Source organism: Rattus norvegicus, chromosome 9 (assembly GCF_036323735.1).
Source record: "Rattus norvegicus strain BN/NHsdMcwi chromosome 9, GRCr8, whole genome shotgun sequence".
NCBI lineage: Eukaryota > Metazoa > Chordata > Mammalia > Rodentia > Muridae > Rattus > Rattus norvegicus.
In genome coordinates, this window is record NC_086027.1 from 80961392 (window position 1) to 81033480 (window position 72089).

General features: G+C 42.5%; 1 long non-coding RNA gene across 1 annotated transcript; it reads right to left on the minus strand.

Annotated features, from left to right (window-relative positions):
- Positions 1–17141: 17141 nt before the first annotated feature.
- Positions 17142–25530, minus strand: LOC120094700 (uncharacterized). The gene is made up of 2 exons (XR_005489181.2): positions 24760–25530; positions 17142–17481 (listed from the first exon to the last, which is right to left on the minus strand). It is a non-coding gene; the product is annotated as an uncharacterized LOC120094700 (long non-coding RNA).
- Between the last annotated feature and the right edge of the window lie 46559 nt (positions 25531–72089).

Genomic DNA, 72089 nt, shown 5'->3' on the forward strand with positions numbered 1-72089 from the left:
GATGGTGATGGTGGTGATAATGGTGATGGTGGTGGTGATGGTGATGGTGGTGATAATGGTGATGGTGGTGGTGATGGTGATGGTGGTGGTGATGGTGATGGTGGTGGTGATGGTGATGGTGGTGATAATGGTGATGGTGGTGGTAATGGTGATGGTGGTGGTGATGGTGGTGGTGGTGGTGGTGGTGGTGGTGGTGGTGGTGGTGGTGATGGTGGTGGTGGTGATAATGGTGATGGTGGTGGTGGTGGTGGAGGTGACGGAGGTGATCGGTAACTTTGGATGCAGAGATAGCTCAGTCTATAAAGTGTTTGAGGACCTGAGTTTGATCTCCAGCAAACACATGTGAACATAAGATGAGAAGAGAAGGCCTGTGTCTGCAATCCCAGCAGTGGGGAGTAATCGACACAGTGAATCTCCCAGACTGGATGCCCAGACAGACTGGACTATTTGTCAAATCCCAGGTCCTGGTGAGAGACACTGTCTTTAAAAAGAAGGTGAATGGTTTCTGAGGAAGAACAGATGAGGCTGACTTCTGTCCTTTACACAGACAGACAGACAGACAGACAGACAGACAGGCACAAGCTAAAATGCAATTATTATATCCTTCATTGGTTTGGGTAGGAAAACTGTTCTTAGCCTATGGATTAATATTATTTGGAGACTGTGTCAGTCTTTTTGTCAAAGGACATTTCTTCTCTTTTTTCTACCTGATTAGTGTTTCCTCACACCACACTTAACAACACAGCAAGAACTCTGTCCGTAGCCCAGTACCATCAGCTAACCTGCCACCAGGCTAGCATCAAGTAGAAGGAAGCATTGTCACAGTGAACCTCGTTCCAAGATGTCCCTTAGATGAGCTTTTGAGCCTTCTCCCCACCCCCACCCCCGCAGAGAACCACAGGTGAAAATGGATCTTTCACGTCTTCTCTCTCTCCTCTCTTTGCAGATTCACCTGTTGCTGTAAAATTATAAAAAAAAAAAAAAATCTGTCTTTTACCCTGTCCTAGGTTTGGCACCGCAGTGTCCTAAGATATCTGGTAGACGTCTTCATCTCAGTCAGCAAAGCCTCTCACCCACTTTGCTCCACCCCATATCACACTGCCGATGGCTTCTCTCTGACCCTGGCAACAATTTCTCTACCCATCTAGTTCCCAAGGCAGGCTGCCACCATGTCAGACACACACATCCCAATTCTGTGGCAGCCCAGTGTCTCCAGCCACCACACACTCTCTTGAAATCAATTAAATCGCCACATGAAAGAACACACAACACAATAACCTCTGATCCAATGATAATATATAATTGCCCACCTAGACATACAAAGCCCTGTACACATCCATCCCTTTAGAACATTCATAACAACCTGTAAATGTGCAGAGGGGAGTCTTAACATCCATCTCCATGTTCTCTCCGCTGCTCCTCTCTCCTCCCTCTCTCCAGCCTCCTCTCTAAAACTTTTCTCCCGCCCATCCTTCCCTCTCGTCCAATGACAGGCCTCATTCCACCTGGTACCTGCCTTCACCTCATAATGACATCATCCTACAGTCACCGTACACAGTAAAACCGTGAAAACCACGTGGTCTTCAGGTCAGACCAGCAGACACTCGCAGGCCTTGTCAGATTGCTTTTTCCCATTAACAGTTTTACAAATAACAGCTGAAGGTTATGATTGCTCCATAGAGGTGAACTTAACGTTTATAAACGGTAAAACTCCCTGTCCTCACAAACAGAGACGTAGACTTTGATCTCTCAGTTTATAAGCCAGTACCATGGAGCAGCGACCCTTCCTGTCTCTGCACGTCAGTTCACACACAATTCACTGGGACAAAGGGTAAAGCTGGCCCTTTCCGCCTGTTTGGAATTTGGAATAAAAGCAGAACCAATTTAGCAAAAAAAGTTGGCATTTTTAATTCCCCATTCTCACGCTCAAAGATGCTGAATTATTTAAGGTATCTTTCCACATCTCCCCACCAATAAAATATCAGTTCACCAAGATGTTGTCTAAATCAGCTCCTCGGTGTATTTCCCTTTCCTTCTTTCTCCTACCACGCATGACTCTTATTCTCCTCCATCATAAAAGGTACCTCAAACATCCTCCGAGTTGACTTTTCCCTCCTCCCTTCCCTTTGGAACTCCGGAAATGGGTAGACGCAATCTGACACATGGCTGTTCACCAGGAAGACACTGCCCGGTGCCTTTTTCCTTATAGAGATCTGTCTGCATGCCGACAGAAATTCTCATTGTCTGAAACCAGTGCTTTGGACATTGCATTTAAAAGAAAAGGAAAGGCATCCTGAAGGATAAATATTCTAAGGATTTTCTGACAGCCTGAAAGGCTGATAAAGGAAATATGACGAGGTTGGAAAGTCCTGACAGGGTGGACAAAAATGCTGAGTCTGCTATTTTTCTTCACTTACTGTGCCAAAGGTCACCTGGGGAGTGAGACCCTCACTGGAGATAATACCACACAGTTGCCAGGCAACTCTTGGAGTGACCCGCCCCACCTCCACCTCTTACTTTTTCCTCTTTGCATGAAGCTGCTTTTACACCATGTCTTGCTTCTGAATCCTTTCCCAATGCAATGATGAAAGTTTCCAGGAAAGGGGGGAAGGGAACCACTGGGAACTCAGTTTAAAGGCTTTTCCATCTGAGCTGGGAGGAAGCGGGGAGAGCCAATGATTGCCGCTCGCTCGTTTTAGAAGAAGGCACTGTGTCCCTCAAAAAGAGACTGTTTTCAGCTTCAGTGACTGGCCACAGAGGAAAATGTATAACTGGGGAGTTAGAAGAGGGAAAAGCGTTCCAAGACTTAACTAGCATTGTTCATGAGGGCAGTCTGACCCTCTGGTATTGGAAAGAACCTCTTATCCCCAGAGATTTAAATGCTACTGGGACAAAGGCTTCTGTGGATGCGTGAACTCCCGATGCTATTTCTCAGTTTGAGCATGGCCCGGTTGCCAGAGATGCAAGATTTGCTGGCTTGGTGGGAGTCATCTTTATAATAGTTCTCAAGAGTCTGAGGAGACCTGGCCCAGCCATCAGAAGCGATTATATTCCCAGTCCCCTAAAAAAACAGAGGCATTTAGTTCTCCAGCAGCCGCCTCCTTTCACCAGCAGTGACATTACCTTAGAAAACAATTTTAGAAATTAAAGTGAAACAACAAAAAAGATTTTTAAAAAGTTACATTGTATGAGAAATTATTGTCCATTCCAGTAACCAGTTACAAAGAAACATATTTAAAGAGAGTGTTTCTAGCCCGGTGCTCTCCTTCCTGACAGCTTTCCTGTGGTGGATGCAATGCCCAAGTGAGATGGTTACTGTATGTTAGACTTTCAAATCACATCTGGAAACGTAATCTCCAGAAACGCACAATTCCTTCTCTGCTAAGAGACTTTCCAAGTTGCGGCTTGAAAGGGAGGTGGAAAACGACCCAATTCTCTGATTTCCACACCCACAAGGTGCATTTCCCTCTGGTGTTTTCCCCTCACACAACTCCGCCATAGCACTAGAAACTAATACAGGAGTGGAATGAAGCACTTTTGAGGACAAGGAGGAGCACGTGGAAATAGGGCCACAGGCCACAGGAATTGTGTCCCTCACCCTCATATCCTGGTAGATGAAAACACTTCTCATAGCATTGGGAGCTGTGAGGGAACTTGCTGGGACACCCTACCATATCCACCCCTATCCGCGCCCACCCAGGCGAAATGTCTAGGTTAGACTTAGTGCAGTGGCTCGGCGCAGTGCTGCCTTCCAGGGCTTTCCGTGCCTGGCACAAACATGGTCCTCCCAGGATGAAAAGTAGCTGTTTTCACATGTGATATGGATTCAGGGAGGGAGAGCTTGACTTTGAAAGAGAAGACTGGAGAGAAGTCAATGATGCCCTGCTAAAGACACCATGATTTCCCCAACGGCATTTTTATTTAATGATAATGAAATCTGGTCTCGATGCAATTTCCTAACAGCCAGCTTATGCTGTGAGCTGTCTTGGCACTGGCAATTCAGAAAGAGATTGTGGGGTGAAAGCCACTGAATGCAGTATCTTTCCTTGTGGCTTTTTCTCTAAGCAGTGACAAGTTTTCACGGAACGGTGACACTTCAGATTAATGCCTTAACAGGGGCAGCAAAATCTGACAAAAAAAAACAAAAAACAAAAAACAAAAAAACTTGTCAGAAAATTTAAGAGGCTCTGAAACAAGTTATTTATTCCCTGGGAACCCTGCACAAGTCAGCCACAACAGGATAATGTTTGATCATAAAGAGAGCAGGAGGGAAAATGAGGAAGAGGTTCTTGTTTGTTTTCTCTGCAATTTTCTACTAAATGGTTAACATGAGGCATATTGCCTATAGGAAGCATACACTGGCGTGGTATTAGGTTTCTTATTCTTAACTAATGCATCCTCAGTCTATCTGCCTGTTTTTAGGAGACTGGGAGGGAGGGGCAGGGGCATGCCTGCCTGTATGGTCAATGCCAAGACAGTGGCGTGACACCCCACTGCATGCTACGTGTAGAAGCTGAGGTACCAGGCAAGCAGCCATGTCTGAAGACAGCCTGAGTAGGCAGGGAGAGTGCAGGCAGAATGAAGTCTCACAAACCACCACATTGAACAAAGGAGCGCTGCTCACTCAGCCGATGATAGAGTGGTAAATTAGGGGAAGGAAGGCAAATCCCAAGAGAAAAATGGACTGTTTGGTACCAAAGGAAGGTTGAATACAAAGGCCTTTCACTTTTCCGGTCATTGTTACCACAGCAGAGCATACCAGGCACAAAGTCCTGCTCAAGTCTCCCTCCTCAGCTCTGGCCACTCACCCCAACCCCAGGAAGTCTGGAAATAAGAGGTCCTGCTCCTTGGCAAGGGCAAGTTTTCCTTTACTAGTTAATGCATTGGCTGCATTCTGGAATAGAGTCTCAGAACAAGTGGCTCACAAGGCTGGCTACTTAACTGTGCTATGTGGGGCTGGTGCGCTACCCTATGGCCTACCCAGTCTGGACTTAGGACAAAGGAATCTCTGGTTCCCTGCACTTAATGCACCAGGTCCATCGAAGGAACTGGTCCTCCTACTGCTGCAAGAGGGGCTTTCTTCTATGACATCCATCTGGGAGAGTGGCTGGAAACCATTTTAGAGAGTCTCTTCTCCAGTTATCCACGAGGACTCTCTTTCAGTTCCTCTGCTTCTGACCCTTCTATGCGTGTACCTCACACCCCAGCCATGATGAGAAAACCAAATAGAAATGCTTTTCCTGTGCAAAATGAATGGGGCCATTAAAATAAGATAAATGAAGCTGCATTCAACTGCAAGATTTAACTGTCGAGGCTCTGGTATCTATACCTTAGCAGGACCCATCAACACTGAATTTTGGATCCCAGCCTGACTTACTGTATAAATATGGCTACACACACATTCCTTGGGTCAAAGTCTAGTCTTCCCTGGCAACGTGAAGAGATGACAAATCACTTTCAATTTGTCCTAAAGTTTCAACAGGGAATTTGGGATTGATTAACAGCTGCATTTTCAATCTTAATGCAGGCCAGTTTCTGAAAACAGTGAAATTGTTGTTTAAAAAAACAGGCATGTTTTAAAGCGCTGAACGCATAGGAGGGACTTTCTGAAGGTTCACCTCCCACTGGACTCACACTGTCTGAACAAGTCGTCAGTCTCTGCGGCCGCCACTTGCTCAGACGTTTATTCTGAGAGTTTGGAGACTAGGGAGGTATTAGCAGATGAACATAGCAAAATCTATTACTTGTCTTTTGACTTATTAGTGTTAATGGTGAAATGTTCACAGTAGGGGTTGTCTGGGTCACCTGTCAATTACTGAAGTCTGGGAGGACAGGCCCTAAGGCTAATAGAGGCTCAACCATCAGCTGGTAATGTGACAGCCCTGAGAAGTCACTGAGGTAATTCTGCCTATTTGTCAGTAAGATGCTGAAGTAGTTTTCTGCTTTGTTATTCTTCAAACCCAGATCCTGCATCTACTCATACAGTTTCCCGAAATGAGCTCTGTGTAAACATGCTTTTTGGCTCTTGTGTCCACACCATCTGATACCATCAAAAGAATGGCAGCCCTAACAAGGCCATCCCCCTCATTGACTTGTCAGTGCCAGCTGCACCGACTCTCTCACCACTTTGCTGAGTGCTGGTTTCCATTGCTTTCCTCTTCCACTTGTCAGATTCTGTTTCTTCTTCAAGAATCTCCCAAATTGGAAAGATTCCTAGAAGTATACTAAACGCATAAGATTCAAACTTATGAAAACTTGAGAGTGTTACCGGCAGCCATAGTCAGGGCAAAATATTTCCAGGTTCTTGATGTCTTATTTGAAGAGTTTCATGACTTAGTCACCCAAGTTAATGCTTTTCAAACACTAAGGCAGACATGAATGATATAGAAATGTTCAAGGTGTTTCTGTACCCCACTCCCCAGAGCTTCTTATTGAGTAGGTCTAGGGAGGGAGGCTGAGAATTTACACTTCTCACAGGCTCCAGGAAATGCTGATGCCTGGTCACTTTGAAGGGCACTGATCTGAATCAAAAACCAACCATTTGCTTATCCACGAAACTCCCAAGAATGGGAAACTGGAGCAGGAGTGGAAGGCTGAGAGGTCTTAGAAGGGGAAGATAATTACAAGGAAATTGCAAACATTGGGAGCCAAGAACTGAAGAGTAAGAAGAAAATAGATAGCTCTCTTGTGGTGACTACACAGCTGACTTGCACTGTGGCCTTCCCAGTATGAGAACACAGATAAGCAAACACAACCAAGCATAGGACAGGGACATGGATGGCAGTCGCAACCAGCACGCATTCTTTTTACTGGCCTGGGCAGCACGCATTCTTTTTACTGGCCTGGGCGGAGAGCCTCCTGAGTAAATGTTTTCAAGATACTAGCTGCCTAAAAGAAGAGTAGACCAGAGAAGTAACAAAAAGGAGAGTCAGCAACAAAACCTATGTTGCGTGGCTGAGGGTGTGGTTCACTGGTAGAGGTTTCCTCTGCACGCCCAGAGGGAAGAAGACGAGAGGGAGGAAGGGAGGGAGGGAGAGAGGAAGAGAGACTGTGAGGGGGAGAGGAAGGGAGGAAATGAGAGGGGGAAAGGGAGGGAAAGGGAGGAAGGGTGACTGGGAGGGAGGGAGGAAGAAGGGGGGGAGACTTCATTTAAATTATCATTAAACCCAAGATTCAGAATTAGAAACTTTAAATGAAGGCTTCAAGCATCTGTCTTAACATTCCTTATATGGTAAATATGAATGTTGAAGAAATCTGCACGAGTAAATTCAGCGTAGAGCAGAACAGACACTGACGACGAGGAAGCTAGAAACAAGTTAGAACTGAAAAGCCACAGAATGGGAGCAGTTCATTGCACAGGCTCAGCAGCATAATGATGTGGGAGCAGGCCATGAGCTACTGTATAGATCCACATGAACTAACAAATTGATACGAATTATCAGGGGAGGGGGGCTTTAAAAATTAAGCACAGCCCCCAGAACAATTGGAAAAAATATCAGCATTTGGGTCATCAGAGGTTTACTTAGAAGAGAGAAAGAGATTAATGCAGAAAAATAATTCTAAATTTTTCCCTAACTTACCTGGGCATGATGACATACCCTTGTAGTCCTGGCACTTGGAAGACTGAGGAGAGAGATGGGAGATTGTGGGTTCAAGGTCAGCGTATGCCACATTGTAAGATGCTCCTTCAAAATAGCCAGGAAGCAAACACAAAACCTTTCCCAATATAGTAAAAGGTAAACATTCCTGAAAAAGACAAACACACACACACACACACACACACACACACACAAACATAAACACACATACACACATAGAACACACACAAAAACACACGCACAAGACACATACACACACAAAACACACACACATACACATAAGACACACACACACACACGCGCACACACACACACACACACACACACACACACACCTCCAAGGATAAGAGTAACAGGGAACATTTAACGACAAAATAGTCGATTCACCAGACAGTGTAACAGTACAATATTCTTGGTAATAAATCTTCAGAGTACACGAACAATAACAACAACAATCTAGCACACAGAGAAGACATAAACATTCCCATGGTGTACAGGGAGAATGCAGATATGGCCCCTCAGAAATCAACAGGATAAGTGTACATAAAACTAGCAATAAGAAGACTCATCACCAGCTACCAAATTGACCTACATCACATTTACCAAGGCCTCGAGCCCACAGCAAGAAACACATATTTTTTATTCATGGACTATTCATTAAGACAAACCACAACCTCAACCTCAAAAACATTTAAAATATTTTAAATCATTTAAAGTATATTCTCTGACCACAAAGTTTTAAGAAATAAAATAGAAAGGAACATATAAAATTCTTGAATACTTGGAAGTTAAACCCACAAGTCAAAATGGAAGTCTCAGCGGGAATCGGTATTTTGATCTGAATGATGTGGTAAGATATAAAACCTACAACATTTAAAAGGAAACGTACTCAGACTGACAAGATGGTTCAGTGGGTAAAGACACTTGCCCCAACGCCTGGCAACCTGAGTTCAGTCCCATGGCTGAAGGAGAGAACCAACTCTAGCCAAGTTGTCCTTTGACCCCCCCCCACCATGGTGTGAGCATGTTCACCCCCCTTCTCAACAAAGAAGTAAATAAATGCAGTTTTTAAGAATAAATAAATAAATAAATAAATAAATAAATAAATAAATAAATAAGGGACTTTGGATAAGTATGTAGCCTCGAAAACACAATTAATCCCAGAACAACTGATTAACTATTTTCCTTTACCAGTAGGATTGTGGCTATTCCTGTGTCCATCAGCCCCATTTGGGGACAGATAACTGTTGTGAGCCTGTCTTACACCTCCTAGTATGTATGTATGTATGTATGTATGTATGTATGTATGTATGTATGTATACACACACACACACACACACACACACACACACACACACCTTCTAGTAATATATGCACAACCCAACAATTTGACAACCCAAACCATCCAAGTCTAGGCATGGCTGATTGAGTTTTTTGAGGGAGACGAACATCATTTCCTATCTCATGAACTGAAAACCACTGCTGTGCTTTGTTGATTTTAACTGCTACCTAACCTTATCTTGTTATTTTGATTACTAGAACCCTTTTTCCTATTATAGGCCGTTCTGTTACGAATGTTCCTATAGCGGGACAGGATATGAGGTATGGGAGTTATACTGTAGAGTGTACTCTTTAGAATGAACTGGCTGGACCTCACAGAACATGTATCATCCCCTGGATGGGGAACCCAGATCCCACTCCAAAGCTGAACCAAACATGTCTCCAAGTGGATCTGGGGTTCTGTTACACCCACGTATGCTATCTTTTGTGTTGACACAGAATTTCTGCCAAGGGAATAAGTAAAAGGACCTTTTCTTACATTTTCCTGGCTGCTGGTCACTTGGATTGGTTGGTTGATTTTATTTTGTTTTGTTTCTCCAAAATTTTGTTTAATCGTTCGACAGTTTCACACATTTATGTAATAAACTTTAGTCGCTTACACCCACCCCCACCTCCCCTCTGAAACCATTCTTGTGACCTGCCTGCCTGTGACACCCAGGATGCTTTGCTGTCACACCTGGTTCTCTGAGCTTTCTGGAATAAACAGTAGATACTCGTTTACAGTGTCTCTAAAGGACGGCAGCAGTCTCCTACTTAACTCAGTAACCACTGGTCCAACTTCCCGTTTTTGGAATCATATTAAAATTAAATCTGCTTGTAATTGACTTCTATGAACACTAAGAATCTGACATTATTTTGTTCCTGAGAAGCAGTGAATTGTCCTGGTATTGAATGGTATGTGCTTTAGCACCAACTAACAATGCCACTGACGTATTTATTTTCTGTTCACTGACAAGAAGTGTCCCTCCGGCCCACTCTGACATTGCCACACAATTTCAATTACTAAAAGTTCATAGTAAGTTTTCATGGGAGAAGCCTTTCTCATATATTTTTCTTCAAAACTGGCCCTAGATGCCTTATACTTCTATAATTTTATGGGTATTTTAAAGTTGGGTCATCACATAGTCTCTCTAGGATTTTTAAATTGAGAATCTTAGTTGAATTTTTATAGATTTTGTAAATACAACATCCTTATAATACTGTGACTCCTACAATTTTTTTCCTTTTCTACACAGAAGTCTTTGTAGCTTCTCGTTTGAGTTACCGGTGCTGGAGACCAAGCCCACTGTATTGTGAGACACATGAGACAGGACCGCTGAGATACATACCCAGTCCCCGACCTGCCTTTAAGCAGAACTTTTAGACAAGCTTTAGGTAAGCTTTTCCCAAGTTTTGTTTATTTCAACCCAGGGCTTCAAGCATGTAGGCAAATGCTCTACCACTGAGCCACACCTCCAAGTTTTCGTAGCTATTGTACATGCAAATTTTAATTTAAAAAAATCAGACTGTTTTTCAGTGTTTGTTAATACTATAGAAGGCAATGGATTCTGCTGTTGGGATGAAGAAGAGGGAGGGGAGGAGGAACCGTCAGCCAGTTCTCACAGCCTGCCCTGTTTCTCATCTGTGAATCTATGAGCACTGGCAGTTTTATTTCTTCCTGTGTATAACTGGTTCTCTTGCCTTACTGTGATGACTTATGCAGTCTAAACAGTGGTGACTAGGGAGCCTTGAAAGCAGGCATCTTGTCTCATTGCTAAATTTTAAGGAAATATTTTTAATCTTTTCATTTCAAACACTACATCTGCATGAGCCCTGGAAACTGCATTTCATGAAGGAAGGAATTAAGCCATATTTCAAGTTAGTTAGTTAGTTAGTTAGTTAGTTAGTTAGTTAGTTAGTTCCTTTATCCACAGCATAAGTGGATTTTTTTTTTGTGATACTTTTCTGTCCACAATAAGGGTTTTCATTGCTACAATCCATAAATGGTAAATTCACTTAAAGAAAAATAAATAAAACTTCATTTATTTTGATTGAATTAGAAGATGGTGAAGCCCACGGTTATTTCTTGACATCTCCTTTTAAAAACTAATGATCTAAATTGACAAAGCTATTATGGTCTGCTGTTCGTGGAATAGGTTAAAAATTGAGTAAAGAAATATCGGCAGAGCAGTCAGCTTTTGTAAAGATCTTACACTTTAATGATTATGGTAAAAACGAAGATTAGGGGAAAAGAAAAACTAACAAGGGCTGGAAAGGTGATTCAGTGGTTATAATACCAAGGGCAAAAGCAAGAAGACCTGAATTCAGATCCCTAACGCCCACATAACAACCAGGTGGGTAGCGCCTGCCTGTTACCAGCAGAGAGCATCCCCGGGCTCACTGGCCAATCAGTCTAGCCCAAATAACTGGCTCCAAGTACAGTCAGAAACTTGATCTCTGGACAGCAAGGACAGGGTTAGAAGAAATACCCAAAGTTTATTTCTAGCCTCAAGACATGCACATACATGAGTACATACACACATAATCTCTTTCTCTCTCTCTCTCTCTCTCTCTCTCTCTCTCTCTCTCTCTCTCTCTCTCTCACACACACACACACACACACACACACACACACACACACACACACACATTTACACAAAGTATATAGTCAATCTTTATTCTGCATCCACAGTTCCCAAACCTAGCTCTATATTAAATCATCTTGGAAATATTTTTGTGTGATTGTTACTTGGACTTGATTTTTTTAAAACACATATCTATATTAATTCTTTTGAGAATGTTTCGTTTGTTTTTGCTTTTCAAGACAGGGTTTCTCAGTGTATACTTGGATGTCCTGAAACTTGTTCTGTGCACCAGGCAGGCCTCAAACTCAGATCTGCCTGCCTCTGCTTCCTGAGCGCTGGGATTAAAGGTGTGCACCACCATCATCCTGCTTCTTTTGACAATTTTATACAATGCATTTTGACCATATTTGTCCCCAACTCCTCCCCTAACCTCCTGCCCAATCCACCCTACCTCCATATCACCACAAACTTCATGTCTCACTTTTTTTTTGGTTTTGGTTTTGGTTTGCTTGGTTTGGTTTTTGTTGTTTTGAGACAGGGTTTCTCTGTGTAGCCTTGGCTGTCCTGGAACTCACTCTGCAGACCAAGCTGGCCTCGAGCTCAGAGATCCATTTACCATCCATTTACTGTCTCAGGAGTACTGGGATTAAAGGTGCATACCACCACCACTGGGCTTTTTTTTAAATAACCCATGGACTCTAATTTTTGTTTTCTACACACTTTTGCATGTGGGGTTCTTTACTGAAATAAGGTTGACCTACCAGGAGCCACAGCCTTCAAGAAAACTGACTTTCTCTCCCTCCAAAGCCATTAACCAACAGTCCATAGCTCCTCAACTCAGAACTCATGAACTCATTCCCCCTCCATGATAGAAGATTGACTGGCTTGATCTTGTGCAGGTCTTGTATGGGCAGCCACAGGTGCTGCTGTGAGTTAATGCATGCAGAAGTCCCAACATGACCAGAAGACATTCTTATACTCCAACCTTCCCCAACATCTGGCTCTTATAATCTTTTCCCCCCTCTTCACTGATGGTCCCTAAGCCATAGAGATCTTCCTCTTGGGACTATGTATTCCCTGAAACTTATTTCCTGTGTTTTGACCCGCTGTGAGTTTCTATATTAACCACCATCCACAGTACAAAGAAACTTCTCTCGAGAGGTAAGGAGATAAGAATTTAGAGGGCATTTGATAATGTGTCTGTTTAGCAAAATCATAGTTGTAGGATCACCCCTAGAGACAGCAAACTCCCCAGCTGCAGATTCCTGGCAAGATTCAGTACCAGCCATGTGCTACCACCTATGGTGAGGAACTTAAATTCAGTCTAGAAGCTGAGCCACCATTACGCCAGTGTCTTGTCACCCCAAGCACTATTGTAGTTAGCAGGCTCCCAGCTGAGCAATGCTGTGGATGACTCTCTTCCCTAAGTGGCCTTCCAGTCCTTGAGAGCTAGCTGACAGGGGGCAGCAAGCTTCATTAGTAATGTCAACTTGATTTCTCCATGTGCTGTGATTAATGTGTGTAGTGTCTCCAACAACTGCATCTTAACACCACGTTCTGGTCAGCAACCAAGAACAAGGGCAATCACCTGTGTTGGATTCCCACTGTTCTTCATACGGGTGTTCTGTGTCTCTGTGTGGTAACTCCGTGGAGATTTTATGAAGATGTCTATACCAGCGTTCCACTCCAGCCTGTCTGCCCAAGGTGGTTTCTAGTGGTTTCTATTCTCTGACTTTGCTTCTCTCTCTCTCTCTCTCTCTGCCTCTTTCCCTCCCCCCTCCCTCTTCTCTCTCCCTCCCTACTCCCTTCTTCTCTCATAACTTTGACTTTTTATTGGCTATTATGTATTACATTTCAAGTGTTATCCCCCTTCCCCTACTGCCATCCCCCTACCCTCTGCTTCTATGAAGATGCTCCCACTTCAACCCACCCATTCCCACCTCAATGCCCTGGCATTCCCCTACACTGGGGAAATGAGCCTTCACAGGGCCAAGGGCTTCTCCTCCTATTGATGCCAGACAAACCTCTGTCTTAATAGTGTAAAATAAATTTTTTTTAAAAATAAGCATAATCAGTGAATTAATGCTGTATTGTTTTTACCTTATGCTAGTCCCCAGTAACCACACAGAGAAACCAAGGTTTATTTGAAGTTTCTTCCCCAATTACCTGGGCAGTATTGGTTTATATTAACCCCCTAAGCTGATCTGGCTACCTCCTGGCCATGATCCCATGATACTTGCATATGATTATTGATCTGGCTCTTTGGGCTTCTGGCTTTTTTCTCATGATGTCTTCTGAGATCCTTTTCTCCTTGTGGCCTATCTGAATCTCCCTCCCTCTCTCTCTCCTTCTCCTGGCTGGCAGAATTCTCCCTTCTGCTCAGCCACTGGGTAATCAGCATTTATTGACAAGGCAGAGAATAAATGGTAAGAATTGTTGATACAAATTTGAAACAGGAGATTCTAGATCTAAGCATTACAACGCTGTGTCTGCATTGAAACAATGTATGAGGGCAGAGAAGTCATCATTTTAATAACACAGGGGTAACCTTTACACAGTACACAAAAACATCATGCCTACATGGCAGTACCACTTCTTAAGCTGACTCAATTGTAAAAGGATTATATTACTAATAATTGATCTAGATACCCATTAATCTTGTACCCTTTTCTCTTCCCAAGAGGCTCCAGACAAGTAACTCTGTGATTTAGGAAAAGTCTATAGGTTCCCTTATTAACATCCAAAGCTGCAAGTGACAGAGTCTGCTGGAAAAGAGGCCAGTGTGTAGCAGAATGTCACCCTCACGCCTAGGAAGAGCCCCACTAGTGTGCTGCCTTGGGTCCCGTGCTGGTGAGCTTTGGATCCCCACTGTTCTGGCTTCCTCACCTCTCCTTACCCACTCTACTTCTATTCGGTGGTTTAACATCTCAGTGAAATAACAAGAGTCTTTTTAAAGGGGGGAAGGGTAGGAGCTGAACATTTATTTGAAGGACAGAATGTCAACAGCACTGCCAAGAAAAACTTAATGAATCAAAATAACAGATGGGTTAGCCTAAATAATAATACATAACTTGTGGGTGTCATGCGAAACTTCTGGAATGTCTGAGGTTTTCTGTGTTCCCCGTATGATATTTTGGCGTTCTACAGGATATCTCTCTGGCTTTTCAACGTTCTCATAATTTTTCTTTGGTGACATCTAGATTTCCTGTGTGGGGTGTGTGTGTGTGTGTGTGTGTGTGTGTGTGTGTGTGTGTGTGTGTGTGTGTGTGTGTGTGTGATGGTTGCCATGACTACTTCCTTTCTTCACAGAAACACAACACCATTCAAACATATTTAGAAAAACATTTTCAGAAATGAGGAGAATTTGAGAGATAACATAAGACTCTTACAGATCTGGAGTCTACATATAGCATTATAGTGGGAACAGAGACTAAGAAGTACTCTTACCAGCACAGCAAGATTCAACTCAACCAGTAGATAATTTGAATTAAAAACAGGTAGTTCTCTTAATAGACAAAAAAACAACCTATTGTTTCATTCTATGACTTAACATTTATTTTCACAGACTGAGAAAAACACTTCTGATTTTTGTTATTATTATCATCATCATCATCATCATCATCAGTAGTAGTAGTAGTAGAAGTAGTAGTAGTAGTAGTAGTAGTAGTAGTAGTAGTAGTAGTATTGTATAAAAGTTTGCCATTTACCTAATCAGGTCAAAACTAGGAAGAGAAATGAGATTGTGAGATACGTGTGCACATGCATACACACACACACACACACACACACACACACACACACACTGCAGAATATTTGATCACACTGTGAGCCCCAAGATTATGTTATTTACTGAAAAAAAAAAACTGTTTCTAGTTGTGGTATAGCTCAGCCCTTGGCAAACACTTTTAATCCCTCTATCTGGAATGCAGACAGGCCCTTAGTGCACAACTTTAATCCTAAACAAAGAAGAAGGTAAAGTTAGTTTATAGACAGAGGCAGCCATGTTTGAAAGTGATGTCTAATTGAGTGGCAGAAAAAAGTAATGAATCAGAGAAATACTTGACAAGATAGGATATGCCCAATTCTCACGAGAAGAGAGAAGAAAAAGAAACTATTTAAGAGAGCAGTGCAGAAAGAGAGAGAAAAAAAGAGGAGGCAGTTCTACAGAGACAGGTTGAAGAGAGAACAAGCTAGATACAGGTAAAGACACATGAGCCAGAGAATGAGGAGTAAGAAGACTAGAACATACAGCCAAAGTCTGTACCAGGCCAAGCAGAGCAATTGGAGAGAGGGACAGGGAGGGGAAGAGGAGGAGAGAGATGGGGGAGCCAGATTGAATTACTTGGCTTGGACTTTGGTGTTTGAGCCAGAGCAACTGAGTTGAACCAGCCAGCCAGAGTTCAGAAAGAGCTACGAGGAGGTGAGCTTGTTCAACAGGAAGTCTCCAAGGCCGAAAACACTCTAGGCCTAAATAAGAATCAAAGGAGGCTAGAAACTTCCAGGACTAGGCCTAGGTTAGCACACTGAGGCAGTAAGACCTGAAAACAAGGATTATTACAGGAGAATAAAAGTTACTGCTGCACACACACACACACACACACACACACACACACACACACACACACTTCATAGAAAGGATATTTTAAAAAGCAAGTATTTAAGTACATGTGAGCATTAAAACTTATCAGGCCTGAACAAACCTAAAGAGACATTTCTCAAAAGTAGACATGCCAAATGTCCAATAGATATGTGAGAGTTCAACACTTCATCGGGAAACTTCATCGGGATTAAAGCACAATGAGACAGCACTCTGTACAGTTGGTATAGATGCCATTAAGAGAAAGAAGTTGTGGATGTGGAGAACAGGAAGATGCATAGAAGGAGGAAGTGGAAGGTAGTTACCAGAGCCAGGGACAGAAGGGAGAACAGGAAGTCAGTCAAAGGCTAAAATAGTTAAGAGGAAAATGTTCTACAGCTTTACACACCAAGACTGTTACCACTAATGATGCACTGTGTACTTAAAAGTTGCCAGGAAACAAAAAATATGAAAATTGCCAAGAAAGTATACTTCAAATGATTTCAGCACCAAAAAACAAAACAAAACAAAACAAAAAACCAACAACAACCCCTGAAAAAAAACCCAAAAAACAAAAAGTACATGAGGTGATGAATAAGTTAACATTATTAGTACATTGTGTGTGAGGATGGTGTGTGTGTGTGTGTGTGTGTGTGTGTGTGTGTGTGCGCGCGCGCGCGCGCGCGCATTTGTGTGTGTTACATCTTAAATATACATAATTGCTATTTAATTAAAAAACAAAAGGTTAATAATAAAATTAAGTTTACTCAGCTGATCAGCATATTTTAAAATTAAGTGTTTTATGAGGATATCTCAAAAAGGGAAAATTATATGAGCGATTCTTTTTTATTTTTAATTTTTGAGCCAAGGTCTCTTTTAGTTATCCTACAGCTTTTTATACAGCAGGCCATCATTGAATCTGCGATCCCCAAGACTCAGCTGTGCCTCACACCTCCCCACACAACCTAAGTGATGTCTCAGTTGGACTTCCTGACGCAGTTGGACTTATCAGAGACCGTCTTGTGACCTTCATGGAATCACGCAGATTTCAGTGTCAGCTCAGATTTTTTCAAAACTTACTTTAATAAGGGTTCTTAAGCACTTCAAACTCCCTTCTAGCCTATTACCCACCAGTGATAGTGGGAAAGAAAGGCTAATAGGAAACAGGGGTTGTGAACCTGTTCAGAAATAGTTCTTTATGGAGATTCCAATCTTGGTTATCAGCAGTCCAGTCCTCTAGCAAACACCAAACATGGATGAGCAGCTGTAGTCCAGTCCATTCGGCAGCCACCACTCACGAATCAACAAGGGCAGTCTGATCTGGAGGACACCACAAAGCTCTGCCAATCCGAGGGAGTTCTTGCCGCCAGCGTGTCCGAGAAGTTCTTTGGTGAGTTATGTTCTGTGAAATCATGACAGGGGAAGGTCAGCAACAGGATGTAGGGGGAACTGACACAAGAGTGTCTTCAGGTAAGACAGTGAGGCAGAGCAAGGCAAACCAATGCCAGAGCCTCCTTCTGTCCGTAGGTCAGATTTATATTCTTTCTAAACATCACATGCCCTCCCACAGGTCTACTTCAACAAAACTTCCTTTCACCTGTCTGCCCCAGCCAAACATCATATTACATAACTGAGTTTCCAAAGAAACCAGAAAGTTCCACTTCACTTCAGTCTCCAGCAGCTCAGTCTAGCCCTCTTTCCATTGCATTATGTACTCACTCCGTGTTCTTTAAAACAATTACAGGGTCACGCCTGTAATCCATGCACTCAGGAGGCTGAGACAGGGGAATTAGAAGTTCAAGGTCAGCCTTAGCTACTTAGCAACTCTGTCTAAAAAAAATCATATATAGAAAGGAAGGAAAAGATAAATATACACAGTGCAAAAATGTATTTTAAAATATATATAATTATTTCTGTTCTCAGCCATCAGAGCTTGGCCTGCTGGATTTCTTTTTATCATAAGTTAAGTGAAGTTAAATAAAAATAATCTGTACATTTCTAAATTCATCTTATATCATAGATAATATAGTACCACAAACATTAAATATTGAGATAATATTTAGAAATTGATGGTTTTCAAAAAATGACTAATGCTCTCTTTTAAAAAACATTTTTAATATAACTAAGTAGCTTTTTTTTTTACAATTCCAGAGTAAAATAGTGAAGCATTTAAACAATGTGAAGATCTTTTTAAAGTTTAAATAAATGTTCAACCATCCTTACATGAGCAGATCGTAAAGAAAATGGAAAGACCATATCAAACTGGCTAAATGCATTCCACATTCATGGTTTACTCGCTGAACTGTTGTTGTTCATGGTTTTCTTACTGATTCTTACAGAATGTACATATTTCTTTTTAATTTTCCTCTTTTATGTTTCCCAAGTTCACAATTCACATAAAATACCCATTGAGGCAGACAAAAAAGTGAAACGAATGTTTTAGCGCTCTTCGGGGATTTAAATAGAGTTTTTACAATAAAGCTTTGATTACTCAGAAAGGACAGGAGTACTTAACGCTTAATAGCAGGAACAAGGAGGATGTTTCCAAAGTGTCAGAGGAGAATCTGAACTTGGCAGAGTCGATGCAATGGGTTTTCAACCCCAGAACCCTGATGAAAGAGGCCAGAGGGCAGGATAGGGCCACGGTGGTGGGGAGGGGAGACATGGGAGGAGATGTGTAAGGTTGTGGTTTCCTGAAATTTAAGATGACACAGACAGTCCCACAGGACTTCCTTTATTATATTATTGTGTAATTTGGATTCAGAGTGAGGCAAACCCACAAGTTAAAGGGTTTTCAAAGTGGCTTAAAACTCACATTGAAATCAGGACACAGCACGCTTCCAGTCAGTGTCTCTGCAACACTGATCAAAAACACAGAGGAACACAACACATAATTGATTAACACATGGTAACCAGGTGAAGGTGGGCTTGGAGTACACTGCTTTGAGAAATACACTTTCCTTCCTTGGACTGGAAACCCGATGACTGTGTTAAATGATACAGACTTCTCTGAGGCCCCCAATGGAAGATTTATAAAGGCTACGGGAGACAACATTAGGGTATTTGAGCACTTTTTAAGAAAGATCAAAAGTATTGATTTTTTATTTCCTTATTTTGTCTTCTTATTTAAGAGTTAGCTAGCTGCCCAAAGCACTTAGACTCACCCGGCAGAAGACCTACTGAGAGATTTTTATTCATCTCAATTTTTATCTTCTGTGTCTCTCTCTCTCTCTTTTTTTTTTTTTTTTTTGGTTCTTTTTTTTTCCGGAGCTGGGGACCGAACCCAGGGCCTTGCGCTTCCTAGGTAAGCGCTCTACCACTGAGCCAAATCCCCAGCCCCTCTTCTGTGTCTCTTGATGGCTTGATTTCACATCATTTCACAATGCAGGAATTAAACTAATCGGCTACAAATCTGTGGGGTGTGGATGGGCAGCATAGGAAGAGCAATAGTAGAAGAGAGACAGCTGTAAATATTTCAAAATGTGTTTAATGTGTCCGAAGTTGAACAGCCTCTCCTCACACTGTGTATAAATTCCATCCAGACATGGTCATTCAATCCCCTCCCCTTGGTCTGGACCATGGGTACCATTGAACTTTCAGGCAATGGCCTAAGAGTAAATCATGTACTATAGTGTCACATGACTTCAAGTAATGCTGGACTAGTACTTCAACTTTCCCTTCTAAATTCCAATCCGTCTCTAGAGCAACTGCTACTTCTGATACTTTCATTGGTAGCATCTGGTGTCAAGTCGGTACTCCTGGGAAGAGGGAACCTCAGCTGAGGAACTGACCTTGCAGGGGTTGAATAAGAAATGTTCTCAGGGTCTCAGATCTTTGAACATTTGGTTTCTAGTTGCTCCTGTTTGTGGAGGTTTAAGAGGTGCACCTTGCTGAAGGAAATATGTCCCTGGAGGCTTCGAGAACTTACAGCCAGGCACCAGTTCTAACCTCCCCCACCCCACTCTGTGTGTGTGTGTGTGTCTGTCTCTATCTCTCTGCCTCTCTGTGTCTCTGTCTCTGTTTCTCTCTGTCTCTCTTTGTCTGTCTCTGTCTCTGTCTCCCCCCCCCACCCCGGTATAAGCTCCTTGCTCTTACCAGCATCCGCCTGCTGCCATGCTTCCTAGCCATGGTGGACTCTTAAAACTCTGGAGTCATAGGCCAAAATAAATTCTTCCTTAAGTGCTGTGTTTTATCACAGCAACAGAAAAGTAACTAAGACAAGCTTCCATCAACTGGCCTGTGGGGGTGTCTACGGGGTACTTTTTTGATTGCTGATTGATATGTCAGGGTGCAGCCCTGGGCTGTATAAGAAAGGTAGTTGAGTAGGCCAGGGAAAGTCAGTAAACAGTGTTCTTCCTTGGCCTCTTCTCCAGTTCTTCCCTCCAGCCTCCTGCCTTGTGTTCCTGTCATGACTTCCCTCAGTGATGAAGTATAAAATGAAATAAACCCTTCCCTCCCAAGTTGTTTTCAGTCATGATGTTTGTTACAGGAATAGAAACTAAACTAGAACCAATACATTTCTCGCAACTATTCATGTATTTATGCATTCGTTCAAAATAGCATGTATTTTAAAACATATGCCATGTTTAAGGTCTTAAGGAATATAGCATTGAATGTAGCAAAGTCCTTGAAGTCCACTATTTCATCATGTTTATATGTTGAGGAAGAACTACTTATCATTAGAATAGAATAGAATCATAACGTAGTTATTGAAAGAACTCTGGCCACAGCTGTGACCAGAGCTTGCCGTGAGCTTCTTGTGCTGAAGGAAAGTAGTGCTTACTAAACACTTGTTATGCCAAGCACTGGGAAAATACCTCTGCCTCCTCCATGGGCAGGAAGTTGAGCTGGCTGCAGTCCATGGTGTCTGTAGAGCTTAAACTTGTACGCAGTTGGATACTGACAGAATGATAGCTTGTCATTAAATTTCTTCCCAGAGATCACTCAAGTTACAGCAAAAGAGAGAGAAAAGGCGGGGGGGGGGAGAAGATGGGAGAGACAGAAAAAGAGAGAAGGGAAGAAGGAAGGAAGGAAGGAAGGAAGGAAGGAAGGAAGGAAGGAAGGAAGAAGAGAGGGGAAACAAGTGAAGGGGAGGGAGGCAGGAAGAAAAGGGAGAGATTGATTGAAGATCTTTTGAAATAGCTTGGATTTTTGTGCAGAGAGAAAACTTTATTGTCTCATTTAACATGGTAAAAATGGAGACAGGTTCAAGATCCCATTCTTCCACTAACCTTTCTGCTCTTGCAATGATTTCAAAAGATCGGTTCTTTCCTCCAGTATTATTGTGAAGACTTTGTTGATTTATGCCTCCGTGGGTATGCATATGTACATGTCTGTGTGAGTGTGTCTGTGCACATGTGTGTGGAGGCCAGAGGTTGACCTGGGCTGTCTTTCTCACTCACTTATTGAGTCAGCTCTTCACCCAAACCTAAAACTCACCAGCTCAGCCAGCCAGCAGCTCCAGGGAACCTTGTGTCTGCACCTTCCTAGCACAGGGGTTGCGTGCATGAGTATGCCTCCACACCAGGTATTTCACATGGGTGTTGCAGTTGTAGCAAGCGTTCTATCAACCGAACAGTCTCCGAGGCTTTGACAAATATCTAAGAGGTTCTGCAGTGTACCAGGCTTCATCCTTGCTACAGAGGTTCATGGAGATAAGAGTCACTGTCCTTACAAGTACCTTATCTCCAGCCCTTGTCCTTCTACCCTCTTCTCTCTTGGGAAGAGGAGGAATTCAGATAGTAATCAGTCCTGTTATTTGTGGGTAGAAGATAAGGTTCAGTTTTGATAAAAGACCCTCTGGCTATCTCCAGACCCTTCTGGACAATGTCAGGACAGACCAAGAACTGATTCCAGCCTTCTCTTGTCGGATGGACAGCAGAGGAGAAATGTTCAGCATGCGGCCAAGCCTGATTCCTGCACAGGCAAGGATTCCAGATCCCGGATAAGCCAAGAGGACATCACATTGTTATGTTTAAGAGGCCCTGATAAATACATTCCAAACTGATTTACAGCCTTAAGTCATGACCCTTTGAGTGTAAACACACTAAACACTTCAAAATCAGTAAAGGACTGTTGAAACAGCTTAGTAGGTAAAGTGCTAACCAGAAGCCTGGCCACCTAGGGATTTTCTGAGTCTATGACATCTACAGAAGGGACCATGAGAGGAGCAAAGCCATTCACAAGGTCAATGGCTTCTTAACTAATGGCCAACAGATCTATTAGTCTGTCTTATGCATGTATGTATATGTATTTATGTATGTACGCATGTATGTATATACATGTATGAGTGTTTTGTGTATATATGTGTGTGTGTGTGTGTACATATGTATTTTTATCTTTCAAGTCCTTTTGGTATCACCCTCTGGGTTAGCTAAGGATGAATGACTTGCTGAATTCTCAAAGTTTTTAGTAAGCTTAGAAACAAAGCTAGAAAGAGAGGGGGAAGGGCAGAAAGGCAAGAGAGAAAGAGAGAGAGCAAGAAAGCAGAGTGGGGAGGGGTCCCCGTGGCTCTTCCTGAAGCCAAGGTAGTGATAACTACCTCTCCTGTCAGGAAAGTGGCTATGTTTGCTCTCCCAATGTTACTGAAGCTTCTTGATCAATCATCCTCCTGTGGCTGACTGTGGACCTGGCCATGATGGCAGTGGCATAGTCTTTCTTGGGAAATGACTACTCTCACTCAGTACAATGACATTAAATAGCTGCACACAGTTCCCTGCGGTTTTGTCTTATCAGATTTTATGGCAGCTTTTAATTTCATTTTTTTATTATGGAGTGTGTGTGTGTGTGTGTGTGTGTGTGTGTGTGTGTGTGCGTGCTGCAGGTTCTGCACTGATGACACTTGAATCTATTTCCCAGGACTCTCAGAAAGGCATGATAACCAGATTTGGTTTTATGTGGTGTTTTCACTTTCCACTTACAGCACCCACCCTCCCACTCCTCAGCCTTCATAGGCTAGCTATGCAGGAAAACATCGGGTTCAAAACAAGCTAGGCAGAGCAGTCTTTAGAGAGACAGGGGCCGTGTCCATAGCTACCATTAAATGAAAAGTATTTTCCTTGGGTTGAGCTCATGAAAATCCATATTATTAGACACAGAGCCAAAAATAATGGGCTTGCTTTTCCCGGTGTGGGAGGGACCATGCCCTGTGACCCAAGCTGCCCACACAGCCACTGAGTAAGAGCCTTGTGACCTCTTGGAGGAAACATCCTGATGGAAAACAAGGAATTGCCACTTGAAATTGAAAAGTGGTTTTTTCTTTTTCCCTTAAGTCTTGAGTTAGTTAAGACATTTTGAAAGTTCATTGTGGTTTTAGCATAAATAACAAAACTATTAAATGCAGCAGTAGGAAGGCAGTCATCATTGGCTACTTTCCATCTTTCATATTGAAAACCTTAGGGTTTGGGGGAAAGTATTTGCATTGATGTTTCTCCCTGTTGGAAATAAGATGAGAATAAACTCAAGAGAAAAGTGAAAATGAAGCAGCTCGTAATTTACAGTTCAACAGAAAGGGACAGTGCCTCAGAGAAAAGGCAAAACTGACTGGCATACTGATTGGGCATAAAACTGGCTTAAAATCCCCTGATCACATTAAATTCCTGCCTTTTTCTTCTGGAGGCCAGGGCTTGTCCCTTTCCCAAGTCCCCATCTTATTGGGGTAGGACTCAGCCTCATCTGATGGCTAACTTCAGGCACGGGACTGTCCCCTTTCTGCTCATAGACTCAGTCATATAACAAACTACTTGTAACTTCCCAACTCTCCATTTTCTGAGATGGATGGATGTCAGCCACCAGCTAGGGAAGAAAGGGTCCTATCACCTTCTACTTGCCTATAACTAAGATCACCTCATATTGAAAATGGACAATAGCAATCTATTATATTTCTTTTTTGTTCATTTGTTTGTTTCTTTGGAGACAGGGTTTCTCTGTGTATCCCTGACTGTCCTGGAATTTGCCCGGTAATCAGTTTCAACACACAAACACAATTTTGTTTAAGTTCTACCCAGCAATAAAAATGAGGTGTTTCAATTTTCTCAGATGAGAAGATTAGAGTTGTATCATAGGAGCCCCCTGACCAACTTGCAAGCATTCCCCTGAAGAGTCCTCATTGCCTAGCCTTCCCTTCCCCAGTCCCCTCTTTCCTAGATGGTTTACAGATTATATAAAGTTGGGGACAAACTTTGTGACTCTTAACAGCTCTCTAAGCCTCCTGAGCCCTGTACCTTCTGTTAGCTTTCTGAACCCTGTAAATTTTCTTAGTTTCCTACACTGGTTAGTTTTTTTGGTTTTTTTTTTTTTTTTGTTTTTGTTTTTGGGTTTTTTTTTTTTTTTTTTTTTTTTTTTTTTGTCAACTTAATACAATACTAGAATCATTTGAGAAGAGGGAATCTCAATTGAGAAAATGCCCCCATAAGACCGGCCTATGGACAAGCCTGTGAAGCATTTTCTTGACTTGTGATTGGTGTGGAAAGACCCAGTCCATCCATTGTGGGTGGTGCTGTCCCTAGGCTGATGTCCTGGGATATGTAAGAGCGCAAGTCAAGCAAGCCAGGAGGAGCAAGTCAGTAAGTGGCATCCTTCCATGGCTTCTACTCCAGTTCCTCCCTCTAGGTTTCTGCCTTAAACTCCTGCCCTTGCTGCGTTGACTACAACTGTAAGCTGAAATAAACCCTCTGCTCACCAAGCTGCTGTCACAGCACTCTTCACAGCAGTAGAAAACAAAGTCAGGTACTTCTGGAATATGAGAGCCCTTCTCTTCCTTCATGGGATATGTTCCAATCCATAGGACATAGCCGTACGGCAAAGGGATGGATGACATTTCAGGTTACATAAACATGTGGAGTCACCAAGGTTAGTTTCATAAAAGAGGAACAGAGGATCTGGAGAAACTCACAAGGGACAGAGAAGACAAATAACAAGAAGAATGAGTCCCCTGTTCTCCTGCCCCACCCTCAGGAAACTTAGCTAAGAATGCGGTTGCTGGTTGCAAGGAAAAGACAGGAGTAATTCCAGGGCCTTCCTCACTCAGAGCCTTCTTTATCAGACTCTAAAGAACGTGAATAGTGAAGACCAGACACAGCCGGAACTCTTCCCAGAGATTCCTGGGATGGAATGAGATGAACATTTATAAGGAGGAAACAAACTGCTGGAGACAGTGGAAGCCACAGCCAACATTTACTGAGTCCTTTCTAAGACACAGAGAGATTAGTTACAGGGCCGGCCAGGGCAGTATGGCTGGTAAGCTTACATTCTTATAGGCTAAACTCTTGGCCAGGCTGAGCACTGATCACTAAAGCACTCTGTCACCTGAGTCATAGTGAGCATATAGAGTCCCTGGCTAAATCTATGATGGAGCCTTCCTGCTGGAGCTGAGACCGGATGCAACTCTTAGAGAATAAGATCAGATCCTGCTCAACAGATAAAGAAAGGATAGAAGTTTGGACTTGAGCAGGGAATGACACGACATCTTTTCTGAGATACAAAATAGCTAAGTGGGTTTAGATATCCCAAGTTTTGTAGTATTAGACTTTGATACAGAAAATAGGAGAGTTTAGATTCATGGACAAGAGTCAGATCAGATAGGATGACTTTCATGTTATAAAACCAAGCTTGCAACAAGAAGCTTTTTCTATAAATAAAAAGCCACCAACAGAGTTTTAAGTAGAATAAATTAAAAAGGGCTTAGACAGTTCTCTTTGATGGCGGTGTGAATACAAAGTTGGTAAGAGGCAAGACTGGCATTCAGGTGATTGGCTGGAGAGAATGGAACGAGTTAGATTAACAAAGATGAAGATGTGGACTATGGTTCCAGAGAGACACGAACAGATTCCAGGGCAGTTTGGGGTGAATCTGTGTAGCTCAGCAATGTAAAGACTGAGCCAGCATGAAGCACAGTGGCCAGGTTGCTGATGGTGGCCATCCGGGGCAGTATTTTTATAAACAAACAAAAAACCAAACCAAACCAGTGATGCTGCCTTGATATCAGTTTGAGGAACTATAGGTTTGAGGAGTCTAAAAAATAAGTAACGAGGTATGTTTAGCAAGCTCTGAGTCGTAAGGGTAAAACCCAGGGGGAAGTTCCAAGTTAGAGACCCAGGTTTGTGATTCATCCATCCACTCACTGAACAAACATCCATTGACCAAAAAGAACCGGCCTGTTGCTTCAAGAGCGTCAGGGACCTTGTTTGTAAGTCAAGATAAGAAATTTCAACTTTGCCCATACTTCACAATGACTGGATCAAGCAAGAGAAAAACAAGCTCCAAGTTGTGGTTCATAAACATCGTTTTGTCAGGAAGATGGAGATAGCCAAAGGACAGAGAAAAGACATTAGGGAAAGTGTCTTAACTAAAGTGAGCAGCCCATGAAGGAAACTCAGGGTCCAGCATCATCAGCCTAAAGTAGGCAACAGAGGGCTCATCCCATAGAGGAAGCAAAGACAGACTGTGAGAGGCACCACAGTCATCAAGGTTCCAAAATGGGTGGTGGTATGGGTGTGAGTGAGGTACACAGTTAAATTATGAGATGTACGTGGTTCTTCATGATAAAGATAGTCTTTGTGGCTTGTTCTAGGCGGTGATGGATCGAAGAGTGAATTATGAACATCGAAATCAAGTAAAATCACAGCGAGACACTTAGTGTGCACTCTTAAGGAGCTCAATGAGGGGTTGTCTGGATTGGGGAGCAGGGCACTGTGGGGTGATGCTGCTGAGGACTTTTCTTAATCAAGGTAAGTGAGGATGTGCGCTGCATCATCTCAGGGGCTGGACCCTGACTGGCAAAAAGGAGAGATTAAGCTGAGCACAGCATGTGCACCTCCCATTTCCTCTGTGCCCATCTCAGGTTTTTTCCCTCTGGAAAACAGTACCTGTTCTTACCATCTCCCTAGCTCTTTAAGCTTTTCTGGTTTTGTTTTTGTTTTTGTTTTCTTAAAAGCCTAATTGTAATGGAGGAAAGCAGAGGACACTTTCTTTCAACTGAAGAGTCTGATTCTTTTTATAGACTACAAGGATGCATTAAAAAGTGGTTCTGGGTAAAATATACAAGAATAATTAGGAGGCAGGGGCGGGGCTGTCCTTGTTTTGATGAATCTTTTTGCCTGAATTATATATTCCAATATAAGGAAATCGTCTTTAAGGATTATTTAAAGTAAATGGGGTTGAGCATAGACAGAGCAGGCTGAGCAACCATTGAGTCTAAATCTCGTCAATTACAGCCCGCCCTGTACTTGTTAAATAGTGGTGGCTTCTGTTTGGGAGCTCACAGCAGTGATGGATGTACTGCTTGCCCTCCTTGCGACCTTACCTTCTTGAAGCCACTCAGAGCCCCAGATGTTGTGCTCTGCTCTGCTCTGCTCTGCTCTGCTCTGCTCTGCTCTGCTCTGCTCTGCTCTGCTCTGCTCAAGCCTCTATCCCATGACTTGAAGCATCACTGCTGTGCATTGGCTTTGGCCCGTGGTTTGGAGCTTATGACAAATGGGAAAGATGCTAACACTTGCTGCCAAAGGATGTGGAAGAATTTCTTAGGGGAAAAGCAAGCCAGGAGGGAGGACTCTGCTCCTCTCATGCCTCACACATTCATCCTGAGGAGATTAAGGGGTTTGTTAGCCTCAGAAGGACTGGCTCAGAGGGCTTGAGAGATGGGTGTGGTGACACTGGTGTGCATGACCAGAGGGCCAGCAGCCATTTTGGTTGGTATAGGGAGAAACCCATCTTGTTTGTGAAGGAGAGAACAGCTAGAAACAGTGTTGGCTACGGAAGGGAGGGAGTAGAGGTGTACAAAGTGTCCTCTAATGGGGTTCTCTGGGATTCCTAGTGGTCTTCAGGAAGTTTAAATTATACCAAACCTCTCCTTTGCACCTTTTTATCTGTTTGACAATACATTGTCAGTTTCTACATTACACTGTTGTTTCTACATTAAGCTCACTACAGTGTTCCAGAAAGCATGGGGCTGATAGATTATACTGAGAGTAGCTTCATGAAGTTCACTGACACAGCAAGTGAGAAGCTGTTTCAGAGATCCAGGAAGAGGTGGAAAGGAAGACTCTATTAGGGTGGGTTGGGGCTGGTGGATGGCATGTTGCTCATGGAAGGATCCGTTACAGTAAGAGCGGAAAGAAGGGGACCACAGAGTCAGACCATGATGCAGAGTAGGGTTACCTAGAATCGGTCACCTACCTCTCTGCATAGATGAGGCGACTTACATTTTCCAAACCCAGTTCTTATCAGCTGGGCACACTAGTAGGACAGACAGACAAAGCTATGCAGTTTTCCTTCCCCTGACACCTTCTTACCCACATGTCCCGTGCCCCACCCCCACGTCACAGTGCCCTTGGCAGAGTGAGGTCTCCTTCAGCAGCTCCCCACTCTGCTCTTTGACAATCTCGTCTAGTCTCTTCTTTGCCCCAGTCAGTACACACTTTATTCTTGACCAAGTTCCCTCAAAGTTTGCCAGAGGCCTGAGGAAAGAACAGAAAGAAGTCTAAAGACTGATGTCCCTGTGAATATAACCCTGACATGTTAACAAATGCATGTTTTTATGTGTTGAAAACTGAACATTGAGGGATAGTCAGGGGCACTGCAAGCTGACTGGAAGAGCTGGTTGTCAAAACAAATATCAGATGTTTATACTTCCTAAATGATAGAGTAATGTCTGCTCTGGTCTAAAGCTGGTCTCTGCATTCTCTCATTCTCCCATTCTCCCATATTCTCTCTCTCTCTCTCTCTCTCTCTCTCTCTCCCTCCCTCCCTCCCTCCCTCCTTCTCTCTCTCTCCCCTTCTCTCTTCTTCCTCCCATACACCCTCCCTATTTCCCTCTGTCTCTTCACCCCTTCTTTCTACCCTTTCTCTCTGCCTCTACACTTCTCTCTCTCTCTATTTCTCCTTTCTCTACAGTTATACCCTTCTCTAGTTATACAAAACTGAATTATTGTATATTCTTTAGTATTTCCCTACAGGTTCTATATTAATTCATTCAGATGTATTTGCTATATCTCGGTTTGGGTTCAACGTTTTGTAACTATTCCATGCCTGCTTAAACAGAATGGACACCCTTGAGTTGTTGACTGGAATGCTTGTTATATTTAACAGAATAGCTATGTTTCAAATCTTCTACATTTCACCAACTTTTTCTGCCAAACACAAATTATGGCTAGATGTGCAACAGTAAAATCTTTTGCCATAATGGATTTTATTATGTTTATGTAAAATTTTGCTTGCTGTATTAAGTCCCCTTTAGTCTATTATCTGTGCTATTTCTTTAATGTAAGCGAAATTTCTTATTATCATATGGTTTCCCATTCATTCTCCATAGTTCTCAGTTGTAGCATTACTTTATCTCTGATAATAACATAACTATGCCAGCTATATGTTATAGTATTTTTATTATTAACGTCTCACATCCTAAAAAGCAGTGGTTGAAAGAACCACTTCCATATCTGTCAGCCCCTCAGTTGCCGAAGGTCAGCAATCCTGGAGAGATTTCACTGGGAAGCTCCTGGGGTTGACACCAAGATGTTGGCGGATGATGCAGCCTGTTTGGAGCCTGAGGATCTGACTCACCCCATCGGCTGGCAAGTGGGTGTTAATTGTTGGCAAGATGTTTAGGTGCCTCCCTGCAAGGGGCCTCCCTGCAGGCTGCTTCAGAATTCTCACAGCATGGTGACTGGGCTCTCCAGGAGGGATCAAATGGGATATAATCTTAGGACATCTTCTACAGGTTCCTATTGGAGAAGCCCAGGCTCAAAGACAAAGGAAGCAGATGGGACTGTGAAGGGGAGAATGTCCAAAGATTTTCTGATTTGCTTCACAGCCACTATTAACAGGTCTTCTTATTATTTGATATTTTAGCTTGTATTACACTTTTCAGGGTGCCTTATATAGACAGATTTCATTCCTTCCTGGTCACCTATGTCTTTTAAGTGAGTCATTTAGTCTGTTCACATTGCTTGTTGATTACTAATCAATTCAGATTCATGGCTACCATTTTATCTTGTGTCTTTTATTTCTTCATCTTTTATGTTTTTCCTTTTCCTCTTCTTTCTTGACGCCTACCCCTTTAAAATCATTCTTTTCCTATGTTCCAAATGCTCCTCTCTACTCTTTTTGAACTTCTGCACCTTACTTTCTTACAAGTGTCTTTACAAATCTAAGCATGTGTCTTTTATTTCATACACTAAAGCAGCTCAATGTCTCTGTTGTGGATTTCTTTAGGATTATGTCTGACGGGTATATTTAAGAATCTTTTTTTGAAGCAAACTTTACCAAGAGACACAATTTCAAAATGACGTAGACACTGAAATTATTCTTAAAATTTTTATCCAACTACTACAAAGTGGTCTAATAAGTAAAGAAAATACTGTGGAAACAAATGGAAGGACCGGGAGTGTGAAGAAGAAAGGACTGGAGAGTTAAAATACTATATTGTATGGAAACGAGATTTTCAAGTTGTCTCCCATACTTGATTGCTGTCTTTTGATTTCCAGCACACAGTATAACAGAAAAGTAGCAAGTATTCAGCGAGTTGATTGAATTGGTGACAGGAGTGAAAGTGAAAACCTCATCTAATGTTCTGATGGTTAAAAATCCCTTGGTATGCAGGACAAAGCAGATCAAACGGTACCACAGTGGGACTAGAACAGAGCTGGTAGCCAGGGCAGGCTCCACGTGTGGTTTCTGCACTCTCCTCTTGCTTCTTGTTTTGGTATCTTCTTTTTATTTGTTTGTAGTGAGGAAAACCTTCCCACAAATGCAATCCAACTCAGCAGCCTGAACAAACAAATTATCTTAAAGAGCCACTCACAGACTTCTCTTACTGAGGACAAACTGTCCCATCCTCGCCTTGCAAACCCTGAGACCAGCACTGCTGCTCATTTGAAAGGTTTATGACTACTCACAGAGGTGGGTGCAGAAACAATATCATAATGAGACCTGCTGCTCATGCTAATATGTTTTAAAGGCTCCTTCTGAAGACGTCGCTACCTCTAAATTCCCATGGATTGAATCTTATTGGGTAAAAGTGAATAAAATCAGACATCACTTTATGTCCTTCATGAAGGAATAGAGTAGAAGGAAAAGAAACACCTCCAGGCAGTGTTCAACTGTCATAGGTGACGCTAATGCTGCAATTATCCAGAAAAACTAACTCTACCATTTGGAGCCAAGTTTTGAAAAGCATTTATTAAATATTAAATACCGACCAAAAGATGGCCTTTGGTCAGCTGAATTCCCAGCTGGAATGCCCTTGAGCCACTAGCTACATGTTGTGGTGGCTAAGGACAAACTTATAGGCTACTATACTTCCCCATGAGGTTTTGCTGGTTCTCAAGACTACCATTCCAGCATTCCAGGAAGTTACCTGGCTCCTGGGCAGGTGGAGCTTACAGAGTGATTTGGGGGATGGATTATAGTGTGAGGAAAGGCTGTACACTTTAGGAAGAAGCAAAGAGAGTTAATAGGCTGGTATATATATATATATATATATATATATATATATATATATATATATATATATATATATATATATATCTGTTAGAGAATACTTCCCACCATTCTCAGTCACCAGGCGGGGAACCATGTGATTGTGATGAGCTGATTCCATAATGGTCCATACAAAAGTAACATCAGCAGTGAAGAAAAGAAGTGTGGCTTCCTATGTGGCCTTTCTGAAGAGGGTGACTTTGTGAGAGTGGAGAAGTCTGATGACTTCTGACCTTTGTTAGAGAGAGAGAGAGGGAGAGAGGGAGAGAGAGAGAGAGAGAGAGAGAGAGAGAGAGAGAGAGAGAAAGCTCAGCTGAGATCCCAATAACCAAGAACACAGTTCATTCTGTGAACTTCTGTGAAGAATTCATTCTGAGAACGCCCTGGCTCTTGCCTTTTAAGACCTCATCGTCATGAAAGTGTCAGGACCTCGGTACGGAGAAATGGCATGTCATATTACATTGAAAAGATGAATGGAGCTGAGTTTAATAAAGTGGCTGTTTGAGAAATTACAGGCAGGGGGTCAGGATACCATAGAGTAGGATTCATTAGCACAGAGTGCCCCCAGTTTTGCCACCTGTATACACCACTAAAGAGAGGAGAAATGGTGAGGAAAGGCAACATTTCCAGGACGTTTACACAATTTAAAAAGTAGAAACTGACCCTGGATTTGGCCTGACAATTGACTTTGGTACTGAGAGGGGGAAAAAAAAATCAACATTTGGTTCTGTAATAAGCCTTCCTCTGTAACACAGGGGCAACTGTCTGGTGTGTGTGTGTGTGTGTGTGTGTGTGTGTGTGTGTGTGTGTGTGTGTGTGTGTCTGTGTCTGTGTCTGTGTCTGTGTGTCTGTGTGTCTGTGTGTGTGTCTGTGTGTCTGTGTGTGTGTGTATCTGTGTCTGTGTGTCTGTGTCTGTGTGTATCTGTGTGTCTGTGTCTGTGTCTGTGTGTGTCTGTGTGTAGACTTTGATTCTAGCAAATATGATCATGAATGTTTAAGCCATATTTCATTTCACTGTGTTTGTTAGGAACATCTTGGGTCATTGTCTCCAACCCAAGTCAGTGGCAGTATTGAAAGGGTGAGAGTCGCACCATAAAGGAGAGCTGACTGATTAGGTCAGGCAACTATCAAATTCTTGTAAACTAGAGTTCTGCCTCTTAACCTTCTGTCTCATCTTGGATTTTCTGTTTGTTGGCTTCATTTTCAACATATAAAGCCAAGAGATGCCCCCAAGCTCTTTCACCTTAGACATGGAATTCTCAAGGGAAGGATCCACTGGCTTAACCTGGATCACGTGACCATTCCTGGATCAGATCAGTTGTGGTTAGTCGGTTGGCAGGAGTTTATTACAATAAAGGAAGGATGAAAGCAGGCACTTGCTTCTCATGTCCGTGGGCAGAACTTTCCATATTTTCCACCCAAGGGCCTCCTAGAGTACAGTCTCATGCAGTGCACTCTCTCAGGAGCTTTGAAATATGACAAGGAATTCTGCCATGCTCTGTGGACAACATTTCATAATGTCGTCTAAGTTAAGATAGTTTCATTAGTCTCTTTTCATCGTGTGTGTGTGTGTGTGTGTGTGTGTGTGTGTGTGTGTGTGTGTGCGCGCGCGCGTGCGCACGGGCATGTACAGGGAGGTATATGCAAGTATATGTATATGTTGGGGGTGCATATGTGTGTGCATGCATATGTGTGTGCATGCATATGTGTGTGCATGCATGTGGAAGTCAGAGGTCAATCTCAGAAGTCATTTCTCAGTGGCTATTGTTTTAGGAAACGGCCTCTCACTAGGACCTGGTCCAGACTAGGTTAGCTGCTGGTTAATGAGCCCCAGAGATCCCCCTGCCTCCACCTCCTCAATGCTGGGATTATAATTATAAATGCAGACACTGTATCAGGGTTTCTTCCAGGGTTCTGGGGATCAAGATCATGCTTATGTTGCAAAGCCTTTTACTTACCGGTGGAGCCATCTCTCTAGTTCCTTTTCCCACCTCTCAAAAGCCTCTCATCTTTGTTTTTGTGACGTTGAGTATAAGCATCAAAGCAGTTTTCTGGCACCAGATTCTGGAGGAAATCAAGTCACACAATGACCACAGCTATTAAATCAGATTACCGCCCCCTTGGTAATTGTTCAGGACCTTTCGTATCGAATCCTCCTTTTGGCTTCAATCACTTCCTACCAAATGGAGGCTGAGGTCAGTCGTTTCTGTTGGGATGTCTCGAGGATCTCAGACGCCCCTCACCTCCCATCCACAACATGGCCTCCCACAACACACTTACCATATTTCATCCAAAGAAGCCAGCCGCTGTTGCAGAAAGTTATAAAATTATTTATAAAACACAAAATAGATGATTTTAATTCCAGTAACATACTATTTTGTTTACCCAAACTGCCACATACTCCAGTTTAAACTGGGTTGCTTTCCAGGCCACCGAATAATCTAAGTAGATTTCATAATACACCTAACCTCACCTACCTTATCTTCTTCTAGCGTGATTTCCAAACTACATTCTCAAATGATGGTGTGCTTAGTCCTCCCAAACACTGCTGTTTTATTTACAGCTTCATGCCTTTTCATGCTATCCCACAACCTTGTATATTTATCAGCTGGAGCTATCATAATAAATGCCAATAGCTAGCGACCTAACAGAGAAATTATATTTTCTTTCACTTCTGGAGTCTGGGTATCTGAACTCAGGTGTCCTGGCATTGAGTTCTTCTTGCTGTGTCCTTGGGCTTTTCCCCAGCCCTTAAAGTGCATTTAGTGTCTTTTAGTGTACTGGACTCTCTTCTTTCCTCAGCTCATCAGTTGGCTTGGATAAAGGCTAACCGGAAGTCCTCACTGTAACGTGACCATCTCTTACGCTCCCCAGCTTTGAATGTACTCACAGCCTGCGCTGCTGAAGATTAAGATTTCAACACGAGTTTTACAAGGCACAATTCAAACTGTAGCACCTTGAAATTTCATTTATAATCTAGTTTCTCCCCTCAAAAATAACTATGTGGAAACTCAAATCCAATATATATGCAAGGCTTTCCCACAGGCCCCCTCTTTCCTCTTGCTTCTGGATATAGAAATGGATTTGCCCTGAAGACAAACTTCCCAGTTTTTGGTTCTGCTCACAGATTCCCTGAGCATGGGTGTCTGTGGATGTCAATCAATTTAAGGCTGATTTCTACCTCAGGCACTGGGGCAATGTTACCTTGTAGTCCACTCCTTCCTACTGACTTCTCTCCTCTACGTTCCTATATCCTTTACCTCTACTCCTGTGGTTCCTAAACTTTGTGCTTTGCACACATCTGGGTCAAGTCAACCCAAGAAGATTTAGAAACCTTTGATTGGTTCATAGTTTGCTACAAAATAATGAAGAAAATGAAAAATAATGCCACTTGAAATTTCAGATTCGCACCAACAAGAAAAGCGTTTCAGGGAAGCTTCTGCAGCCTCGCTGTTTATTTAATAGAAGCTTTGAACATCCATTGTTATGTGGTTTAGGACCCAGAAGTTCCAGGAGCTGAGTCTTCCTGATCTTTTCAAGGGTATTTATTCGATGTCTGCAAAGTGGAGTCGAAACTCAAGACTGCAAATTGTTATTCATTCTAGAGCAAGAGGAATTTAGAGTTCATGAAGCATGCAACTCCAGAGAGGAAAGACAGAGGATAAAAGGAAGCAGCCTTAGTGAGGAATGTGAGAGTGCTGGCAGTGACAGTGATCAAATGGACAGCAGAAGGATGGTTGGGAGGACTGAGTTTGAAGCTGATCCAATCCTTGAAAAGCAAATTCTCCAGCCCGGCAATCTTCCCTTACACCGCTGTCTTTGTGAGCTCATCAGGTGCACACAAAAAGAAAAACAGAAAGCAAAACTCCTCTTGTTGACCAACTGGAACTGGGCCAACCTCATAGGCATGGTAGGGTCATTTTCTAAAATATGTAGTTTATTTTTATTTTCATTGGTGTTTTGTCCACATTCATGTCTAGTATCAGAAGCACCTGAACTGGAATTACAGACCATGTGGGTGCTGGGAATTGAACCCCAGCATCTAGAAGAGTAGCCAGTGCTCTGAACTGCTGAGCCACCTCTCCAGCCCCAGGATAATTTCTTACATAGAGAACATAGGACAAGGTGGGACTCAGAGGTAAGCACAAAAGCCCAGAGTCCAAGAGCCTCCAAAACATTCTGAGGGAGAAAGAGCACATTGTCAAAGTTACATCATAAAGCAGTTGTCATGCAAACAAGACAAACAACAGCAACAACAACCATAGGTAAAGGTACCTGCAGTGACTGTCCACACATACCATGAAAGCAGCACAATTAAAGCTCTCCCCTGCAGTCATATCCCCCTCCTGCTCCTGTCTGGATAAACTTCCGTAGGTTTGGTACTTGTCTTTCCAAAGATGCAAAATACAGTTCAACTCGCTCTTGAACAACCTTTTAATTTTTATTTATGTGTATACGTGTTTGCGCTTGTCTGTGGAGCATTTGGGTCCTGGGTGCCTGGAAGGCCTGAAGAAGGAACGCGAAGCCCTGAGACTGAAGGTGCAGACGGTTGTGAGCCACCGTGTGGATACAGAGGGGTGGAACCTGAATCCTCTGAAAGAACAGCTGCTGTCCTTAACCACTGAACCATCTCTCCAGCCCCTCAAGCATTTTTTAATCTATGTTTAAAGAGGCAAGATAACTTTGATATATGGAATATGAATCTTTAATCCTTTTGTACCCCAGTGCTAAGCAGATTCTTAGAACGTAATAGACACAAGCCATATATTCAATAATTATACATCCACAAATATATAAACACAAGTACCTATATACAAGTACATATACATAAGCACAAGTACACATATTTATATAAGGTACTTGCATATAAAATTGTGTAGTTACAAATGTACATATATCTTGACTGTTTCTCCAGCTACTTCAGATTTATTCCGTTCTTTTATTTTAATAATTAATCACATCAACATATTCATAAAACAGTCTTGAAACTTAAAACAATTAAGTATGCAATGTACTCCGTGATTCCTTCAAAACCCACTAAGCCAATTTTCTTTTTGGCACGGGACACCCTATTATAGCCTTTAAGATTAAATTTCCAATTGCTTTGGGTTTTCTGCTCAGCTGCAATTAACTTTGAGGCTCATTCTCACAGGACATGTTTCCCTCCAATCCCTCCGATGCCAACTAAGTACAGAAAGAGGATCATCCGTTTCTGAGGTCACCTAAGGCACTAGTCTTCTTTGTGCGCATTAAATATAGTTATTAGCAGATATCACCTTTCGAAGATGGGGGTGAAAGACAGAAAACACACAAAACTCATTGCCAAATTTGTCTAATGTATTTAGGAGAAAACACCCAACTCACTTCTTGTAAAAGATGATGCCAGCCACCAGTAAAATATATCTGTCAACAACATTGCAGGAAATCAGCTTGTCTTTATCTAAGGAATTTGCACCGTGTGACTGTGATGAAGTCGGCTGTTACTAAAGGTGATTTTCAAAGTCAGAGCTCTAAGCATCCACAAGGTGCCCATACATCCAGAATGAATCCTAGGAGCCAGACTCCAATGAAAACAGAACTGCAATCTGCCAGCCTCTACTCCAACACGGTAACCTGCAATCCTACAGACTTATCCCAGTTACAGGCACTCTAAGGACTGTAAAGCATGCAGGCCTTATGAAGGGGTCCTCAGACGCAAACAACTATTGGAGGGCATCGTCTTTCTCTATGGCTTTCACAGGGCCGTTGGTGGAGGTGTGGCACCTATTCAAAGAACAAGAAAAGGATGGGCTGGGAGTGGGATGGGGTGGGGTGGGGGTGGGGATACATCTTTAATCCCAGTAGTGGGAGGCAGAGGCAGAAGGATCTCAGTGAGTTTCAGGCCAGCCTGCTCTAAGTTCCAGGACAGCCAGGGCTACACAGAGAAACCCTGTCTTGGAGCCCGGACACCACACACACACACACACACACACACACACACAAACACAAAGAGAGAGACAGACTGAGAGAGACAGAGAGACAGAGGGATGGGGTGTGGGGAGAGAGAGAGAGAGAGAGAGAGAGAGAGAGAGAGAGAGAGAGAGAGGAGAGAGAGAGAGAATGAACTGTACCTCGGCTGTTCAAGGTGTCTTTGAGTTTGGGATCTGTCTTAATTTGTTCCTGCTGCTATAACATAATACTATAAACAACAGAAATTTTCTAACCATACTAACATATACATATATATATATATACACACATTTATAATGTATATATATTAAACACAGTGTAAAATGAGGGTGAGGGTCTAAAGGTAGAGTGTATACATGTATATGTGTATACATATATTCCATCAGGACAAGGATAAATTATCTCCAGGGTAAACAACAGGATTGTATAAGAAATAAAGCATATGATCAGAGGGGTACGGCATATGGAGAGCTAGCGCAGACTGATGCCTTGGCTTTGAGATATCTTCTTTTCCTTGTGTCTCCATCCTTGAGTAATGAAGCTATGCCCTTTGTATTACATTAGAACCAAAGCTGAGTCACCTGAGTTCCTTACCTCAGCTCCTCCTCCACCTTTAAACCCTCATCATCCCACAGCACTGAGTTTAGTTAGCATAGTGTCTCAGTGTTTGTTGAATGAAGTCATGAGTGAGAGATTGGATGGTCTCTCATTTCCCCCTCTTCCTTTGCTTGTCCCCTCCGATCACTCTGCTCTGCCTTTCTATTTTATCTTCTGTATTATTTTCTCTTCCCTTCAATCCGTCCTTCAGAAGTCCCCAGGCACAGTGCCAACCATGTTATCATTTGTCAAATTAAAACGCAGAAGACTGTGAGTTCTTACAAAAATTGTGGACAGTGAGCCATGACCCAGCAGCCAAGAGTGCATATAGTTCTTCAGGGGACTTGGGTTTGGTTCCCAGCGACCACATTAGGTGGCTTTACCACTACCTGTGACTCCAGGTCCAGAGGATCCAGGGCCCTCTTCTGGCTGCTGCAGGCACTCCATCTGTGCTTACATATACACGTACACGAATACATTTAAAAGAAAATAAATAAAAACCTGATTTAGCAGAACTTTTCTGGGACATGGCTCTAGCTCACTTTTGCCACTTGGCAAGTTTGCAAGCTTTCTTCTACCTCTCTTGATATGCCCAATATAATTAATATCCTTTCTCATCATGTTTGAAGTTTCGCCACTGTTTATTAACAAAATTAAATATGTGGAAGCATACACAGTTTATGTTGGTCCCTAGCAAATGACAGTTTTCCATTTCCCTATCTGTGTTTTCTTTCCTCCCGCCCTACCTCCCCTCTTTCTTTCCTTTTTTCTTCCTTTCTTTGTAAAGATGTGTTACTAGGTTACTTCAATCCAGCCTAAAACTCACTGTGTAGCCAGGCTGGTCTCAAATTCTCAATACCGTGCCTCTGTTTCCTAAATGCTGTGATTAAAGGCATGCACCACCATGTCCGACTCTGCCTGCTTTTCTAAGAACCTTTACCCCCGCCCACTACCTACCACACCATCTCTTTCTGACACAATTCCACATCTTCAGGAAAGCTCAGTTGCTAAGCTTCCCTTCAAGGCTAAGGGCAGAGTTCCTCCGTCCTCTGTCTCTGCATCCTTCCGGGTGTCTCACAGAGCATGTTAAACGGTCCACTGGACAGTTGGTTGGACAGACCCCGCGCCATCACATATGTTAATACCCTATGTGGCACTGTTGGGATCATGAAGTATCTCGATGGCTGAAGCCACCCTTTCCAGCCATGAAGACCATCTTTATAATGGAAGCAGTGAAGAAGAAAGTTGGCAGCAGCCTAAGAGAAAGGGAAAACTTTGTTCACTCACCATGAACCTGTGTGTGGCCTCATTCGGAAGGAAGTGCTCGCTTCCAAGGAGCTGGGCTCTCACTCTCCTGGAATTCCCCCAAGTCAGGCAAGTCTAGGGAAAAGGTGAAGCCCCACTCCCTCGCCTCACTAGATCTCTGGTCACCTGCCAACTTCTGAAATGGGCCAAAGCTAGTTAGAGCCAACCAGCTCAGATCTGAAGCCTGGGGTTATAGAAAACCAAGGAAAGGAACGCATTTGTCCCTGAAGATTAAAGACGGAAGAGAAGAAGGGGAACAGGATACAGAGCTACAAGAGACAGACTGGAAGGAGAGAAAAGGTGGGAAAATCATATATTCCAAACCGTTAGCTCCAAGGCCAAGCTCCTGCATGGAACAAGAGACATGTTAGATGAAATCCCCGTTCCAAGTTCTGATCTGCACTGTGTGAATTGAAGTTTCCAGAAAGGGGCAGGGGAGACATATGTGTTACAGATTCCACGAAGCTGATTGACTGATTCAGACTTCCATGGTTGTGGATGGAAAGTTGGAATATTGCAAATTATCTTAGGCTCTCTTTTAGCTCCCCTAATAGCCATTCCTTGCCCACCTCTACAGCTGATCTCACCTCCCTGTAACTACCAGGTAAATCCTGGACTACACGAGAAGATCTTTAGCTTTTGCCATCCTAACTAAGGCTGACTAAAAGCCACACCAGGAAGCAGCTGAAACTCTAGCGGAGATGTCTCTGCTTTGCCTGCATCCACTTACTGATGTTTTCACCAAAGTATTTGAAAAGCACCTTGATTCATAACTTTTTCCATTCTGTAACCATAAAAACCTCATGCAACCATCACCACATTGGAACACGATATTTGGGTAGCTTGAGCCTATATTCCTGGACCCTGGTATTTGACTTCAGCCTGAACTCTTTCTCCCTGGGACTGGAAAGCTGGCTTGGTGTCCACCATTACTCCATAAGACTTTCTCATCCTATAGTAAATGAACCACACACTTCCCCTTCAGTTGGCTTTGTGTGATCTGAGGAAGGACACTAGTCCATAGTCTCCAAGCCCTGACTAGCACACAGGTCACCTGCACAAGTGGACCCAGGCAGCCTCATGACCCACCCAATTATGAACTTCCAAGTGGATGTAAGTACCACCGTGGAAAGACCCACAGAACAGCTAGCCTGTGGTGCCTCCTCTTGGGGACCTTCCCTGGAAAGGAAAGCAAAACACCCCAGTGAAGGATGAAAATCTTTTTTTATTGTGAATCTTTACATGTAATGGCTCCTAAGGCTTTTCCCTATAACTTTGTCCTGAACTGACTTAAAAGAGACCTCTAGGAGACAGAGTAGCAGAGAGATGGCTGTGGTGGCCTTGAGCTTGCTATGCTGAGACCCTCAGGATTTGTGCCGTAACTGAGGCCACACACCTACCGTTAGGAGTCAGGGCTTGCTTGTAAAAGCTCTGAGCTTTGAAAGCATCTTGTTCCAGTTCTTTGTTTTACCTTTGAACTTCAGAAGGGAAAGGAATGTCTTTGTGGATTTCCTACAAGACTTATAACAACATCACATTCCTCGGCCATCATCTCACTTTCTTGACTTGGGGATACGGGAACTTCACCTAAAGAAACACAATCAACTGCCCTGGACTAAAAACTGCCCTCAAGGAGTGCCAACTCCCTTAGAATTTCACTTCCGGAGTTTCCCCGCTTTGTGGGCCAGGGCGTGCCTGAAATGGAAGCAGGCATCGGAAGTTCTCAGGGCCCTTTATCAGTGTGAGCATCCCTCGAATACATGATCCCTGTTTCCTCCCATGACAGGAAGTCTGTGTGCTTAACAAATGCTGACCATTTAGTTGACTGCTAAGAGGTTCTAAGAGGTCTGTCAAACACAGATAGCCTTTCATGTAGCCAGGTACTTGTTGATCCCATCTGACTTCAAAGGCTGGAGGAGCTGGGGCTGGTGGGGGTGGGCGAGGGTCGGGGCTTGGAAAGTCTCATTTGGTGAGTGAGGGAATCCTCAACTCCCATATTATCTCTCCCTGATCCACACCAGAACCTCAATACAAACACTGCTCACTCCTTTGTGCTGTGTGTGTGTGTATGTGTGTATGTGTGTGTGTTCTGTGTGTGTCTGTGTGTGTTCTGTGTGTGTGTGTGTTCTGTGTGTGTGTTCTGTGTGTGTGTGTGTGTGTGTGTGTGTGTGTGTGTGTGTGTGTGTGTGTTGGGAGAGGGTGAAGTAGATTGCTGTTACAGCAGTGCTGGGCACAGAGCTGGGGCAGACAGAGCAGGCCAGCAATGTACTGCTTAGCTATACCCCCAGACCTTTTTCTATTCACGGAAAACGTTTACCTGGAAAGTTGAGACTTCCCTCGTCATGGAGAGAATAACTAAACTCAGTGTAAATAAGAATTTATGTATCTCCTACATGAAAAGCACTTGCAAGGTCTTGGGGATAATAGGCTCTCCTGTATGCCTTGAGTTTATAACATAAAAGTCCAAGACTTAGTGGTGCTGCTTCCCAGCTGTGTGACTTAAGGCAGGTTAGTGAACATCTCTGGATTTGTCGCCCCACAACCAAAATAAAGATAAGTCCCACTCCCAAGATGCCTGTGAGAATTTAGACAACACCTGAATTTTGCACAGACTTTAACACATGCTCAAGACCCGATGAGAGACACTATCATGACTGTTCTCCCTCTTATGGGTTTATTATTGTTAATATAATGACTTTTGCAAAAGGTTCACTGAGAAGTTTGCAATGGTTAACACCCTGGGTTAAATTACTTTTGCAAAACAGCTGATCTGTTATCTGACTGGGCTCTAAAGGACAAAAGAATTTTGAGATTGGAAAATTCTGTTGAAGGCTCGTGGGCACTGGGCATGAGGCAGGTTTTGAGGGTAGAGACTGAGTAGATGCTCCCAGAATGTACTGGATAGAGTCCGTGAGGAGGGCTGTTAACTGCACCCCCCTATATGAACAAGTACTGCCATGAGCAGGCAAGAGGCCAGTTGAGTCCCAGAGGTGGGCAGAGGAGTGAAAAGAACAGCCTGGTGTCCTTTCTGCGACAGTCTCCTGCCCTTCCCCTTACTTAGAGGGAACTTCGTAGAAGCGCCATTTGAGGTCAAAACACAGAAGCTTTTAAGACGCTGCCTTTCTGCAAATCCTTGAACAAATATTAACTCACTCATCATCTCCTCACCTCTGAGAGTTGAGGAAGCAGGACCCGAGTAGAGGTGGGAATGTCATAATCCCATCTGTAAATTACAGTGCCAGCAGCGTTCATTAACAGACCTGAAGGCTGAGACTTCAGGAAGCTAAGTGCTCTCTCATCTCTGCCACAGGATTCGTTCCAAAGGTATTTGCACAGGATGGGGAACCGTTGATGCTGTAAGCCAGTTGGCCATTTCATGGCTCAAAAGATAATGGCAAGGAGAAAGCAGAGGGAGGAGGCAGGAGAGGAGGAGGCAGGAGAGGAGGAGTGAGGAGGAAGGAGGCAGGAGAGGAGGAGGGAGGAGGCAGGAGAGGAGGAGGGAGGAGGCAGGAGAGGAGGAGGGAGGAGGGAGGAGGAAGGAGGCAGGAGAGGAGGAGGGAGGAGGGAGAAGAGGAGGAGGGAGGAGGGAGGAGAGGAGGAGAGAGAAGAGAGAGGAAAAAGAGGAAGGGGGAGAGGTAGGAGGAGCATGAGGAGAATCCCCCTTTTTGGATTAATTATGAACTATTACTTAAACATTTTTAAGTGGGGGAAATGCTGGTTGAAAGATGCTTACTGACCACAAACATTAGAAAGCAGAGTTCCAACAATTTCCACTGTGTCTGGTTGAATTAAAGCATACACAGAAAGTTGTGCGACTGAAAGTCCACCCAAACAATGAGGGCGGTGATTGGTGACCAGGACAGGACGCAAAAATGGAAACAGGAGGTTGAGTAAGCCCTGCACAGGACTGCCTGCCTGAGACCACGTTTACAGCTTGTTACAAAGCAGATCTCTGCAGGCATGGGAAAGAGAAGTCAAATGTTTGAGAAACTCTTTGGTTCCTTAGCTAGGAAGCCCTAGGTAGCTCCTCTGCCCCACTATGTGCCCCTTACCCTCTTTCCATGAAGCACATGGGCCATACTAACCTCCTGCCCTTTAGATTTTGCTTCACGATTTTCCTACTCTCCTAGACCAGTTAGAAATAAGTAAGACCCCCCAAATTCCTCCCTTGTTTCTGTCCATTCTATCCCCCTTTCCTCAAACCCCTTTTCTTTCTAGAATAATTACTGTGATAACTAGAGGAAAATAGCCTCACAGACATGAGGGATGTGTATTTAAAATAAAGCCTAAAGCCATTTGGCCCCTCCCTGATTGTGTGAAGGGGTCTTTTACTAATCAGAAGGTTGGTGATAAACTTCTGTCTGCTGGAGTCCAAAAAGTCACCTTTCACCCTGCCCCAGTCTAGAAAATTATCTCTCTCTCTCTCTCTCTCTCTCTCTCTCTCTCTCTCTCTCTCTCTCTCTCTCTCATATACACATACATATATATATATGTATATATAGTATTTATATATATAATATAACACACACATATAATGTCTCTTTCTCTCTGTGTGTTTTCTCTCTCATTCCTGCTTTGTTTGTACTTTGCAGAGAGTGAGAAAATCACTTGTTAAAGAACCTACTCCACACTAAGCAACATCACATCAATTCGACCCGAGTGAGGACAGTGAATGCCAGGCCCCATTAGTCTGTCCTTCAGAGTCACCACCGGAAGGCACTACAGAGGCCCCAGCAAAATGTTAAGGTTGCCATCACTGAGTTTCATTCTTCTTAAATGAAAACCTCCCACCCTGGACACTCAGGAGAACTTATAATTTACCTTTTTTATTTCCAGAAAATCTGAGCGCTCAGCATTCTTGCTGCTATGGAGGTATCAGGTGGGATTTCACTTTCCTGAATTAGAAAGCACAGGAAAAACAAGCTAAATATCCAAGACTGTGTGGTTCCTTGAGACTTAAAGGTCATGGATCATTCTAGCAAAATAAATTCCAAATTGTTCTAATTCATATAGTTCAAGTTCGCATCAATCTGTTGTTAAACAATTTCTTTGATGCTGAGAGGGGAGGTTGATTTAAAAATAAATAAATAAATAAGTTACTGAATCATCAGACATATTAGCACACACCTTTAATCCTAGCATCTGGGAGACAGAGGCAGGTAGATCTCTGTGAGTTCAAGGCCAGCCTTGTCTACTTAGTGAATTCCAGGTCTATGTAGAAAGACTGCCTCAAAATAAACAAACGAACAAAGAAACAAATAAATAAATGTATGTAAGTTACTGAGGACTTTTCTCTTGAAGCTTAAAGGTGGACTAGAGAGATGGCTCTGCAGTTAAGAACACTGGTAGCTCTTCTAGGGGACCTGAGTTCCATTCCTAGCACCTACATGGTGGCTCACGACCATCTATAACTCCAGCGCCAAGAGATCTGATGCCCTCTTCTGGCCTCTGTGGGCACAGCAATATGTTGGCAAAACTCTCATATACACACAATAAAAATAAGAGATAAATTAAAAATCTCAAAACTTGTTCAAGAAAAAGAAGGTATGTTTAGCCTAAACTAAGAGCCGTTGGCTACCAAATGCCGGGGCAGGCTCACGCCTGAGGCAAATTAGGTCTCACTCTGGCCGGGATGACTGTTCCCACAGTGTTCCAGCTGCGCCTCTCTACCACACCTCTGTCCACCCACCCCTGCGTCTTCAGGGTGGCGAAGATTCGAGGATGGGAAGATGCTGATCTCATGGGTCCACCAAGCATGTTACTCATGAATGCCCCCTCAGTTCCCACACACGCTCAGACTTTCTGTGAAATGATGCATTATGTGTATTTTTTTAGCCAACACCCAAAATGCTGCAAGGGTCAAAGGGCCCACAAAATGCTCTCAGAAGACCAAGATGTCAGACCAAAAGAGAAAACAGCTACTCTTCCAAGTGGACAGCACTCAAACCATTTTATATGTGGAGTCCTTCCTTGGTGTTGCCTCTTTAGCACCAACTCAGACAGGGGACCCATCCTTGGTTAAGAACAGAGCTCACAAATACAACCCTTTGATACCCTTGTTGATACAATGTCTGCCCAGATCTCTATCAGAACCTGACCCCGGAGCTGCCAAACCCATTCTAAAACTTGCATTCATTTCACTTCTGGGCAGATAAGTTTGCATTGGAAGATCATTTGGCCCCTCCAAAAATAACAATTTTATAGTGCTTTCCTAGAAGTCTAGACTAGCAAATTAACTAGTTCTCCAAGAAAAAAAGGAAAGATTTTTATATTTATGCCTTAAAAGATAGTTATCTATATTAAATATACAGTCTTTGGAACCAAGAGAACAGTTTCCTCTTTTCTGTAAAGTTAGGCGTCATTATTATTTTAAAAGATAATCATGTTCACCCACTGCCAGATATCTGACTGTTCCCTCTGTATTTTTAAAAGCATTTTCTTCCAAAAGGAAAGCTATGGGGTCTGGGGACAGACAGAGTATTCCATGTCTTCTCTCCCACCCCTTTTCTGGCTGAGAGAAAATTGTGTGCCTGGGAACTTACACTTTGTTTTCTATAATTCCATCAAGTTTGAAACAAACAAACAAAAAGGTGTATTTCTGGGGAACAGACCGTAACATGAAAGGGAAAATGGCTGCGGGGTGGGTGTTTGAAAGTCCAATAGGCCAGCATTTGGCTCGAAGGGAGCTGAGGGAGGGAGGGCTCTACTCTGTGGGTTTTCTCTTTCAAGCGTCGCTTCTGCTTGCTGGTATCAGGAAACACAGGAGACATTTGTCACCAGCAGCTCTTCAGAGATTCCAAAGTCCCTTCCTCCCAGATCCAGGAGGGGACTTTGGACATATAAGAATCCCATTTTTTTTTTTTTTTTGCAGATTTGCAGAATTTTTTGTGCATTGTTTATCAGTCAGTGGAGAGGCTGTGAAGGCAGACTTTGGGAAACGGTTCCAACAGTTCATAAATCAGACCTAAATGAATAGGGTGGGCTCCTCTTTCTGACAGCCCCTGAACCTCTCCCTTATGGTCTCTTTACTAGGGCAGAATGTTATGTGACTAAGAACTGGGGGTCTAATGGAGTCAGGGTTCTTTGGGTCACTCAATATAATTTGTTTTTTCTGGCCACATCATGAAAGAGAATTGCATTCTGTTACATTTATATGATACCATCTCTTTTGATATTGTCAAGGGTTTTATGCCAGGCTGCATAGCATTGCTGATAACAAAATTCTTTGGGGGAAAAAAAAGAAATCTCTCTCTTCTTTTTTTTTTAAGCCATTTTTCACACATCAAATGACAGCAGCTGAAATCAGCTGGCGTTTGTTCTTGACTGGTCAGAGAGCAAAATGTGCTTTTCATATGCAATTTCTAGGAAGCCCTGGAAACAATACAAAGTTTTCTAACCCCCTCTGCAACTGACAGACTCTACATGACTCTTCTTAAAGGTTATATTTGGCATACTAACCAAAGAGCAGCGTCACACAATGACTCTAAAGGGTGACCTAGACTACTGTATTATCAGTGGTCAGAGCACAATGATTGGTTCTGGGGGGAAAAGGGTTTGTTTTGTTTTGTTTTTGTTTTGTTTTGTTTTAGTTGTTGTTGTTTGGTTTGGTTTTGTTTTTTGTTTTGTTTTTTTTGTTTTTTTTTTTTGTTTTGTTTTTTTGAGACAGGTTTTTTTCTGTGTAGCCCTGGCTGTCCTACAACAGCTCTGCAGACCAGGTTGGCCTCAAACTCACAGAAATCTGCCCGCTTTCTGCCTCCCCAGTTCTGGGATCAAAGGTGTGACCCGGTGTTCTTAACCCTAGGTAGGACATAAAACCAGAAGCTTGGAAGGACCTAGCACAATCCGGAGTTACAATCAGGCAAATACCACAGAGACGATCAGAGCCAAGCTATGAAATGCAACCAGCTCCCCAGTGCTAACTAAGAGAATGGTACTTCCTAGCTGCACCATCCCAGAAAAGCCTCACCAAAGCTGGAATACAAGTTAATAACTAGTAAGATGCCCAAGTGCTGGTGTCTGAGTCCACACTCTTAATTGATCTTGATCAGTGTTTTTAAATGAACAGTGAGCTCGAAATCACATCACTTCCTTAAGGAGCAATTACCAGATCCGACCTGCTATGCAGTGAGCTCTATTCTCTCAGGACAATGGGCACAGAATTATCTGATATTATTAAGGAAGATTTGATCTGCTGTATTACTTTATACTTGAACATTAAGAAGGGACAGCCATACCATGGACTCTTCATGGTATATGCCTGTCTACCATAGCAACATTTTTTATATCATCTGAATTTACCATAGATCAAGATGTTTGGGGCTGGTCCAGGTTATCAAGAGATTCAAGCTCAACTTAGCTACATGTTGTACTAGTGACCAAAACCCATGCTTCCTGGCAGAGAAATATTTGATTCCCTTAATGAATTTCAGTATATTTCTCTCAATTCTTACTCCCCCAGACCCACCTCATCTTGTCTGAAGAAGCTTCATAATGCTCCCGGCCTTTTGTGTGATAAAACAGAATCATCTGTTCACATTATATTTTTAAGGCAAATTCAGCATCTTGGAGCCTTGTTATGTGATTTATTTGGCCCTTAGGGGGCTTCTCCTGAAAGTGCTGAAATGCCACACTGACATTTCACTTGGACTTGCAGCCATTGACACTTCAAGTAGGATTTATTTATGACTAGAGGGTTTCTCGCATTAAAACGCAGTGTGTGCCGCCTCTACCTACTGCGGAATCTATCCGCTAACAGGAACAAGGAGAGCTGAAGAGAAGTGAGAGCAGGGAGGAGCCCCAAAGCCGTGCCACACCCTAAGGAAGGCAAATTCGACCAGGGAGAACTTTCAAATGAATCCATCTATGTTAGCTTCTCTACCAGAAATCACCCTCATAAGAGTAATTGAAACAGGAGAACCACACACAGGGTTTTAGGGGAAAGGAATAAGACTTTTATTCCATCCACAGATTTGATAAAATGGGAAGTGACATACAAATAATGCCATTAGTATGCAGTTGTTGATTTTGATCATTTTTCCCCCACATGTACATCATGGCTAACATAATATGAGCACTTACTTACATCAAAACTCTTTCAATTCTGCAGGTCCTTGTGCTAACAAGATGCTGGGCTTGAAAAGGTATATGGTGATGGCTTTGAAGATGCCACCAAGTAAACAAAAGTCCTCTGTCTCCTCCTCCTCCTCCTCCTCCTCCTCCTCCTCCTCCTCCTCCTCCTCCTCCTCCTCCTCCAATTAATTCACATCCCCCAAACCAGCCTGCATTCCACACCCATTCTAGGTCAATAAGCTCTGAATAAGCAAAATTCCAGCAAAGCAAGATGGAGACTCTGCCCTCCTGTGAATTAGCAGAGCACTGAACCCACAGGGCAAAGGAGAGTGGGGTCCTGTCAGGAAACATCATTCTCAGGGACAAGATGTACAAAAGAACGAGTCACGGGCACAAGTTTCTGCTCTGCTTAGCATCTAACCTTGACCATGACTGATGGAACTCTTATAGAAACACGGTAGTTCTTTGACCCTTAGCTCTTATCTACACATATACAAAATTAAGCAGAAAGCTTCCATGGTTAAGAAGTGATGACAGACATTCTCCATTTACAGTTTTTATTACGAAGGGAAATGATTTAGCAACTTCAAAACCAAAATGTATTCACCCAATTAGACATTGGAATAGACTCCGGCAAGTTAGATCAGTGAATATTGTGAGAACCAAGCCACTAGCGTTGTAAATAACACTTCCTGCTGAACTCTACACACTGCATCAGAAAACATCATGACTGTCGATTCGGAGTCAGCTTTAAGAAGTCCACACTACCCAAGTGAGTTTCCCTTAAAGCCCACATCTCTCTTCATCAAGAGCGATCCACTTGCTCCTGCAACTTCACTGGGACCCATTTTGAGACTCCTGGAGTCCTCATCTGCCTTACAAGGTATGGTGAGTCAGCAAAGAGGGAAACTGCCTGTAACTTCTCGAGGCAACATTTTAAGCCGTCTGCCAAATCCTGGGTTGCCAGCTGGCGAGGAGCAGTACTCATCCATCCAGCAAGGAATCACGTATGTGTTGCTGAAGGGAGACATAAGTTGTTCCGTTTTAACCTGAATCATCCACACGAGTAAACAGTGAAGTGTGTTCCCCTGGTAAGGCGACTGGCAGTATGAGCCACAGGGTAAATTATGAAGGATTAATTTCCCACGTCGTCCTTCCACCAAGAACACAGTGTCCAGTGCGATTCCCAAAGCTTCTTAGACACCCCCTCTTGCCCCTGTTGGTACCCCAACACACACCCTACTCCCCTAGGTCTGGGTCTAACCTGTCTCTTTTGAAAATAAGTTTGCGCTTCAAATGAGTGACTCTTAACATTTGACTCACTTCAATATTCACTACTTTTGCCCATCACACATCCACTAAGACTTCTCAATCTTACCAGCACTCTGTAGGGTAATAAAAACCCAATAAAACATCTCACAACTAGAAAGTATATAAGTAACTAAGAGTGGTGTCTTCAGACACAGCTGAGGTTTCTTGTATACTCCCAAGGACTGAAGGCAAATGACAAGGGATATCTCTTATCTTGTGGGAATTAACCTTATATAATACCAAGCTGACTATAGTTAATTCCTCTCAAGACCCTCTAGTGTCCCGGGTAGAACTGTCTTGTAAATCCTGCTCTGTGGGAAACAGGATTTAGCAGAGTTTCTCATAGTGTAGCTCTGGGACAGTCTCTGTGGTTAACACATTCCCAGGCTCTACTCCCAGTTATCTCAAAAAAGGTCTTAGGAATCTGCTCTTTTTGCCTTCTTGAGAAAAGATCTTGCTTGTAGCCCAGGCCAGCCTCAAATTTGTGTTTCTCCTTCATCAGTTTCCTGAGTCCTGAGATTTCAGCCATGTATTACCATACCTAACTGAAACTTCAATTTCTTCTCCCTCCTCTCCGTCTTTCCTTCTTTTTTCCTTCCTTGTTTCCTTTCTTCTTTGTTTCTCCTTGTCCTCTTCCTCCTCCTCCTCCTCCTCCTCTTTCTCCTCCTCCTCCTCTTCCTCCTTCATTTTTGAAGACAGAGTTTCTCTGCCTCACAGCCCTGGTCATCCTGAAACTTGCTTTGCAGACCAAGCTGGCCTTGAAGTCACAGAGATCACCTCCAGCTGTCTGAGTCCTGGGATGCCACCAAGCTCTGCCACAGCCCACTTTTTAATGGTGTTTTCTGGGTGTTTAGAATTTGTTGTCGTTGGTTGGTTGGCTTTTAGGTCTCTATATATTTCTATACTTTAACCAGATGTCCAGCTAGTAGATTTTCCACCCGTTCAGTAGGCTGCCTCTTTGGTTTATTAACCGTTTCCTTGGCTGAAACACAGAATCTTCTTAATTTCACAAAGTCCCACCTGTTGATTATTAGTCTTATTTTCTGGGTGACCAGAGTCCTTGTCAAAAAGTCCTTACCTGAGCCTATATCCTGAAATGTACTCCCTATCTGTTCATGTAGGGCATTCACAGTTTCAGGTCAAAGACCTTTGATCCATTTGAAATTGATTTGTGTTCAGGGTGAGAAAGAAGGATCAAGCTTCATTCTTTTACATGTAGATACCCAGTTTCCCCAGCACTATTTATTAAAGATGCTTTTCTCCGATGTGAATATTTGGTATCTTTGTTAAGACTCAGGTGGTTGTAAGTCTGTGGACTTAGCATCTGGCTCCTCGAGGGATCTATTGTTTAAGAAGCTTCCCATATGATACCCACCAAAACACTTGGAAATCATTTGTCTAGATTTGTTATTCATAAGTATTCATCTGCCTAGGAATATTTTCTTCTGAGAGGAGCGTCTACATATAAATCAATATATACAACACATAGGAATAAGATTTTCACAGAAGACGGACTCATGACACTCCACCCCTAGCTGAAAAACTATTGGCAGATCCGGGCTGAGAAGGGAGGAAGGGTCAGTTTTCTTCAAAAGTCTGAGGCTCCTGGTGAGTTGCCCATGGTCCAGGAGATGGCCCTGATGTACTGGATCCAGTGATGGGCATTATATCCTGTGTCTCCTGTCTTTCCCTCTCTATTTCTGCTTCCAGGTCACCGTGAGGCAAGTAGCTATGCTCTCTGCTATGGTGTTCTGTGGCTAAGAGCAGTAGTGCCTGCTAATAGACCAAAACCTTGTACCAAAATAACTATTTCCTATTACGGTGTTTTTGTTGAATATGTTATCACTGAAACAGAGCGACAACTAACAGCTCTGTTCTGGACATAGTTAAAAATATTTCTTGCTTTAATGAAATGCTTTACTCCCTAGGAATCCATTATGCAGGAACAAGCTGATGTTCAGGGAGTGATTTATGCATAGCTCTGGAATTAGTCAGTAGTAAAAGTTGCCCAACACTGTAAATGTGCTTGATGCTACTGAATTATACACTTTTAAACAGAAGGGTAAACTTGATATAGTATTTTTTATTAAGTTGAAAAAAAAAGATTTATTCACAAAAATATTCGTGTCACCATTATTTATGGTAATGGAAATTTTAAAATGCTGAAGCTCAACATGAGAGTCACTGGCATATCACAGTGCCCTGGGAAACGCTCTGACATGCGCAGAAGAGGAAAAAATAAAGGCAAGACTGTGTAGTTGGCCCCTCATGTCCATAGGTTTCAGAGCTATGATTTCGTCCAACTTCAGATTAAAATATGGTTCTAGTTAGGCAGTGATGGTGCATGCCTTTAATCCCAGCTTTTGAGAGGGAGAGTAAGCAGTTCTCTGAGTTCTCTGAGGCCAACCTGTTCTACAGAGAGAGTTCCAGGATACCCAGGGATACACAGAGAAACCTTGTCTTGGAACACTGAAAAGAAAAGAAGAGAGGAGAAGAGAGAAGAGAGGAGAGGAGAGGAGAGGAGAAGAGAAGAGAACAGAAGAGAAAATACAATTCTGTCCACTGTGCATAATTCAGTATGTACTAAGGTGATTATTCCTGACCTCTCCAGGTTAAATGACCCTATCCTGTTGGTCACATTAAATATCCTGCATATCAGATATTTACAGTACAATTCATAACAGTAGCAAAATTGCGGATTTAAAGCAACAATGAAAATACTTTTATGGCTGGAGGTCACCACAACAGGAGGAACTGTATTAAAGTGTGGCAGCATTAGGAAGGCTGAGAACCACTGCTTTAAAATATAGAGGATTGTGTGTGTGTAAGCACTGCCCCATTCAATGGGAGGGACTTTAACATCTAAGGATTTTAGTGGTCTCAAGGGCCTTGGTTGGAATCAGTTCTCTGTGGATAGCAAGGGACATCTGTGTAAAATATAATTTCTACTATTTCTTCAAAACTAGGGCAATCTAGATGGGACTAAATCAGAGAATTGCTAGCAATGGAAGCTAGAGGAATGGTGGGATTCTTAACACTTTCTCTAATGCTTTCTGAAGTTTTCTAAAATTACTATGGATCATTTAATAAGCAAAGAGTTTTAATAGGAAAAGAACAACAGCACTTACAGGCTGATCTCCATGATAGTAAACAAGGGAATGTTCCTCTCTAATCCTATGGACTCTTTCTGTTTTTGTTTTTGTTTTCTGAGACAGAGTTTCTTGCTGCCCTAGAACTTGCTCTGTAAACCAGGCTGGCCTTGAACTCAGAGAGATCCACCTGCCTCTGCCTTCTGAGTACTGGGATTAAAGGCATGCACCAATATCGCTGCCACCACCTGACTATTCTTAAATATTATTAAATATGAGCAGAACTTATGAAAAGACACGAGAATAGTAACAGCAAACAGACTCTGAGTCTGGGATTGCTCAGCCCTGAGCACGTCTTGAGTCACCCTCTGAGATCAGAGCCTCAGTACAATCTCAATTATACCTGGTTTAAGAGACGCAGAGATTCCGTGTAACCTGCCCCAAAACAAGACAGGTGAAAACAGAACCTTCTCAGATAGCCGGGCTCGGGAGCTCATGCTCTTAGCCAATCCACTTCAGCACCTCTGGGGGGGGGGGGAAATATATATATATATATATATATATATATATATATATATATATATATGAAAAAATAGAAAAGAGAAGAATCATATTAGCTTTAATAATCAAGATGGTATTTAATAACCCGGCACAAGCATAGTGTTTTGAAGCAATAGAAACGTAGCCAGGCATGGTGGAGCACCTGTGATTCCAGCACTCAGGAGGCAGAGGCAGGAGCATTGCAGTGAACTAAAGCCAGCTGGAGCTATGTCGTCAGCTCCAAACCAGACTGTGTTTTCAAACAAAGGACCCACTCGGTTATCTTTCCATTCTAGTTCTCGGAAACCTGCCATTACCTACAGGGCTATGTTCCTTCCTTTTGGAGATTCTAGTATAAAAACCTCTTTCTGTGGCTTTTCAAGTGTGTGGAAGCTGCACATACTTCTGTCTTTGACCCACGTGATGTCTCCTTAAGCCCTGCTTCCGTTCTTCTTTACTCTCTCTTCTGACCTTCCTGCCTCTCATGTAAGAATTGTGCAACTCAGTCAGCCAATCTGGTTATCTGGAATGACCCCACTCTATCTCCAGAACCCTCCAGCCATCATGTAGAAGGGATAGAGCATGAGTGTCCTTGGGAACAGTAACTTGGTTGACCAGGGTAAGATATAAAACTTCAGCAAATAGAGTGAATGTGAACCCCATCTGAACCCGAATGTGGTGAGCAGGTAGGGAAGTTTTCAGCAGTTGTCAAATACCCAGAGCAGATACTAATGTTCTCTGGATAATTACGTTTAAATCCTTCTGGCTTAAAACCTTACAAATCCTTCTTAAACATGTATTTTTCTTAAAGAGTTTTTTTTTAATGACCTTTCAGTACTCAAGTCTATGGAAGTAACCGCTAAGATAAATAACACAAAAAATTCAATAGTTCATGAGTTCATTCCTTTAAGTTGCTATACCTTAGATCGTGAGCATGTGCTAAAGATCCCTGTGGTAAAATCCCTCAAGGTGGTATCCTGGAAGGTGGTGGAGACATCAGAAGCTGGAGTCTAGTTAGAGGTTTTTCTTCTATTTATTTATTTATTTATTTATTTATTTATTTATTTATTTATTTATTTATCTATTTATCTATTTATCTATTTATCTATTTATCTATTTATCTATTTATCTATTTATCTATTTATCTATCTATTTATCTATTTATCTATTTATCTATTTATCTATTTATTCTTCTCTCATCTTGACCAAAGTTTCCCCTCCCTCCTCTCCTCCTAGTTCCTTCCTCCACCTCCCTTTTCCCCTAGATCCACTCCTCCTCCATTTCTCTTCAAAAACTAAAAAAAGGAAAGAAAAGAAAAAGAGGGGGGAGGGAGGGAGGAAGGAAGGAAGGAAGAAAGAAAGAAAGAAAGAAAGAAAGAAAGAAAGGAAGGAAGAAAGAAAGGAAGGAAGGAAGGAAGGAAGAAAGGAAGAAAGAAAGAAAGAAAGAAAGAAAGAAAGAAAGAAAGAAAGAAAGGAAGAAAGAAAGAAAGAATAGGCCCCCAACCAAACATGGCATGATAAGTTACAATAAGAGTAGGCACATAACCTCATATCAAGGCTGGACAGGGCAACCCAATAGGAGGAAAAAGGGTTCCAAAAGCAGGCAAAACTGTCAGAGGTATCCCCCACTCCCACTGTTAGTGGTCCTCCAAGAACATCAAAATGATACAGCCACAAATACACACACACACACACACACACATGCACGCACACACACACACACGTACCTATGTGTCAGATGTGTTAGACCCATACAGGCTCCCTGGTTGTCTCTTCAGTCTCTGTGTACTCCTATGAGCCCGGGTTAGATGATTCTGTGGGCCTATTTTCTTGTGGTGTTCTTGACCCACAGCTCCTAGTCTTTCCTCCTCTTCTTCCTCCCTGAGCTCCACATAATGTTTGGCTGTGGGTCTCTACATCTGCTCCCATCAGTTACTAGAAGAAGCCTCTCTAATGATGATTATGCTAGATGATTAGTATCATTAGAAATCATTTCATTAACTTTATTTTTCCTTTTTTTTCCCTAGTCATGTTTGGTTCTATCCTGAGTTTCTGAACTAACCAGCCTCTGGTTCCTGGTTCCAGGCAGTGTCAAGTGTGGGCTTCCTCTCCTGCCATGGGTCTCACTCATTGGTTGGCCACTCCTACAAGTTCTGTGTCACCTTTACCCCCAGTACATCTTGCAGGCAGGACAAATTGTAGGTGGAAAGTTTTGTGTCTGGGTTGGTTTCCCATTCCGAGTAGGAGTTCTAAAGGCAAAGTCTTCAAGGCACAGTGTTGGGCTTTACACCCCAAGGTGACTGGTTTTGCTCTGCCTTATGTTTCTGCCATAAGTGTGCTTTCTCTCAACAGACCCAGGAGCAACAGGACCAACCAACCAACTAACTACAAACTGGAGCTGTGAGTCCATACACCAAAATACATCTTTTCTCATTGTAACTGATTGTATCAGACAGTTACTACAATAACAGAGAGTTAACATGAACACAGAACACATATCCTGGCTTCCATATGACACACATGGTTTTCCAAGAAAAGAAAATCACCGCCCCCCTTTTGTTAGAAACAATGTTACTAAGTTAGAACTAAGTTAATCAGCCTCAGCAGACCCAAAATAAAATGGCGGTTGCTCCCTTGTCTTAATAGGATTCATAGACTGTCCTAATTTATTTTTCTTTCCCAATATTGAATTTATCTTAATAATGCATACAGAGGATTTCATAATCTGTGTCTTTCTTCTCATTCTCAGTTCATTTCAGACTTTTGATTTATCAGAAGAATCTCTATTATATAGCACATTGGCATATTTATGAATATTTTCTAACATTGAATTTCAGGAAACACAAGTAAGAATTAAATAAATCCTACTCCCATCCACGTCGTCTTTGGAATCTATGCTTGATAACAATAGTTCAATAAGACTGAAGGTAATGGAGTAGATACACGGGCATGGGCAAATTCATTGACTCAATAAATACTTACTACTACTTTGAGGAGGGTCCAGCTTGTGGGAGACACAGACTTATTGATACATTGGAGTCAGGTCACACTGGCTTCCAAAAGCCAAGTCCTAGCAACATTTTTCTGATCCAACTTCAGGGACGTGTATCAATCAGTAGCTTGAATTCAGTTGCCATGAAAGAATTTACCATAGAAATTGGTAAGCACCGTAGGTCTGAGACTTCACTGAGCTCTTACTGGTGTGTCACTGTCACATGTCAGTGCTGTGTTTAGAGCTACATAAGAGGTAATAAAAGCACAAAGCGAAGGCTAAACCTAGTGTTCATCACTGAAGGTTCCTTTGGGGACTCAACTCAAGTGAACAGCTCTGAAAGACTCTCCTCTGTGCCCTCAAGAAACCCCACTTTCATTCACAGGCTAGCATACTACATTCTTTATCTCTTTCAGAAAGTTTGCTTCAAGAATAAGTGTCTTTTTTTTCTCTCTTCTGTTTGTATGTGTCCCCCCCCCCAGCCCCCACCCCATTACTGGAATGTAACGTTTTCAATGACAAAGTTCTTAATCTGTTTTATATCTCTGAATAGTAATAGCCATTCAGAAAATAGTAGGTGGCTCTTAGAGGATTAGTGGGACTTTGGAAAAATTAAAGGAAGAACATCCTAAGTGAGGGGACGATGTAGGAAGTAGACAATGACCAGAGAGAGAGAGAGAACATGGGAGCCCAGAATGTGAACTCAAATCAATGTTAGGGTTATCGGGACTGAAACACGGGGCCATGAAGAATCCCTCGCTGAGCATGGATAACTCTAAACTCCAATAGATTTATTAGAAAAATAAGAAAAAAGAAAGAAATGCCTCTCTCCTCAAGCCCCACATACAAAATGATAGACTAAATTTCTTTTGCCTCACAAAAGGGGAAGGGACCACACCCTAGAAGGCAGCATTAACATCATTCAAACACGAAACATTTGGAAGCATTTAAGGCAAAGGGAATACGCTGGTTTCCGGGATATGCATTGTTAACGTCCTTCCAAGGGTAACTGTGGTCTCTTGTGGTGACTGCATGTTTCAGATATCCTGAGAAGTGTCTTAAGGGGATTTTCTCTTAAATGAAGAAGCAGGGGATCCCAGTCCTAAAGAGGTAATCTAATCTGGTGAGACATACAGAGTAGTTGCTCTACAGAGAGCGCCCAGCACTCCCCCACTCCCCTCCTAAACTGTTACAGTGTGTATACAAAGAAACAGACTCCTTAGTGGGAGGAAGAGAGGATTCTGGAACCCAGAAGATGGAGTGACTAATTCCACCAGGTGGAATTGAGGAAGGCTCCAGGACAAGGTTATATTTGGGTTGGCCTTAGGAGATGAGTTGGAACTGCAGGAAAGAACAGGGAAGGGGCCACTTGAGACAGGGAGATCCTGATCCAAGCCACAGAAGCCTGGAATTGGGGTGTAGCTATATTTAAAGGCTCAAGGAACTGCCACACACAAAACAGCTTACACAATTCTCTACCGAGCAACCACCAGCATTTGTCTGCAAAATAACATCCTAATTTTACTTTGGTTTGCAGAGTGACAGCGTGATTCATTAATTCCCATTACACATCGCAATTTCAAAAGAATAAAACACCGAGAGCCCTTTCTTAATTAGGAAAGGTCACACGGAGGGGACCTAAATCAAATCTACTCTTTTTACTCAGCAAACCAGCAGCCAAGAGAGGTCCGTGACAACCCTGTTCAGCTCACACAACTCCAATCAGCTTTGTGTGTACAAGACAAGCAAGAAGAGTGTTTCTGCTTTTTAACACTTGGGGTGTTCACATGTGCTCATAATTCAGCGTGGCGATTTAGATAGGTCCCAAATCAAACTATGCTTGCCAAGTCAGAATTATCTACATTGGACAAAAACATAATTCAGGTAAAACAGTTGGAGTAAATTCAAAATATAAGACTAAATGATTTTTCCAAAGCAGATAAATTCTGAGGCACTTGCTGGTTTTGGTTTTGGTTTTTGTTGTTGTTGTTGCTGTTTTGTTGTTGTTTTGTTTTGTTTTGTTTTTTGTCTTTTAAGATCTTTTTTTTATGGATGTTTGGGTTTTACATACATATATATTATATGTGTACTACATGTGAGCCTGGGTGACCGTAGAGGTCAGAAGAGGGTGTCAGATTCCCTGGAACTGGAGTTACAGACGGTACTGAATAGCCATGTGTGTTCTTCCAATCAAAGCCAGGGCCTCTGGAAGAGTAGTCGATGCTCCAACCCTCAGAACCGTCACTCCAGTCCACTGAGGCAATTGCTTTAACTTTACTTTGCCATTGGTTTCCCTGAAACAGTAAGTTTTCAGGTGGAACTGAATTTTCTTTTTTTTTTTTCCTCCATCTTTATTGGATTGGGTATTTCTTATTTACATTTCTATTGTTATTCCCTTTCCTCTTCCAGGCCAACATCCCCCTAACCCCTCCCCCTCCTTTTCTATATGGGCTTCCCCTCCCCATCCTCCCCCCACTACCACCCTCCCCACAACAATCACATTCACTGGGGGTTCAGTCTTGGCAGGACCAAGGGCTTCCCCTTCACTGGTGCTCTTACTAGGATATTCATTGCTACCTATGGGGTCAGAGTCCAGGGTCAGTCCATGGATAGTCTTTAGGTAGTGGCTTAGTCCCTGGAAGCTCTGGTTGGTTGGCATTGTTGTTCATATGGGGTCTCGAGCCCCTTCAAGCTCTTTCAGTCCTTTCTCTGATTCCTTCAACAGGGGTCCCATTCTCAGTTCAGTGGTTTGCGCTAAATTTTCTAAAACAGATGTCCATATACAAACATACTTAATACGTAAAAAGCAAAGGACTCAAAGGATTTGGTGACCCAGTTCTGACCCCTGCAAGTCGTCCTCTGATTATCATACACATGTACCATCCCCTCACCACATCACACACAAATGAACATAATTTTTTTTAAATTTAGAGAATACTTTATTAGTTTTTGTAATCAAACCCACGTAGATAAGACCTTACATATTTAATACAGTGTGTTACCCCTGTACAAATGGAAAAAACTTAAGTTCAACATTTCTAGACCAATATGGCTGTTAATTTCTGTACAGTGCCAACTCAACACAGTAAACGGGGATACTTTTTTCCAAAGTTGACAGCACAGCTAAAGTTTCAAAAAATTCAAATTATATATCTGTATATATATATATTTATATTTATATAAAAAGACCAATAATAGCAGTGTGTTATGCATCAACAGCAGCAACAGCTTTTCCAGGTTCTGCAGTCATCTGAACAAAACTGTAGAGACATCTAGCACACTCCATTAAAAAAAAAAAAAAAAAGTAAAAAAACAAAACCCGAGAAAACAGCACAGTTCTGTTACTCTTGTGGTACCTGGCACCATTTTTTTTAAAATTAGCTTCTCAATCATCATCTGGAAAGAAAACATTCTGAGCAACATCATTAAAAACAGCTCTGATAAAGCACGGTCACTACTACGTATCATAAAGCAGGTACAAGCTATTTTACATCCACAGAGGTATGATATGGTACTGTCCTACATCTATAATACTAGAGGATACAATTTAAAAGGCATTATTTGAGACTTGATTCTACTTTTCCAGCAGAGGGCCCAAAGGATGGTGTGACACAGCTTTGTAAAGAAACATACTCTAGACAGGATTTCCTTTCACTAGTGGCACAGTTCTAAGGATTCATTCTCTCCATGAATGTCAGCTAAAACCGTTATTAAAAAAATGAAATATCCCTAGAACAAACCCGTATAACCACCGGATTCACATGAAGATGACCTAGTGGAGACAAGCTGGACCTCACCTTACCAACAAGCTATCAAATCTGTTATGTTTAAACAGTGAGACCTCCAAGGAAGGAGATGCCAAGTAGTGCTTCAAAGCTTCGGACCACAATCAAACACAGCATCCTTTTCAACAGAAGCAGAAGCTCATCTGAATATGCTCAAGGATGCTGACATCAACATTTAATCATCTCCTCACTCATCCAGGAAGAAGGGGAGATCAGTTACTACTGTACTTTATTGTGTTCAACCAAATCACCATGTTACAAAAATAGCAAGCTGCCATAATAAAAAATAAGGCTCCTCTATCCAGCACCAGATAGCATCATTTTACTTTCAAGCCTAGAAATTGCACACTTGTATATAAACCAATCAAAGATGAGGATTGAGAGTTCATCTTGGTGGATTTTTCCTTTGATGAATATGAAGTGTCCTTCCTTATCTTTTTTGATGACTTTTAATTGAAAATTGATTTTATTTGATATTAGAATGGCTACTCCAGCTTGCTTCTTCTGACCATTTGCTTGGAAAGTTGTTTTCCAGCCTTTCACTCTGAGGTAGTGTCTGTCTTTGTCTCTGAGGTGTGTTTCCTGTAGGCAGCAGAATGCAGGGTCCTCATTGTGTATCCAGTTTGTTAATCTATGTCTTTTTATTGGGGAGTTTAGGCCATTGATGTTGAGAGATATTAAGGAATAGTGATTATTGCTTCCTGTTATATTCATATTTGGATGTGAGGTTATGTTTGTGTGCTTTTCTTCTCTTTGTTTTGTTGCCAAGATGATTAGTTTCTTGCTTCTTCTAGGGTATAGCTTGCCTCCTTATGTTGGGCTTTACCCTTTATTATCCTTTGTAGTGCTGGATTTGTAGAAAGATATTGTGTAAATTTGGTTTTGTCATGGAATATCTTGGTTTCTCCATCTATGTTAATTGAGAGTTTTGCAGGATACAGTAACCTGGGCTGGCATTTGTGTTCTCTTATGATCTGTATGACATCTGTCCAGGATCTTCTGGCCTTCATAGTTTCTGGCGAAAAGTCTGGTGTGATTCTGATAGGTCTGCCTTTATATGTTACTTGACCTTTTTCCCTTACTGCTTTTAATATTCTTTCTTTATTTTGTGCGTTTGGTGTTTTGACAATTATGTGACGGGAGGTGTTTCTTTTCTGGTCCAATCTATTTGGAGTTCTGTAGGCTTCTTGTATGCCTATGGGTATCTCTTTTTTTAGGTTAGGGAAGTTTTCTTCTATGATTTTGTTGAAGATATTTACTGGTCCTTTGAGCTGGGAGTCTTCACTCTCTTCTATACCTATTATCCTTAGGTTTGATCTTCTCATTGAGTCCTGGATTTCCTGTATGTTTTGGACCAGTAGCTTTTTCTGCTTTACATTATCTTTGACAGTTGAGTCAATGATTTCTATGGAATCTTCTGCTCCCGAGATTCTCTCTTCCATCTCTTGTATTCTGTTGGTGAAGCTTGTATCTACAGCTCCTTGTCTTTTCTTTTGATTTTCTATGTCCAGGGTTGTTTCCATGTGTTCTTTCTTGATTGCTTCTATTTCTATTTTTAATTCCTTCAACTGTTTGATTGTGTTTTCCTGGAATTCTTTCAGGGATTTTTGCGATTCCTCTCTGTAGGCTTCTACTTGTTCTCTAAGGGAGTTCTTTATGTCTTTCTTGAAGTCCTCCAGCATCATGATCAAATATGATTTTGAAACTAGATCTTGCTTTTCTGGTGTGTTTGGATATTCCGTGTTTGCTTTGGTGGGAGAATTGGGCTCCAATGATGCCATGTAGTCTTGGTTTCTGTTGCTTGGGTTCCTGCGCTTGCCTCTCGCCATCAGATTATCTCTAGTGTTACTTTGTTCTGCTGTTTCTGACCGTGGCTAGACTGTCCTATAAGCCTGTGTGTCAGGAGTGCTGTAGACCTGTTTTCCTGTTTTCTTTCAGCCAGTTATGGGGACAGAGTGTTCTGCTTTCGGGCGTGTAGTTTTTCCTCTCTACAGGTCTTCAGCTGTTCCTGTGGGCCTGTGTCTTGAGTTCACCAGGCAGGTTTCTTGCAGGGGAAAAGTTGGTCCTACCTGTGGTTCCAAGGCTCAAGTTTGCTCGTGGGGTACTGCCTAAGTCCTCTCCGAGGCGGCAGCAACCGGGAAGATCTGTGCCGCTCTTTCCGGGAGCCTCCGTGCACCAGGGTTCCAGATGACGTTTGGTGTTTTCCTCCGGCGTCTGGATGTGCACAGAGTGCAGTCTCTTCTGGTTTCCCAGGCGTGTCCGCCTCTCTGAAGGTTTAGCTCTCCCTCCCACGGGATTTGTGTGCAGAGAACTGTTTATCCAGTCTGTTTCCTTCAGGTTCCGGCGGTGTCTCAGGCGCAGGGGTCCTGCCACTCCTGGGCCCTCCCCTACGGGAACCCAGAGGCCTTATACAGTTGCCTCTTGGGCCAGGGATGTGGGCAGGGGTGGGCAGTGTTGGTGGTCTCCTCCGCTCTGCAGCCTCAGGAGTGCCCACCTGATCAGGCGGTGAGGTCTCTCTCCCACGGGGTTTGGGCAATTTTTAAATTTAAATCCAAAAGGAGAAAATACATGAAAAAGAGACTTTTCCTAAATATGAACATTGAACTCTTAATAGCAACCACAAAAGTCAGAAAAAAAATAATAATGAAGCAGTATCTTCAAAGTTCTGGCAAAAATTTTTTTCAAGCCAGAATTCTGGAGGAGACAGGCGAAGAGTTCAGTGATTGGGAACACTTGTTGTCCTCCTAGAGACTAGAGTTCAATCCTAGCAGCCATGTTGGATGACTCACAGCCATTTGTCTTTTAAGCTCTATCGCATACAAGACCCTAGTCTGGCCTTTACAGGTTCTTACACACATAGGGCGAGTAATATGCTAGGCACACACATATACATATAAATAAAAATAAAGATAAACCTTAAAATGGTGCATAGGAAACAAAGCAACTTCCAAGAATTATTAATGAGGGGCTGGAGAGATGGCTCATTAGTTACAAACACTGGCTGCTCTTACAGACGGCCCAGGTTCCGTTTCTAGCACTCACATAGCAGCCCAGAACTCTCTGTAACTCCAGTCCTGGAGCATCTGACATCCTCTTTTGGGTTTCTCAGTCACCGGGTACACATGTGGCACATAGACATATATGTGAGGCAAGACAACTGTACATATAAATAATAAGAAGAAAAAAATTGAAAGAAATACCAGTGATTTTGACAAATGGACTATACTTCCAAACAAGAACGTTAGAACAGCTTTAGAATATCTAAAATTTCCAGAATAACTCTTGAGTCAAAGGCAAATTCTAGTTGGAAATTCACATGCAAAGAACGAGTCAGAATGAATATCAAACTTATAAGAGTTCTATTTCTAACACATTATTCTTTTTCTAGGAAAGACAGGGAGAGACCTGAAACAACATAATAAAATTTCAGCAGTCTTCGGAGTCAGACGCTGGGTGCACCAGTGCTTGTTACATTGTTTTTATATATTCAAGATACGCCATAACTACTTTAGATTTAAAAATAACGACTTATTCTGATATGCCAAAGTATGACTCACACTAAGCCAATGGAGAATCTGGTAAAGACCTGTTGATTTGTCTCTGCTGTGTGACAGACAATGGAGAAAAAAAAGGCTTCTGTAGTGTTCAAAGGGCATCATGCAGTCTGGGGTCACATTGCTTCTGATCTGCATGTCCCATCTCACTAAGAGGCTCAAACTAGCTGTCCCCAGCCTGCCCTGGGGGGTAGGGGAAGGTCACATTTAGATCTCTCAGAATAGTTTCTGCTGATTAGCAGAAGAAGCTGTGAAGCCATCATTTGATAAGAACACACTGTAAAATATCAGCTACATAGGAAGTCAACTCTGGGAGCAAGTGAGTGTTTGACTAAACCTGTGTTGACCTTATTTTTAAAGATGTTTTAAATATTCCTGATATAAAAGTAGAGTCTGTGCACGCATTATAGTTAAGTCACCATCCTCCCCTTTTCAATATAATTTAAAATAGTCATCTTAACAAAATCCGCAACTTCCCATGCTCTGACAGCCCCAAGTTGTAGGTAATCCTCAGACTCTCTTAGCGCCCACAGCTAAAACCTCGGTGAATCTTTATATCACAATTCCCTATCTTTATTATCAAATGGGAACTGCATACGCCCTTCTTTTGGAGGTAACACATTATTGTGAGCTCCTAACGTAGACAAATTGCTTTTGGTAGCCTGCTACTTAAACCTAAGTACACACGTAAAGCAATTAGAATATCAAACCACATTTCCAAATTAGAAAACTACGGAGCCAACAGAGGTTGAGTTAACAAGAGTAATGTAATAATATGTGCCAGTTAGAAACAGCTGGCTTCAGCCAGCCAAAAGCACTAGACCTGTCAGAAGACAGGGGAAGGAAGAAGGGAAAGTGTGTTTCCCTGTTTCCGGCCCTGACCAAGCAAAACAGCTCCTCCCTCTTTGTGCCAGCCCTGCCAGGCTTTATTCCCTCATCTAGTGCCCCAGGCTCCTGCCTACGTTAGTACTATCTATTCTCTGCTTCCTTCCTCAGGATGGCTGGCTGAGCCACTAACCCCTGGGTTGCCTCCCCACCCCTCATTTGGGTCTTTCTTTCTTTCTTTCTTTCTTTCTTTCTTTCTTTCTTTCTTTCTTTCTTTCCTTCTCTCTTTTCTTTTTTTTTAAATTTTTTCCTTTTATTTTTCCCAACGTGCTAAATTCCTTTTATTAAAATACCTGGCTCAACCTCCTCTTTCCTGTTTTGTGGATAATATAAGTCATATGTGAGGGTTGAGAGAGGTGAGAAGCGACCAGTAAGTAAGAAACAGAATTCTTCTCATCCACTTCTTTTTAATGGTGGTTACTGGAGTCCATGCTTCCCTCTTTTTTGTGCATAAATTAGATCAAGAGAATGAATCCCTCCCCCAAAGTCTATGTCATGACTATTTCATGCAGAAGCCATTTCTGCTCCTCCAATGTTCTGGGCCTCCATATAACATCAGAAGGGAGTCAACTGAATGGTGTTTATCCCTCAACAGGGATGCGCTGAAATGATGAGTGAGCTCGACCCTAGACACCATGTTGGGGAAAGTGGTTGAGAAACCTAAATATCTTGTCTCCACCAGCCTCAAAGCAATCAACTCCTAAGAGAAATCCAGACAATCATTTCCTTCGAAAAATGATGAGTGGGTTGAGATCAGATTCTATTTTCCTTCCTGGAGTTCCCCTAACATTATATGATTCATCTGTATTTACTTTTTGGAGTTATCTCACCAGACAGACTAGGGTGTGAAAGAGAGAAAAGAGGGATTTAAAGTAAAATCTGCCTTCTCCTGGGATCAGGAACAAAGAAAACACTTTGTGATAGGATGACCAACTGTCTTTCGAATGTCAAGATCCCTGCTTTCTCAATCATAGTTTTAACTATATAAGCATCAGCTATAATTTTTGCCAGTTTTCAAGAATGTTAATATTCAAAAGTCTGGAAACACATGACTTCTCCTAGGGAAAGAGAAACTAAGAATAATTGATGTTTAACAAATTCAAGAGCGTCAAAAACTCACAGGACATCCTTTGTTGATCTTCAAACCACCAACACAGGAGAAAGCAGAAAGGTCGTGACTGGTGGTCCTCAGTCCCAGTTTGCCATTTTCTTATTGTGTTTTTTTTTTGTTTTTAGACAATTTCTTTGTGTAGCCCTGGCTGCCCTAGAACTCACTCTATAGACCAGGCTGGCCTCAAACTCACAGAGATCTGCCTGCCTCTGCTTTCTAAGGGCTGGAATTAAAGGCTTATGTCATCACCACCCAGCTAATGGTCAGTGTTTTTATCTCAAAGATTTTCAAAAGTGCTCAGACAAAGGATTCATTTTTTTCTTTAGTGTTAGGTAGTGACTCTAAGGCTCCATCCACACCAGGAAAATATTCTACCACTGAGCTGTCAGCAGCAGCCCCCACCAACTCCAAAAAGCAAAACACAAAACAAAAAACTCAGGCAATCACACCAGAATCTCCATTGGAATCTCCAGGACTGGGTATTAACATTTTTTAAAATTTCCTCCTATTGCTCTTTGAACAAAGACTGAGAGCTGTTGACCTTAAACAAAAATTAGGGGTTATCTCACACAGAATTATTTTCATGAATGCAGTTGTTTTCCCTGTGTTTGTCCATTTCCCCTTCCTGAAGTTCTGCACTCTTTTGATTAATGGTGACCAGTAAACAAACCTGCAATTTTATTTTTCTTGTTATCTTATAGTGTTGTGTGTTGTGTCCTGAGATGTGAACAAAATCCCTAATCAGATAGGGCACTGATCACACACACACACACACACACACACACACACACACACACACACACACACACACACACACTTCTACCCAAGCCAAACTTTGCAAACCAGTGAGTTTTTTGAGCTACTTGATGATTCAAAGGCAGTTGGACCACCAAAAACCCAACCCAGTATGGCTGATAACTCATGAAAATGCATCTTTGGAGTTCAATGTCCAACCATATCTACTCTTTAGGCAATCGCCTCTCCTTGGTAACCATTACTAAATACATAACTTTGGGGCCTGGGGGTGGACTTGGGACTTTTGTTAAGTTTCAAGAGCTTGCTAAACCCCTGTGAGTCTGTTTACTCCTGTAAGTTTCCTCTCTCTGCTGAACCTTATGGGTCCCCTAGGCTCCAGAAGCAAATGTGGAAGAAATAACTTCATAATCGTAAAGACTTGGCCAGGGAGAATAAGGTTTCTGTGTGCAGGACGTGCTGAGTGCAGTGACTTCTGCCAGCATCCTGGCTGTTTGACGTCTGTCTCAGGAGTGGCTTTCAAGGTGCGTACATCCAATACAACTATTCATTGATCTTTGGTTTTGTGCAACTCTTCCTTTCCGTATCTTCTGGCTGTTCCCACAAGGGTCCAGCACACACCGATCTTTGCCACATCAAGAATGGCCAGTGCATATTATTCTCCAGAGTCCAAGACTCTTTCAAGGAGGACATCACTCACTGTGGCTGAAAACAGTGTATGAATGTATCTCCTGGGAAACCAAAGAACACAGAGAGGCTTAGCCTGGGGCTCCTCTAAACAACCTTGCTAGGACACCTAAGAGAAGCTTAAATAGGAGCTTACTATTTCCCCATGACCCAGTGCACCATCTTGCATCTCTCTTGAGGTGTTTAAACCTTATTCCAAAGGATGCTGGTCTAGTCTGCTGTGCACTGCTGCCTATCAAGAAGGTAATATTTTTGTGATATGGTTACTAAAGTATGAATATACTGACTGGCGTTCTACAATGCACTACCCTATACAAAGGAAAACGGCTAGCACTTTGCCATTATCCACAAGTTACTTCACGAAACGCTCTAATGAGATTGGGGTTGGTACCAAATGTTCCTTTTCACAAAAGGCTTTGGAGGAGCCAGTCTGATGCTCCAAACAGTTTTATCCAAATCATGTTTTGAGCTAGATTTGACTGTTTTAGGGACCACTCTAAACCCAAAACCTCTCTTTCTCCAGATTACCTTGCTAGAGTGATACAACTTCCAAATAGCAGTAAAATGGTACAGTAAGATGGTTCAGTGGGAAAAACACTGCACAGACCCCGGTAACAAGAGTTTGATCCTTGGAACCCAGGTAAAAGATAAAAAAAAAGAGAACTCCACGAGACTGTCCTGTGGCCTCCATTCATAGACATGAATTAACACATATACACAAAATTTATATACAAAAATTATGTATATATCACACACATCATATATACATATATATCACACACACATATATATCACATCACTTATATCACACACACATACATATATATCTCAGATCACTTATATCACACAGACACATATATATCACATCACTTATATCACACACACATACATATATATCTCAGATCACTTATATCACACACACATATATATATCATATCACTTATATCACACACACATATATATATCATATCACTTATATCACACACATATATATCATATCACTTATATCACACACACTATATATCACATCACTTATATCACACACACATATATATATATCATATCACTTATATCACACACACATATATATATCATATCACTTATATCACACACACGTATATATATATATCTCATATCACTTATATCACACACACACACACACACACACACACCCCACTAAGAACACCTTTGCCCATAATTGCAAAGCAACATTTTTCTCTATAATAGGTTAGTGTGGTGATAAATATTCATTCTGTTGTTGCTGCGGCTGTGGTTGTGGTACTGGAGCGTGAGCGGCCATGCTAGGCAAACACTGTATCCCTAAGCTGTATCTTGAGTTCTGTTTTATACCTTTTTATAGTGAGATAGAGTCTCACTAACTCGCCTAGACTGGCCTTGAATTCCCTCTACAGCCCAGGCAGACCATGAGTTTATAATCCTCTTGCCTCAGACTCCTGATTACAGGCCTGTGCTCTAATACCCAGCAAACGAATATTCATCATGAGACGTACTTTACGGAAAGGATACAGTACTTCAAAGCCTTCGGCAAATGAGCTAATTCTAAGGAAAAAATAGAGATGGGGTGATTCTATCAGGCATGGCCAAAGTGGGAAGTGAGCCAAAGTGAGCAAGGTGGGGCCCAAATCATGCAGTTCAAGCCCTGCAGCTTCGTTCAGGCTCTACACCCAAAGAAACCCATCCGCCCAAGGTCACCCAGCAGTTAAAATGGCAAAGCTGAAACATTTCTGCAGACCCTCTGCTCACAGCCTTTTCTCTTCATGTATAACAACTACTTCCCTGCCTATCGTTTACTCTTTTCTGTTCACCTCACACGGAGCTGCAGATACTTTATGGGTTGTCTTGCGAGTCATCCACACTTCACAGAAACCCCTGCCTTCTCCCAGGGGTCTCTTTCCTACCTCCCTATGCTCTTCCGACGGGAGATAGATCCCCAACTGCTGGGTTCCTGTCTGTCTCACTAGAGAGTCCTTCTGTGATTGCACTGTGTGGGCTGCCTGTCTCTAAATATAAGATTCCATTTACTGGTTTGGTACAAGGAAAATCAATTGTCACTGTGGAAATATTCTCATGCAATAGTTTAACTGACTTCTAAGTTCTATTTAAAAAAAAATCATCCAATCTACAGAGGTAAAGGGTTCTGCAGATTTTATCCATTGAAAATTTTGACCGTTCTGTAATCATGACCTTCTGAAAATATAATGACAGCCAGCAGAACTGTCTCCAGGAAAAACAATACACAAAGATACATACGCTGGCATTCATACAAAAGTCATACAAAAATCTGCATGAGGTAGTGCTCCCTGGCCAGGAGGCGAGATCTTGGATCCCTGAATTCGATCTCCTTTATGTCACTAAAAAGAACACTAAGTGCTAAGCAGAAGTCATTTTCTGTGTATGGAGTTGATGAATGGAAAAGATCGCACTAGAACACAGGTCTCACCTTCCAGGCACACGGGTCCACTCTAGGATGACAAGGGTGACCCAGAACACAGATGAATATGCAAGTCATTGGTAATTAAGCTGAGGTAACAAATATAAGCTGGAACCCTTCGGGACAAGGACTAAGGTCATTCCTATCAAGAACAGAAACACTCTTGAGCTGCCATGTTTTTCTGTCACAATAGCAAAACTTCCCAAGGAAAAATAAACTGTGGGCTTGCCGTACGGCCTCTGAATCTTTATCTAGAAGCAGCTTTTAAAAACCAAGCTTCTGGTCCCTTGTCCGAACACACATTAAATGTAGATTACATATCTCCTGAGTAGAATGTACAGAGGAAATTATCATAACGCTCGGCAGGAACAGGACCTAAGTTTGCTTCCGTCCCCCCAGGGGTGTCTCAATCAATTTTTGGTTTTATCAGCAACACAATAGAAGATCAGAACTTTCTCTTTGCTTCTGTTTGTAATGTCAGTTCTACTCCTGGGGTTTGACTATTTCAGTCTGACTATTCAGAGAGAGGATAAGAAAAATTGATTGCACTGCAAAGAATCTCCCTGAAGGGCTAAATCATTCATAACAGCCTTGACTTTAGACACCATATCTAGCAGTATATGTTCCAGAAGACTGTGAACCCCTTTCCTTTCCTTTTGTCGAATGGGGTCTGTTCTCGTGACCTCCCTCTTTGGCTGGCCCTTTTCCTTTCCAGTCAGGCACCTATGTCTGTTCAACTCCTTGTTTTTAGAATGTTAATATGAGGGCTGTCTCTTAGCTTAGTGAGTCTCTAATCATCCCAGAAGAACCTCCAGTTCTGAATTATAAAACAACTATAGTCTGTCTGGGTACCCCAGACCAATGGCTCTCATTGGCTATTAAAATAACAGAGAAATTTCCAGATCTCCCTTGTTTGGATTCTGCCTCTTGAGATTCTGTTTGCTAGACTGGGAGTCGGGCCCAGGCACGGAGACTTTAGAGGCCTCCCAGGTTCCAATCTGCAGCCAGCAGTAAGGACTAACCTTAAGCAAAAGAAGAGAGAACACCACAGGCAGTGTCCAGGCTAAGGGACAGCACCAGGAGTTGAATTGTCTTAAAACAGAGGTGAGCTTGCAGAAAAAGGAAGCTGGGTAACGAATGGTCCTGGTAGCCTAGGAGGCTAGCTAATAAGCATACACCATGCTCAACTCTCTTAAGTGAACCCAAGAATATTTGAGGCATACAAGGCAAACATCCTTGGAACATTCCTTTGTCTTCTAATTCTTCACTCAGTGCCTCACTCTACACTTGCTGTTGGAAGAAAATCAGCTTCAGATAGCCTTTTCCCCCACACCTCCCTACTTCCCCCAACGTTATTACCTCAGCTGTACCAAGCAGCATAAGCCTCCAGGACAGTGTAGAAAACCAGGAAAGCGTCTCTTCTTCCTCCTGTTCCCCATGTAATCACTAGAACCCTGATGCCCGCACACAACAGTAGCAGGCGCATTCTTCACTGATTTCCTTCAGGAATCTCCTGAAACAACAGGGAGCTGCCATTTTAGATACCGAGACTCTGTAAATCCTAGGACACTGCCTCAGAAAAGATCCCCTGTTCCTGCTCCCTTAAACTCCTTCTCGTCTTCCTTTTCCAATAATAAAGACTTGGCCCCAGAAGGCTACAACCTCCTCTCCTTCCTCTTCCCGTTCTCACCCCCAAATTTGGAGAAACGCTGCCTGATACCTTTTACTGGATGCTCTGAAACTCGTTAAACCATTCCTCACTCTGAGTAGGCGCCATGATAGCTAATCCATCCATCCGCAGAAGGGCAACATCGGCTTAGAAAACCAAGGTGCTGAGAAGTTTAGCAGTGCGCCCCTAGCTCATCCAGAAACTTAGATTCTGAATCAGAGGAACCGAGGAGTGCTTGTCTCTCGAAGGGTCTGCTCATCTGAGGAAAAAGGGTCCTTTGCGAGGTCTCCATACGGACTGGATGAATCACACAGTGGTTCAAAGTTTAGTCGTTAGCTTCCCTGGTACCTTGATGAAAACACAGAAGCAATGATGTTTGTAGAAAGATACACAGAAGGCGATGATGATAACAATCTGCTCACTTAGAACGAACGCACCCTCCCCTCTAAGTTCTTTCTTCATTAGTTGCATGAGACGCTTTTCCAAATTATTTTTGTTTGATTATGTTTGATTATGGAGGGAGGGTATATGCCCATGAGTACAGAGGCCAGCAAAGGTGTCATGTCGCCTGGAGCTACAGCTACAGACGCTTGTAAGCCACACAACATCGGTGAGGGGAACTGGACTCAGGTCTCTGCAAGATCAGTATGCTCTTAACCATGGAAGCATCTCTCTCCACACAGTTCTAAGAAAATGCAATTCACGAGTCCATCTGAAAACCTGGCCTCTTCTAGGTATTCTAATATTTTGTTTCTTTCTGTGGGGAAAAAAAAATCAAGCTAAGCAAC